Source organism: Tyto alba, unplaced genomic scaffold (genome assembly GCF_018691265.1).
Source record: "Tyto alba isolate M040663 unplaced genomic scaffold, T.alba_DEE_v4.0 Super-Scaffold_27, whole genome shotgun sequence".
Taxonomy (NCBI): Eukaryota; Metazoa; Chordata; class Aves; order Strigiformes; family Tytonidae; genus Tyto; species Tyto alba.
Genome location: NW_024881301.1, coordinates 8755433 through 8809352, shown reverse-complemented (window position 1 = coordinate 8809352; position 53920 = coordinate 8755433). Strand labels below are relative to the sequence as shown.

Genomic DNA, 53920 nt, shown 5'->3' with positions numbered 1-53920 from the left:
AAGTAATATTAACTCATTTGTTCCTCCCTCAGCTTCCCAGCTAGCACATACTGAAAGACATAGCCTAATTGATGTTGTACTTTCCTAACATTTTGCTATCTAATTTAGGACACTGAGTCCTTCTCACATCCAGAACAGTTGTGGCCTTGCAGATACACAGCACTACTCCCCTGACTGAGTTTCTGATCCCCAACACAGAGAGCAGTTTTTGTCTGCCTGTCCAGTGCACAGTTTGGCATCTCTGTTAAATAGTTGATGAAGATGGCTTTAAGCAACATTGTCAAATTTTGCACTCTGGCAACACCAAGTGGCAAGCAGAAGTGACATGCTGCTGACATTGCTGTGGGAATAGTAATCTCTGCCAGGGGTGTGCAGCAACTGCTGGGGTGCTAACTTCAGTCCCTGCAGCCAGATTGCTAGACTCATTTGTCAATATCCCAACACCAGCACAAACAACCCAGCCCCTCTGCACAAGATCTATGAAAAAGTATCAAACAGTTCTAAACAGAGGGAAAAAAACAGTATCAAGCAACAGGTGGCTATAAAATGCTATTAAATCACTGTGGCAACATTATTCTTCCTCTTTATCAGTTCCTACCCCAAGAAAAAAAGTCTTTGTCTATGCTGTACTTACTAACAATTATATTCTACTGATTTTCAGCATGTCTCCAGTCCTACTCTCTGTTCACGTACAACATCAGTCTTGGCTTAAGGAGTATTTGTATTCTAAAAAATACTCCATTTACTTTGGCAGTATCTCCTTAGGACACTTGTAATTGGCTTTCTACTGTCTTTGTAAAAGTTTGAAAGCTTTTTTTTTAACCTATCCAAAGATCTCTGTTTTCATTTCGTACAGCAAGAGGTGGGGGCTAGAACAATCTCAAATTATTTATTTAGAATGACCCTTTATTCAGCTGATAATATGGTTTAACTTATCAAAATAAGAGATGAGAAATAGTGAAAAAGCCTTGTAAAAAAAACAAGTAAACTTTCTTCCAAGCCTGAAGGAATAACATTCAGAATGTCTCATAGTATATGCAGGTGATTCATTCAAAATGAGAAATCATGTGGAGTTTATTTTCCATGTTATGAAGCCCCTTTCCCCGTGATTTGAAATTAATTGGCACGGTTCTGACATACCTGTGGTTTTTAGGCAGTATCAAAGAATGGTTTCAATTATAGATGAAGTGACAAACTCTGGGCTGGCAGCATGCTCCCAGCTCTCCATTGGCCGAGCAGCACTGGTGCCAGCCCAGGAGCAGGCCAAATTGTCCCTCACTCTGCACCTTCATTTCCTGGGCAAACACTTCCCTCTCCCGGTATAAAAACTAACTACAGCCACACCACACAGAAAAACATGCTCCCATATATCCTTTCCTGTGTTATTTTAAATGTTTGCTTTTAATAATAATAATTTAATTTTAATATTATTTGCCTCTTCCAACATGAACAGGATATTGGATTTTTGAGCTTTTTCCCACCTATGAACAAGAGTTTGGCAGTTCCTGAGCTTTTTGGCCAGACACCAAACAGCATGCTTAGGAGACCTGGGAAACCACGTTGGGACTTAGCTTTCTCTCAGTTCTCTGAATTAAAACACAGGCTGAAGCCATGGCTGTCCTTTGCCTTACACAAACAAAGAAAAAAAGGAAAACTTAGCAATGGCAGACATTGTGTAATGCTCCCCATAATTCTAGCCAGACCCTCCCCTTGCAAGCAAATTTGCTGATTGAACAATTTCCTGCTGCCTCCTACACCTACTCTCCAAAACACACGCTTAACCCCACGCTGCCTTGGCCCAGACAGCTCTGCTGCTGGAAGGGGTCCTGGCAGACATAAACAGCCGAGCTTGCAGAGACTGTGGGCAGGCGTGGGTGAGCTAACCCTCTGACCCAGCCAGCTCAACCCAAAGCACATATGCGATCCTCTCCACCAGCAAGGCAGTAAGGGCTTGTCCCAGCCTGCTGGTACGCGGTGGAGAAAAGCTGAAGCCTCTAGCCCACAAAGCTGGATGCAGGAAAGGACTTCTGCTTTTAGCCTGCTAATAGAAATCAAAGCATATACTAGAGCACTGCATGCCGTAACCTGGGGACACCCCAGCTGAGCATGTTGCCTTCGGGTGTTCAGAGACAGCAGCAGAAGACAACCACTGAAATACTCACGCAAAGAGCCAGAGATGGGCAGGAGAGCTGCCTGCACTTCTCATGCTTCAGACGGCACAAATGACCAAAAGCCTGAGGTTATGGGACTGGAAAAGAGCAAGATCCATAATATGGAGGGCTTCAGAGCTAAGCTGATTTCCTCGCACTCTCCTAGTGATGTAAGAGATAAATGACTACTAAAGAAAAAGAGTTAAGAGGAGAAAAAAACAATTGACTGGTTAGGTATCTGCAGTGGAGACCAATTCAGCAACTTAGAGGAGTTATGAAAATGGCCAATATTTCTCATTTCTGAGACAAAAAATGACTACCTGTAACTCAACTGAAAGCAATGTTCTTGCTCAAAACCCAGCCATTTGTAGCTCATCTGAAAACAATGTTCCTGCACAAAAAATGGCCATTTATAACTCAGAAGCAATGGTCTCACTTCACTGAGTTTTGTTAGGCTAGTATGTTGTTACTGTTCTCAGTGTGGTATCATACCTGGGTGGGGAAATATACTGCTTAGTGTACTCTGGCCTCTGAAAGTTATTCATGCACTGGTGAGGATGGCAAGGTCAACACAAGTAAGAAACATCTCCTCCAGCCTTCCCAGGAGACCATCATAGCTGTGTGAAAAAGGACAGACAACCATTGTGCTTATTATGAGATGCTGCTAAGAAAGTTACAGGATGAGCTCATTTGTATTTGAATCGGGGCAGGCTCAGCCTCTCCTGACAGCAAAACTAGGAAGAGATGCATGAAAATTAAAATATCTTCCATGCTGTTCAGCAAATTTTCTGTGCATATTTCCTACGTGTTTTGCATAGTGTCATCCCTGTGATGTCTTGACATGCTGGTATCATCTAAAAAGGGAAAAATATGTCACCTGGGGTAGGATTCATCTCACTTAACCTCAGCTGCCTAAATCAGATCATTGTGGTGAATGCAGAGAAACAGGCATTTACAGGGTCATATTCCTCCTGTGCCTTAACCACGACACTTTAAGCTGAGATAACTCATGCCTGAGAGATGAGTCTAAGCCTCCCTCTCCCCATGAAGCACAAAGGACAAGCTCAGGGCACAGACATCTACGGACCAGAGAGGTGAATCCCACTGTTACCTTCTATGGATGTAATTCATGTCTCTAATGCTGTTTTAGATGTGGGAGACATGCCTGGCCTCCAGCTGCTGCTTCAGAAGGACGCAGGACTCATGGCTCCCACTCTCATCTGCCGACCTTGTGTAGAGGTCTCCAGTACCCCAGGACCTTTAACATGGCACTGGGCACCTTTCCTTAGGTACCTGAACAGCTCCTTGTATTTCTAACTGTAAAGTAGAACGAGCTGGGGTTTAAAAAGCTATTTTCAATATGAAAATTGGATAATTCATGACAAAATTTTGCTCTATTATACACTGGGGTGAGGGGGGAGTTCCCAAATAAATGAGACAATGATTTTCTTATTTTAAAATATTGGGGGGGTTGTGGGGAAAAAGAGAAAGGAATTGAAGGCTGAGAGGTTTTTTTAAAAACAAAACAAAACCCAAACAAACAAAAAAACAAAACAAAGTAAAACAAAGCCAAAAGTGGAACGATAGCAGAATTTTTCAATTTAAATCCATCATAAAATTGTGCTTGATTTTCTCAATTTTTTTAAAAAAACAGCAACACAGAAATATTTCCAGCAAAATTGAACTTTTCATAACATTCCATGTTTTCTTATGGCAATTACATATTTTTGGCTAGAGCTACAGTAACCTCTTCAGATAGAAATAATATGGGACCTGAGTGAGGCCTCAAAATAATTCCCACAAGGTCAGAGTCTGTGCCATTAGGAGTCATCTCCAATGGAACAGGACCTAAGTGCACTTCTCCCTTTGGTGGTAAGAAACCAGTGGTTGAGCTGCTTGGGGAATCGCAACCTAAAGTGAGTAGAAAAGGGTGGTCAAACGGTGCTGAGAAAGAATACCGCATGTTGATGTGGTGTAACCCCATCAGTCAACTAAGCACCACACAGCCACTCACTCACTCCCCCCAGTGGGATGGGGGAGAAAACCAGAACAGTAAAAGCAATAAAACTCGTGGGTTGAGATATAGGCAGTTTAATAAGTAAAGCAAAAGCTACACATGCAAGCAAAGCAAAGCAAGAAATTTATTCACCTCTTCAAACGGCAGGCCATCTCCAGGTTCAGCCATCTCCAGGACAGCCAGGCTCCATCCCATGTAACGGTTACTTAGGAAGGCAAATGCCATCACTCCAAATATCCCACACCTTCATTCTTCCCTCAGCTTTATATGCTGAGCATAACATCATATGGTGTGGGATACTCCTCTGGTTAATTGAGGTCAGCTGTCCCGACTGTGTCCCCTCCCAAATTCTTGTGCACCCCCAGCCTGCTCACTGGTGGGGCGGGATGAGGAGCAGAAAAGTCCTTGACTCTGTGTAAGTGCTGCTCAGAAGCAACAAAAACATCCCTGAATTATCTACACTGTTTCCAGCACAAATCCCAAACATAATCTCATAATAGCTACTATAAGGAAAATTAACTCTACCCCAGCCTAAACCAGCACACGTGTTAAGAGATCTTCCCTTCATAGGGCCCCCAGGGTTTCTGGCAGACCAGTGCTCCCCGCCCAGTGAATTGGGACCAGCAAGTCTCTACTTATAAGGGGAAGAAGCCTACCTTCATCAAAGAACACAGCTTTGTCTTCCAGGGGTCAAAGAAATCCACTCAGTGTCGCAACACAAATACACTGTGTTGAGGAATTTAGATTTAAGGGCAGCCACACACCCAGGAACTCCGTGTCTAGACTTAGACCGGTTTGTTTAGTGCTAGTCACACACCTCGAGAGAGGCACTTACCACCAAGATGGGCTGGGCGGGCTCAGCCAAGTAGCTGGGTTTTTAATAACGATGATTGCTTAAGGAATTTCAACACTGGTAAAAGCAAAGGTGGGATGGTGGTGTTTTGTTTTTTTTTTTTTTAGCAGGAAAGGAAGGCAAGTCAAACGCTTCTGCTTTGACAGCAAAAAGGAAAGCAGGATCAAGAAGTGGTGGGAGAAAGCAGTATCCCCAGTAAGTTTTGAGGTGCCCTTGAGAGTCCTAGGAGAAGGCTGATGAGGAATATATTTGGGAGGGTTTTATGGCTGAACACCACACAGGAAGGGTTCGCAACCCATAGCTGCAAGCTTGGACACGGGAATGGAAGATGAGGCATCCCAGGCCTGGAAACAGACTGATCACAGCCACACCTAGGAACCACCATTATTTAGGCTAGCTAGAAAATGTGGTCTTTAAAGGAGATGAGCCGGACAAAGTGATACATTCCCCAATACACATCTGTTTATTTTTGCAGGACTATTTCAGGCATTCGCCAGTGAAACAACGATTAAACTCCCATTAAAAGTGACTTGGAGGTATCCGTAGGAATATTGTTCAACCTGTGAACTATTAGTGCTGAGGTGATTTTACTGATGTGTCTTGGTTTGGGCTGTAATAGAGTTAATATTCCTTTTCAGGGACTAGATGAGTGCTGTGTTTTGGATTTAGCTTTGAGTTTGGTATGGGAAAAATGCTGATAGCACACTGGTGTTTTCAGCTGCTACCGAGACTTCAAGGACTCTCCGACTCCCCATGTCCTGCCCATGCACAAGAAACAGGGAGGGAGCATGGACAGAGCACCAGACCCAAATTGGCCAATGAAATATTCCATATCATGGAACGTCATGCTCACTATATAGAGGAGGGGTGGCTGGGAAGGAGCTCTCTCGCTTCTGGGATTGCGATTGTGGGATCTTGGTATCTCGGGGTCGCTGGCCGGGAACGGGCTGGATATTGGTTAGCGGGTCGTGAACAATTACGCTGTACATTGCCTGTTTATATATTTCTTTTTGTTTTCCCCCATCATCGTTATTGTTCTCGTTTTATTGCCATTATTAAACAGTTCTTATCTCAGCCTGCGAGTCTCCCTTCACCCCTCTAATCCCTTCCCCCATTCCCAGGTGGGGAGGGGGAAGGGAGGGTGATTAGCTGCGGTGGTTGGTTGCCGATCAGGCCCAAACCACAACATGACATAAAAATTCCCAATTACACTTCCTTCAGTGATACTTCAAAAACGGTGCTAGATGGTGGCCCTGGGGTGGCTAGCACAAAAAACAACCATCATACCTGTGTCCTCCCCAACCCACCCACACCTTAACCTTTTAAAAGTCATTTATCACTTCGACAATAGCCTACAGACAAACAAGACGGGCTGCCACATGCTTCTCCCGCTGCAGCGTTTCCCGCAGCCGGGAACCACGGACCGCCCCCTCCGTTCAGCCCCAACGGCCGACCCCGCGCATGCGCCGGGGCCCTGGCGGGAAGCGAGAGCGAGGCGCCAGCCCCGCGCGGGAGCCACTCCCAGCCCGGGGAGGGCGGGGCGGGGCGGGGCGTCGCGTCGCGTCGCGTCGCGTCCCCTCTCCAGGCCGTGGGCGGTGCCGGGCGGAGGAGGATGGCGTCATCGGCGCGCGCGGTGGAGCGCCGTTCCGTTGGAGCGATGTCGCCGCCGCTGTTCAGCCTGCCCGAGGCGCGGCTCCGCTTCACGGTGAGGCCGGGAGGGGGTGGGGGCTCCCCACCCCTCCATTGCTGCCGCTCGGAGGGGAACCGGGCGGGGGGACCGCGCCTGAGCAGGGCTTTGCCTCAGCGCGCCGCCCGCCCTTCCGCCGGGGCGGCCGCGCCGCCTCTGCCCCCCCGGGCCCGCAGGCCCCGCTAGGGCCCTCGCTGAGGAGGGGCTCGGGCTCGCCGTTAACGACCGTACAGGGCAGCTGACGTAAAGCACGGGGACAGACAGGGCTTCCTACCGGCTCAGCACCGCCCGCCGAGGGGAGGGCCTGCTGTTCAGTTAACTGAAACGAATGTAAAATGAAATGAAATTAGATTCTGGCGTAACCCCCACACTAAAACGTCCTTAGCTGGTTGTGCTTAGCTCTTCTGTGCCTCTGCTGAGCGGTGCTTTCCGGTTGCCGGAGCCGGTGGGGCTGGCGGTGCGCCCTGGCCTCGGGGCCCCACCGTTTGCAGCCCGGTTTGTCGGACAGGGGCGTGGGGCTTCCACAGGAGTCGTCTTGGCACAGCGACTTGGTCCATTAGGTTGATTTTGTTACAGGATATAGCTGGTTTTAGACCATTTTGTTAGCAGGAGCCGTGTCCCAAACCACCATAACCTGCCTGCGAAGCAGGTGAAGTTGTGCGTGTGGAGTTTGAGACTGTTGTAGATGCAGCCTTGATCACAACAGCATCTTCCTCTGTGTTGCACTTAAAAATACTATTTTCACCACACTGTTAGCCCAGGTTTGAGGTGCAATGCTCTGCTAGCTCACATGCCTAATTTGATAGGCACTTGGTTACAAAGTTCTCTTTGTAAACGCATGGTGTGTAGCAAATAGATTCCTTTGTATTTCTGTCCACTGTCAGATAAAGGAAGGAGATTCTTCTGGTTTTGTAACTTTTCTTTCTTTACATTTTGATAGACATCCACTAGGGAGGCTCTGAATAATAAAAGTATCAAGCCATTGTTGAATGCGTTTAACCAGATTCCTGGGAGGTAAGTGATTGTTGCTTGATTTTTGAAAGGTGCCTACTCAGATAATTTTTAGCAATCTTGTCCCCAGCAGTTGTTATTAGCTGATGTGGAATGTTTGCGTTTGCAGTGAAAATGAAAAGAAGTGTACCTTGGATCAAGCTTTTAGAGTTATTGTAGAAGAAGAAATAGTAAGTACCTTAAACTGCTACTGCTTATCTCTTGATAAAGCTCAAATTTCTATTTGCAAGTTGCTGTTAAATTAATACACTAACTTACTTCATTATAAGGAAACATTGTGTACCAAAAGCGTGAATTATGTGAAAATTATCAAATTAAGATTTAATATAGATGATTGAAGGAGACTGGTAGGTAAGACAGAATGACAATATTTTGCAGGTACCACACTGCAGCGAGAGGTGTTGACTTAGCCGTTTCTAGTAGTTCTTTGTAATGCTTATGAAAGTCTGGTGTGTCTTAAAATTATAGTTCATAAATACACATTATTCTACAACTGTACTTAGAGTGGGGTGGAGTGGGTTATCTGTTACTAGCATGTAACAAAGCTGCCTGTCAGCTGAGAATAATGATGAAGGGAATCAAATAACATTTTTTTGTTGGCGTTACTTGAATGAAGGCTTAATGTGGGATATTAATTTTCAGAAGTAAATGACTTTCTCTACACAGTAGGTATTGTAGAGTCTTTAATGGCTGAAAGTGGTCAAGAAATCTTGCTCATTCAATAAAAACTTTATATAGTTAACTGACAGGTCTGATTTGATAGGCTATTTGAAGTTTTGGGAAGTTGAATGTCAAAATTTGTTTTAAATATGCCTACTTGGAAGCAATGACTTTAGTTTTTTTAGATATAGGTCAGAATAAAGAAGTTTAACACTGTTTTCTTTGTTTAGATAAACAAAGCTCCATGTGAGAATCTCCTGGCAATTATTTCTCTTGCTATTAGTGGAGTCACAGAAGGTGAGCATCTTACTCTCAGACTTGTTGGCAGCTTTAAGGACCATTTAGGGGAATTTTAAAATCTTGATTTTTTTGTAAGTCATACACAGCGATTAGCTTTGATACGTGACCTTTACACTAGCGGTTATTAAGTGTGTTTCACAAGAGGAATGAAGTATAATGTAATTACATTCAGCTACATGTATGGCATTTGTATTGAAATCTTTTTTTTCTAATAGAGGGAGATGCATGATTTTAGTTGCAACATAATTAGTGTTTTCTATCTTTTTTCACTACTGTAAAAGGCTTAGAAGTCTCCGAACATAATTTCAGAGCTGAGACCACTGAGGCAGAGAGGTTAAATGTTTTGTAGGTTCCTCTGTCAGTTGCTGGCAGAGCCAGAAGTAACTTCTCCTGAATATCTGTGCTCCTCTCCCAGTACTGACCTGTCAGTACATGACTGTTTTGTACGTACTAGAATCTGTTTCTGTAACTATCTTTGTGTCAGAAATTAGTGTACTAAACACCTCTGAAGAGGCTTTCGTGCTCTTCCCTTTGTTTATTTGTTTGCCTTACACATGAAATACTTGTTTTAGTAAGCATACATATGTGTTTTATGAACTGTAGAATTACAAGACCTGTGATTACAAGGAATGCAGACACTACCAAACTACTGAGCATGGGTGGACAGACTTGGAGCACTGCTTTAGCAGTGTTTTACTTGAGGAAAAGACTCAACCTTTGTGAGTGTGTGTAGTGTAACTAACTGTGGACTTAGAATTCTGAAAGAGTTCACTTGCAGTCTTCAAGGAGATGGGATGTTGTTTCAGACTCTGAGGTTTTTAGAACAGTTATTCTTTATTATCTGTTTTACATTTCTGCAGAGCTCTTGTAAAGCTCATCTGCGTATGTATACATATATAAATAGGTTTAATGGAAGCTCATGCTTTAGCCCAAACTTTTTGTTAGGATTTGTAGGAACACAGAAGAACTTGTTTCTTTTTTTTTTTTTTTTTTAACATAATGTCCCTCAATTGCCATGCATCTTTACTGCCTTTCAGTTCAAATTTGCTGAATAAAATATTCCATGTTGCACATAGGTATCTGTACTGCATCAACCCCTTTTGTGCTTCTGGGGGATGTTCTGGATTGCCTGCCTTTGGATCAGTGTGACAAAATTTTCACTTTTGTGGAGAAAAATGTTGCTACGTGGAAATCGGTAGGTATTTTTCCAAAATGTGGTATAGTTGTACCAAAGCTTCTGTCTGCCTGAACCATTTTTACAAACAGTTTTTAACTGTTCTTGTGTCTGTTTGTGTTACAGTAGTAGCATTGAGCATGTTCTGTTTTGAGGCTTAAAAATGTCTGAGCAGCAGAGGTCTGAAAATTAATAATAAAAGGAATTATAATTTTGATAGATGTTTTATTTCTAACTCCTTTCTCTACAGTATACAGTGTTTGTCACATTTAGAAACTGGAAATTTAACTTCCAATGCATAATTTGTAGGAGTAGCTATGCTCCTGACTTACTCTTCAGCTTCTTCCTCAGAGTTGCAGGAGATTCCATTGCAGGAAAAGAAGTCATCTTGGTCACTTCCTTAATGAGCTTTCCATACAGGACTATAGCAGTGGTGAATAGGTTGCCCTAAAATATTCCTGCTCTTGAGGAAGAGTCTTCAAAGCCAGCATGAGGGTTTTATGTTCTTTGCTGTGCCATGGTGCTGTAGCAGAAGAGCTGCTACAACAGGCTGCTGAGTTTCTTGTGCTGCAGGCACTGTTAATTAAAGAGGGAATTCAGAGTCTCAGGCAGAAATCCTAACCCGCCAGCATTTTATTCAAACATCATAAGAAATCTTTGACCTCGGTGTCTTTGGTTTGCTCTTTGGCAATAGTGCCAGGAGTACAAGTGTCAGGAACTCTACAGGTAACACCTGAAAAGCATTCCAGTTTGGTTTCCTAAGGAGGACTACCTCCCATAGGCATTCATTCAGACTGTTCTGTTTCGGATAAAATTGTGTCCCCCAATACATCCACAAGTTTTTTCTTTATCCTTAATTCGTGTATCTGATCAATTTCTTTCTCTGCTGCCAAATTACTGATACTGTGAATGCTTTAAATCTTTTGTGCATTGCTCTTTGCTTATGTGTATAAGTAATGCACGGAATAATAAAGGCAATGAGTGGTAAAATGAGTGTGTTCCAGGAAAAAAGTAGATTCTGCTTTTACAGTTCATTGTCACACCTGTTTTTTCTATACAGAGGCTGGATTTAAATGTATTTTATGCTTTCTTGGAATTTGTAGGACTGCTTGTTTTATGTTGCCTTTCTCTGAAACCTGCCTCTTACTTAAGGGAAAATGCAAATTTAGAGTTAACAGTAGGAATGGCTCATACTTGGGGCTTGTGATTCAGTTAAAATATGCTCAGGGATATTTTGTGATCTCTTAATGATCTAAATACTTTTACTCTGTTTCAGAATACATTTTACTCTGCAGGGAAAAATTACTTGCTACGAATGTGCAATGGTGAGTTGTAGTTTTTCCGGGGAGTGGTGGGGAATTAAAGAACTCCCTATCTCAGCAAATGAAAGTAAGTTTAGTAATTTGATTTACATTCCCATATGTTCAATACGTAATAAAGTTAAAAGGGACATCGCTCATCTTAGCAGATATTCATGAGTCTTGCTGATTAATGTAAAAGTCATTCTGACTTTAGGGAAATCTCTTCATCAGTGGAGGTAAAAGAACATCTGAGAAATACTTATTTCTCAGCAATGACAAGGCCCATATCAGAGGCTGCATATTTGAGTTGGATTCATTTGAACTTATTTTTTTTATTGCTGTTAAAGTTGCTAAGAGAACTGGTAGAATGCATTTGATAAAAATATGGCTGATCTGATGAAGTTACTAGCACTTAAATTTACAAATCTTAGCTTCCTTTCATTAGCTATGTAGGTCATGTAATTAACAAGTCTTGAATTCCAGCCTGTGAGAAACCAGAAGAGTGATAAATACTATTATTCTTTACTTTTGCAAAATTTAGACCTCCTAAGAAGATTATCTAAGTCACAAAACACAGTCTTTTGTGGAAGAATTCAGCTGTTCCTGGCTAGATTATTTCCGCTTTCAGAAAAGTCAGGTGAGATTTTTTTTATATTTCATCACATTTAACATCTAACAAAGACTAAATACGCTGAATCTTTTAATTTTATGATGGTTGCAGACCAAATCTAGTTGGAGAAAATCACTTTACATGTGTATCTTAGTTCTTGTCTCTACCCTTGAGATTGTAAGTGACTTTAATTTGTTGTGATTGAAACACAAATTTTGAGTGCTGTTTGTGAATTTAATATTGTTGTCTCGTAAACAACTAATTGAATGAACAGACTTAGGAACTTCACAGCTTTTAAGACCGATGCTTTGTTTTTCACAGGACTTAACTTGCAGAGTCAATTTAACCTGGAAAATGTCACTGTTTTCAATACCAATGAACATGAGAGCACTCTAGGACAAAAGGTGAATGTTCCTGTGTCATTTTTTTACCCATTCTGCAGTAAACATGTAAGATTGCTTGCACAAAAATGTGCTACTGTGATTAATAATTGGAAATGTATGTTCATCATTTGGTTGTCCCTCTTCCAGACCAAGCCGATCATTCTGGAAATAGGCATGTTACTTGGTACGTTAAATTGTGCAGACTTTGAGGGGAAGAAAGTTGATTTGATCGTGGCAGATAAGCACTGTCACTGTAGTAAGTTGTCCCTACAGTGTACGGAGGATAGAGTTGCCCCTTCAGCTTTTTTTTCAAGAAAAGTCAGGCTACCATTGGAAAGTGTAGTAAGGTGTTAAGATAGGAATTTGTTGTGCATTTTACTGGTATAATGCTTCAGAGATCTTTTGAATTACCACCTTAAGCTTTCTGATCTGAAGTATAGTAGAATGTTTAAAGAAAAGAACACTGAAAACTGTATGCAAATTATAGTAGCATTTATATGTATTTTAAATTATTTTTTCCTATTAGCACAATGAGGAGAGAGAAGAAGGAATGGATGTAGAAGAAGGTGAAATGGGAGATGATGAAGCACCAACAAGTTGGTGAGCTTACGGCAATTTTAAAAGTTGAAACAAAACTTATAAAGTGAAAGTAAAGAGCTATTTGGGAAATATCCTTAAATGCTGTACTCAGAATTCTGTTTGTCCTGCCCTCTCAAGATGAGATACAGCCTAGCAGTGTCTTAGTCTAAATGGAGTTGCCTGGAAGAGAAAGACATCTACAGATAATTTGAAAAAGTTGCATACCTTGGTTGAGAATCACTGCTATTCTCCCTTTTGGACAATTTTTTCAATTATCTTGACAAAATTTGTTCTGGTAAGATGTATTTAGGGATTCTGGGTACATGCTGTATATGCTTTTAGTAGAGAAAGCTTTTTTTTTTTTTTCAATAGAGAAAGTGGGAAAGCTTTGAAAAAAGCTGTGAAATGTGTTCATTTCCCAGATAGTAAAAACCTTATAAGATCCCTTTCTTACCATTTTTGCGTTTATGGTGAGAAGGTAACAATGGACTGGATGGAAAAAACTGTTATGGGCAAATTCTGAATTAAAGATTTCTCTGTCAGGACTCACTATTGACTCACTATTTCACTTACAAAATTAATTAAATAGTCTGGGATTGCACATTCCTGAATGGACTCGAATTTAATATATTGTGATCAACACACTGGAGGGAAGGGATGCCATCCAGAGGGACCTTGACAGGTTTGAGAGGTGGGCCCTTGCAAACCTCGTGAAGTTCATCAAGGCCAAGTGCAAAGTCCTGCACATGGGTCAGGGCAATCCCAAGCACAAATAGAGGCTGGATGAGGAGTGGTTTGAGAGCAGCCCTGACGAGAGGGACTTGGGAGTAGTAGTGGATTGAAAACTGACTGTGAGCCAGCAATGTGTGCTCGCAGCCCAGAAAGCCAGCTGTGTCCTGGGCTGTGTCAAGAGAAGTGTGGCCAGCAGGTCGAGGGAGGGGATTCTCCCTCTCTACTCATGAGACCCCACCTGTAGTGCTGTGTCCAGCTCTGGGGGCCCCCCAATGTAAGAAGGACATGGACCTGCTTGAGCAGGTCCAGGGGAGGCCGTGAAGATGATCAGGGAACTGGAGCACCTCCCCTGTGAGGTCAGGCTGAGAGAGTTGGGGGTGTTCAGCCTGGAGGAGAGAAGGCTCTGGGGAGACCTTAGAGTGGCCTTCCAGTACTTAAAGGGGGCTACAGGGAAGGTGGGGAGGGACTCTTTATCAGGGAATATGGTGATAGGAGGAAGGGTAATGGTTTTAAGCTGAAAGAGGGTATATTTAGAGTAGATACAAGGAAGAAATTCTTCCCTGTGAAGGTGCTGAGGCACTGGCACAGGGTTCCCAGAGCAGCTGTGGCTGCCCCCTCCCTGGAAGGGTTCAAGGCCAGGTTGGAGGGGGCTTGGAGCAACCTGGTCAGGTGGAAGGTGTCCCTGCCCATGGCAGGGGTGGCTGGAACTAGGTGATTTTAAGGTCCCTTCCAACCCAAACCATTCTATGATTATATTTATTTTAATTTTTATTTTTTTATTTTTCCCCAGTTCCATTCCAATAGATTATAACCTGTATAGAAAATTCTGGTCACTTCAAGATTATTTTAGAAATCCAGTGCAGTGCTATGAGAAGGTCTCATGGAAAACTTTTCTTAAGGTAATCCGAGTTCATGCTTTCAACCATTCAGTGTAAGTAAAAATCACCATTTACAGGAATAGGAGGGTGACTGCATAAGCAGTTCAGATGCTAATGCCACTGAAAAATGATAGTGCATGAGGAAGTACATTGTGCTGTTATCTAAAGTGAGCCTTTGATGGTAAGCAATATATTAAGATGTACAGTAAATCCCCTAATAAAATGTGTCTAAGTCAATAACAGAAAGACTTCATATGTTGCAGCAATGTCAGAAGTACCTTTTTTTGTGATTTATCATCTGTAAAAAGCAGAACTTTTTTTTGGGGAAAAAAAAAGTGCCTAAACCTAGGAAGATGATAGTTCTACCCAGTCCTAGGTCTTACTTTTGAATAGACATATTGATCCCAGTGGGATCCTAAAGATGATAGGTTTCTAATAAAGCAAATCTCTTTATAGAAGCAATTGAAGTTACTGAACATCCCCTTCACTTGTTTCAGTTTTGCTTAGTATGAATGTTGAGGATGATTTATTGCTAAGCTACTGTTTCTTCACAGTTTTCCACTCTGTGCTTGTTTAATAGCAAGAAGCCTGTTTTTTTAATTTTCATTCTGTGTTCTGTTAATAACAGGTAATATCTGCTCAGACATTGATATCAATCTCATTAGTGAGGCCTACATTATCAGCTTTCAGGAAAAAAAAAAGAACACATAAGAACCCCATATGTAGTTCAGAGAAACTGAACAAGGCCAGGCTGAAGTCTTTCAGATAAAATCAATTCAAAAGCTGCAATGAAGAAAAACTCAAAAATTTCAAGAGTAGCACTGTAAATTTAACTCTATGTACCTTTCTATATATATTCTGAACAACTTAAATTGAGCTTGAATATAGTACTATCATCATGTGGACCTTTTTTCTTCATAATATCTAGCCAACAGAGAAATTGTGCAGTGTTCACAACCCATAATACTGTTTTTCTTAGCATGTTTTAAATACTCGAAATTATTAGATGTTCTGAAATGATAGATAACACTTTCACTGTCTTGTGGTGTTCAGAGAAGACCAACATATTGGTGGCAAATGGGTCGTTTCAACTGGCTGATAGGAAGTTTACAAATTATTTTACTTAACTGACTGGCAATAAGTCTAGTGTAGTGCTCTAACTACACTCTAAATACAAAGGTTTTGTATTACTTTAATGTGGTAAATAACTGTTTTATAGTACTCAGAAGAAGTTTTGGCTGTTTTCAAAAGTTACAAATTGGACGACACTCAGGCTTCCCGAAAAAAGTTGGAAGAACTGAAAACAGGAGGAGAGCATGTATATTTTGCAAAGTTCCTAACTAGTGAAAAGGTATGTGATTTCTTTTCTCAGCATCACAGACTAGTTGAAGTTCGGAGGAACCTGTGTCTGGTTCAGCCTCCCTGCTCAAAGTGCTCAGCTAGAGCAGGTTGGTCAGCACGATGTCCAGTTGGGTTTTGAATGTCTCCACAGACAGACTGCAGTTTCTCTGGGTATCCAGTTACATTGTTGGATCACTTCAGATAGATTTTTTTTTTTTTTTTAATTTTTTTTTTTTCTATTCTATCTTATTTTTTGTGTGATTGCCTCTGTTAATTGATGATTCAGGGACTTCTATTTCTGGAATAAAAGTGCAGTAAAGCTGGCATTTATTGCCTTTGATTTGTATTGTTACAGTAAGGGAAGTTAAAAGAGAGTCAATATTTAAAGATTGTTGCTTTTTTTATTGCCTTTAGAATCACATTTTCAAAACTTGGCTGATGATGTGTTAACTGTATATTCTGCCTCATAATGGTCTTGTTTAAAATGGCTTTGGAAAAGATCTTGAGAGTTTTTAGTTCTTTTAATATTAAATCAAAAATACAGTGCTCTGTTGAATTTAGTCTGAAAATTGCTGTCTTCATTTTGGAATAATATGTAAATTTAATTTTTTAAAATATAAATTAATAGATGACAGAAAGCAAGTCTCAGTGCAGCATGAATTTTCTCTTTCTGAGATAGAAGAGTAGATAAATTCATTACAAGCCTTTGGCCTGTGTATTGACAGTTTTAAAATAACATAGTATAGCAGATACAGAACCAGTTGCTTTATTAATACCCAGTAGTCAAAGGCCTCTTTCTTTGAAGAACCTTCAAATGTTGCCTTTGTATGATCTATTGTGCTGCAGGGTATGGAGGTACATGGGCTAGAAACCAATCAGTGCATTGCTGTGCATTGCATTGGTGAGAGTGAGCGTGTCTGTTGTAGCCAGATCCTTATGTTGTAGCCAGAAGGCCATAGGAAAAGGAGGCAAGCTGTCCTTCAGTGACTGAAATATTTAAATATTTGTTTTTCCATATTCTCATTCACTTCAAAGTTAACGTTATTAAATCCAGTAGTATAAAACTAGTTAAACAGAAATATAAGGATACTTTTATAAGTGGTTCTTCATGCTTTTAAAACATTGATTTCATTAGAAATTTTGATACTCTTTCCTAAATTGTTCTAGATGGCAATTTACCTAACTTAATACTTTTTATAAAGTGCTGTCCTTGGAAGTACAGGTGTGATACTGAGTAGAGCTTCTGTAATGACTTACCATCATCTTGTTGTAAAAACAGTCTCCATGGAGTTCATCTGAAAATATTTGTTTGATTTTTTTTTTTTCACTTATGCATGTTTAGTCTCTTTAATGGGTAATTCTTTGTTGTTGTTGTTGTTTAGCTGATGGATTTACAGCTGAGTGACAGTAACTTTCGCCGTCACATCTTGTTGCAGTATCTAATACTATTTCAGTATCTAAAGGGACAGGTCAAATTTAAAAGGTAATGTGGAAATACTTTGTTTTGGGGATGGGGAGCTATGAACTTGGAGATAAACCAAAATAACTTAGGAGTTTATGTCTACTTGTTCTAAGGTTCTTGCTGAGCCTTGGATTGGGAAATACAGGATGTGGCTGAAGTTAGTTTGTAGCAGGAAAGTGAAGGTCTCATTCTTGCCTTTCTCTGCTCTTCTCTGCCTTATTCTTTGCCCTCCCTTGCAGTGGCTCTAGTGTTCATTAGACTCATCTTTGTGTAGTTTACTAAGCTACCAAAAAAACAATCTGCTCGTGTTTGCAAAGTTAGTTTTCTGCCAAATTGGTGAGTTGTGAGGTCTCAGAATTAGAGGCAACTAAAACTTGCTTAAGGTGAATGCCACCCACAAGAGGGAAGGAGTCTGTCAGCTGCAAGTTGTTAGACCAGTGCAAACTACTTTCATGTGTCATCATTTTGAATCTGTGTTGACTCTGTGATGTGGCATTGGTTGCTGATTTGTTTTTTCATAGTGTGTACAGATTTCTGTCTGAAAGAACAATCACCATTGTTATTTCTTGCTGCTTTTATAAATTAATGGGACAGAACAAAACCCTATCTTTTCCTACTCTCTAATGTTATGCTGAAGAAAATCCTACCCCTCTGTTCATTTTCTGTGCCCTTAACCATCTGTGCACATAATGATTAACATTTAAGGCAGCTGTCTTTCACCTGCAATATACTGCTTTTTATAAACAGATCTCAAAGAAATTTGTGAACTAGATTAAGATCATTATCCTTATTCTTCAGATTATTTGCCAAGGCAGTCTGGTGGCAGAGAAGGAATAGAATTCAGGTCTTCTGAATTGCAGTTCAGTCCTGTAGAGGTGATAGTAATTTCAAAGACAGTTCATTAAAAGCACTCATTTGTCAGTGGTCAGGGATGGTGTGCCATATAAATGGTGTAGTATAACACTTGGTGCGGTTGTTGTAAAATACAAATTATTCCCTTCCTTTAAAAACATGGGTTTGTTTTATATCCTGTTAACTAAGAGGAGCTAGTTCTAAAAGTCTTTCTTATGTTATTGACTTAGCCATGATCGTGTTAATTTGCTATTTAAAGTACTTACTACTTCATAAAAACTAGTTGGTGTTATATTGCTTTTGAACACTATAAAAGGAATGTTAATGGTTATGCTTCAGATGGATTCTTCTTGAACCAGTGAAAAACAAAGATTAGATTCTAGTCTGATTTTTACTGTGTTTAAAGAAAAAAAAAAAGTTTTGTTCTCTGCTTGGGAATGAAGTGAGCCATGTTGGATTTATTTCTGTGTTCTTTTCACTTCTACTTACCAACTGTATTATAATTCTAGATGTACCAAGTGACTTATTTAATGACTTCAGGTTATGCTATATAGAATTCACACTTTGAGATATGAGATCTGTGTTCTCGATACAGCTGGTAGATTGTTTCTTTTACTATGGTTTGTTTACTGGTGCTTTAGCTGAGGTTAGGAGAGGTTTGGTTTTTTAAGTCTTTGCATTGTGCCCACTTGCTATGCTTTGGTGTGATTTGAATCATGCAAATGAATTTCCTATGGGATGAAGCTAAACTTGAAAATGTATTCCACAAGCACATCTAATTAACTCCACAAACTGAGTGGTCAGTCCATGGGACCAGACCAGAGCACATTCCAACTACTTTCTTCAGATTCCCTCTAAAAACCCTCAAAATATTTAGTGTAAATGATGTGTCCTCAGCACTATTTTGATGTATAGTAAACTCTACAAATTAAAAAAAAAAAAAAAAAAGAACCAAACCCAAACAACAAAACCTGATTTAGTGACTCTTGTTTTTGTTGTTGTTTCAATTTCAGTTCAAACTATGTTCTAACAGATGAACAGTCTCTTTGGATTGAAGATACTACAAAAGCAGTTTACCAGGTTGGTAGAGTAGATACTTCTATAAAAATTGCATGGGAAAATATTTTTCATTTGGTGTTGTATCAGTGACCTTTGAAGTAGTAGTCACCATTTTCTTTGGATTTTTTTCTATGTATTCTGCTACAAATATAATGCAAAATGTTAACTTTTTTCTCTCTCCCAATCATAGCTTCTTTCAGAAAATCCTCCAGATGGGGAAAGATTCTCGAAAATGGTAGAGGTAAGTACCTTGGTGCCTGTCTGAACAAAGTCTATATGGAGCACAAAAAAGCAGTATCAGTTTAAACTAGATTTTGGAACATAGATGTCACATCTAAGAGAACTTCTATTTCATCTCAGTAACAAATGTCTCACAGTGTCTTTTTATTTCGTAGTCACTTATTTCCCATGTTTTCATTATTGTGCTTTTCTTCCTTCTCCTGGGGTGAAATGGAAATATGCATATATGTCTCCTGTGTGTACACATGCACATTGGCTATTGGGGAAAAAAAATTAAAAAGCCTTTGCAGAAAGGAATGCTGTGCCCAAAGACATAGAAATAAGAAGTGGAAGTAAAAAAAAAAGTTGTCGTCTTGCTTTCGTTTTTTTTCTTTACTTTGGCTGCATCTATTTTCTTGTTTAGAGAAGGAGAAATAGAGCCTTTCACACAATTATTGTACAGGAAATACACTGTTTTTGAATAAACTAAACCAGTTGCTTAAGATTATGCTAATGACCTTCAAAATAGTGACTGAAATAGAGTAACAGAGTTTTCTCTTTAATTGTAATAGCTCAATTAAAAACTTAAGGCTCAACTCTGAAAGTGATTGTGACCCTAATAATGTGCAATATTATGTTTCTCTAGCATATATTAAATACTGAAGAAAACTGGAACTCATGGAAAAATGAGGGCTGTCCAAGCTTTGTGAAAGAAAGGTAACTCTGTTATGAAGAAGAAACTTGCTGCTGCTTTTTTGAAATGGTGGTTCAACTTCAGAATACGTACCCACAATGTATATGAGCATTAATGATTCACACAAGTTTGAGATTGTATAGTTTAATGTCCCTTCTGTCTGTGCAGAAGGCTCCTAGATTTCTGCTAAAAGTATTAAGGCTTCATTGTGTTGGTGAAGGGGTAGCTATGCATGTGCAGGGGCTCAGGAGAGCATTCCTCGTGGTCTCGTGGCAATGTTTTATTCTCTTAATACCAAGGATCGAGTGACTGAGGAGAACAAAGCATGTTGTCTCCCCTTGTGCCTTCAGCAGACCCTAGGTTGAGGGAGTTAGTGCCTGACTTTACCACATACACCACTTGGGATTGCCTCTAATGAAGCCTTTGGCATTCTGGCTTTGGGGCAGCATAGCTGGAGTTTTGTGTAACAGTTCCCTTAAGTACTTTATTAGGTTTGCCACATGGTGGTGATCACTTAACTGAAAGGAAATTATGATCAGGTGCCTTTCACCACTGAAAGGTTCTCTGTGTAATTAGTTACTGACTAGTGGTAAAACTTGACCTTTCACTCCATGTGTCTACTTGACTATCTTGAGGTGGTGACCAAAAGTTCCTCTTCCATCCTTATTTATTCTATGCACAGACTGTAGCCTCTTCAGGGTAAGGAGCAGCTGGGTCATGATCTCTTTGCAGATTTCCTTTTATGGAGAATGCAGGTGGAGCCTTCATGACTTCATCTGCTTGCAAAAAACAGAGGGGGGCTGTGAGAAGAAAGAAGTTACTATGGTGGGGGTGCAGGGGAAGTAAAATTATGAAATTTGACTTTTATAAATGTTCTGTCTCCTTCTTTAGATCTCAGCCAGAGTTTCAGCTTGGGTAGGTCTTACCCTCACCTCAGTGGTCTGGGATCTCCATTCTCTGATCCCATCAAATCATGTGCACCTGGGGAAAGAACTTGCAATCACAGAACAGATGATCCCAGCAGCAGGGTAGATCATACTTAGTATGTGCTGCTGACATAAATGTGATTTGCTGCTTTCTTCTATATCGGGACTCTGATAGACCTTTAAATTTGAGTGAACTAATTTTGGTGTCTGGCAAATCATTTTCCTTATCCTTACCTTACGCCTCTCTTCTCTTCCCACCTCCCACTCCTAGACTCCCAGTCCTTCTGAATACTTTCATTATGATTTAACCCTGTTCCAGCTGAAGTGAAATGACTTAATTTTGTTATTTAAATATTACTAGTTTGATAATTAAAGAGCTTTTTTTTCCCAACCCCACCTTTAGACCTCCTGATTCTAAGCCAATGAGGCCTGTGAGAAAGAGGCCAGCTCCGGAGGACTTCTTAGGAAAAGGCTCAAACAAAAAAATCCTTATGGGGAAGTATGTTGGATTTTTTTTTTTCATTACAGGGTTTCTGGCTTTTGGTTGGTTAATTGATTTGGGGGTTTTTGTGGCCTTTTTTTTTGTCACTGACTTTTTTTTCTAGTCAGTCATTTTCAAACTTCCTTGCTTTAGAACTGCCAGGAAAGAGCAGCTAAGGGATATTTTAGTTCTTTTAAAACTAGCAGTAGGCTTCCTTTCCTTATAGTCATCTCTTGGAGGTCCTTTTTAAATAGCCTGTAATTTATAAGCTGAAAATCAGTGGTTTGCATTCATTGTATCAGTTTTCATACTTTTGTCATCTTTATGGTTTTGCTTAAAATGTATCTGTGCCATGGGTTTTAAAGTAACACTCACTGGTAATTTATCCCTGGGGTAAAGAATATTTTTTGATAGGTCCTGTCCAATAAAATTGCCATATTTTGCATGATACTAAGTGCTACACTTTTCCCCTTCCTTCTCTGGGAGAAATTATACTTTTTTTCATTGTAACAGTTAACCTAACCTAGATATGGAAACTTTGACCTTGTCTTGAGCTTCAAGACCTTATACTGGGTGTTTAGTAAAATGTCCCTTCTGAAAAATAAAGTAATAAATCAATTTATCAAAACAAAGTAGCCTGACCTTAGCTAGTTTGGAAAGAGAGTTTCTTACTTTTTGTGACCATATATAAGCAAGAGATTATAGTAGAAGTTTAATACATAATTTTCCTAATTTGCAAAATCAGATAAGATTTCTGTCACTTTTGGTAATTCGTAACATGTATGTATCACAAAGTTTGTATGGTATGCTTTATTATAAGTGCTCTGGGATGAGAATTTCTGTAGTATTGTTTTGTGTGTCTGTCGTTGAATGATGGAGAGTGGAACGATGGAATGGTGAATATGGAGTTTAATATGTGCTTATACTTCTCTTTCCAGTGAGGAACTGACCCGCCTTTGGAATTTATGTCCTGATAACATGGAAGCTTGTAAATCTGAGAGTAGGTAGGTAAAAAGTGGTACATCATTGTCTAAAGCTAACTTGCAGTATTCCAATTACACAGAAAATTACAACTACTTCAAAATTGGCATAAGGAACACGTATAAGATGGTCTTACAGTATACTGTTTCACTCTGTGTGTTGAGGGAAGTTGATCATATGAATCTTTGTCTTGAAATGTCCTTACAGTTTTCTTTCCTAAGGTTTATGCTGTCAGTATGTTTCATTGTTACGAGCCAGACTGGGAGCCTGGGGAGTCATAAAGGTTCTGTGTTCCCCTCAGGTTAAATTATTGTTGGTGAAACAACACCAAAAGACCAGTTAAAATATTTTATTTGTGGTAGAAACTTAAACTTGGAAAAGGATAGTAAGCAATGTGGTCTCTTACTGATAAATCTATAAGAAAGAAAAAGGAAAGGGGAAAAAAGAAAAAAAAAAAAAAAAAAAAAAAAAAAGGAAAGAGAAAGAGTCAAAGTATCCACATCACCACCCAGGTTCCAGCATTGTCTCGGGTCTGGTAATCTTGGGTGGTGGGTACACACCCAGCAAAGTTTTGTGTCACCTTTTAAGTTCATCTTATCAGCTGATAAGATACTAGATACTAGACCAAGAAAGGCAGGTATTCCACAAACTCATTTTCATGAGAGAAGAGGAAAATGTGGAGCATGTGTTCTGCACATGCATAGAGGGGGAGTGGGGTGCACCAACCCCCTCATCCAATTAAGTTGGTGATCGTATTCCCCCCTACCACCTTTACTTTTTCCTCAGGTTTTATCTCTTTTATCAATCTTTTAACCCAAACCTATGGTTTCATTCAGTCCACGTTTCCCCCCTTTGAGGCTTATCTGAGGAGCTGGGCAGTACAACCGCAGGGAGTGGGGACGTGCAGCCTTCGATACACTCCGCCCTCCTTGGGCGGCGTTCCTGAGACTGATCACAAAGGCCACAGCTTGTCCTCGAGGTTTTCTGTGTTGATGCATGTTTCAGGCATTAATTCCTTCAGTTCCTTACATTAGTAAAGTAAAATCTAAGCTAAAAACCAGATGGAAACTCCCATTTTTTTAGAGTGTGGTTATACAGTTAATTACCTTATATAATAAAGGAAGATTGCCAGGTCTGGCTCTAATGAAGTTAGCAGGCTGTTTGGCTATGATTTTCAAGCAGACGTGTGCTTTGAACAGTACTAAACATGAGAAAATTGGCTAGCAGGCATTGTTTCAGTGCATACCGGATCTGCTAGTGGTACGGATGTAGAAAAATGCAATTACTGGTTACTCCTGCTTGCAAAATTGTAGGAAATACTGAAAATGTACTTTGCTACATAATTTTCTATTTGTTAGAGATAGCGAAATCCCTTTCTGTGCAGACATGCTGCATATTATGAAAATTTGGAGGAAGAGTGGGACGGTTTCCAAAGAGAACTTTGCTAGTGGTGGCTGTAAAGGCTGTGTGCCAGGGGAGGGGTGCTAGCTGTGCAGAGGTCCCGAGTGGAGGATTTGCTGGAAATGCAGGAAAAATGGAACCATTTTGGGCAAGGAATGCCCCCTTGCTCAAAGCAGGGTCAACTAGAGCAAGTTCCCTGGGACCTTCTCCAGTCGGGTTTTGAATGTCTCTTCAAGAGTAGAAACTTCACAGCCTTCCTTGGGCAACCCGTTCCAGTGTTTGACCACCCTTGCAGAAAAGCATGGGGTTTTTTTCGGATGTTTAAGTTGAGTTTTCAGTATTTCAATTTGTGCCAGCTGCTGCTTGTTCTTTCACTGAGTAGTATCAAGTCTGACTTTCTTTCCTGCTGCCCTGGAGCCTTCCCTTCTCCAGGGTAAACAGTCCTAGCTCCTTCAGCCTCCCCTTGGATGTCTGATGTTCCTGTCCCTGCACAGCCCTTTGCATGGATCTGTGTCTCTTGTGCTGGGGAGCCCAGAACTGGACCCAGCACTCCACATGTATCCCACCAGTGCTGACTAGAAGAAGGGAAAGATCATTTCCCTTGGTAACCTTCTTCCTAATGCAGCTCAGGATGCCGCTGGCCGCCTTCGCGGGGAGGTGCGTTGCTGGCTCATGTTCATGGTGGTGTCCACCAAGACCTTTTCTACAGAGCTGCTCTCCAGCCAGCCTGCAGCCTGTACTGGTGCCTGGAGTTGTTCCTCCTCAGGGCAGGACTTTGCATTTCCCTTTCCTGAACCACACGAGGTTCCCGTCAGCCAATTCCTCTGGTCTGTTGAGGTACCTATGAATGGCAGCACAACCCTCTGCTCCATCAACCACTCCTCCCAGTTCTACACTGTCTGCAGACTTGCTGAGGGTGCGCTCTGTCCCATCACCGGTAGGTCAGTAAGGAAGTTATGAATAGTACTGGGCCCAGTAGCGAGCCCTGGCATAGGCTAGGGACAGGCCTCCAGCTGGACCTCACGCCACTGGTTGCATCTCTTTGAGCCCAGGAGTTCAGGTGCTTTTCAGTCCACTTCAAATAAATCCATTTCTCCTGGTGCCTGTAGACTTTGGGCCTGTACTGAATGTGCTTCAGCTGAAGTCCCTTCAGCGGAAGGTGCAGGGATCAACGTGGGGAGGAAATGGACATGTTTGAGCAAGTTGGGGAGCCACTAAGATGGGATCATTAAGTACAACATTAAGCTGCCTAATATTTTTCCCTCTGTAATCATCCTAAGTAATTTAAATTAGGGAGTAATAATAGTCTAGCTGTCTCTGGTAGAGAAATGGGGGTGGGTGGGTGTGAATAAAGATGCCATGTTTTTACTTATCCTGTCCTGTCAAATTGCACAAAACTAACAACCATTTTAGACTCCTGAGAGCTTGTGAGCTGTGGAAGCGGCAGCATGTTTCTAACACAGCCAGACAGTTGTTATGGGTATTTTTATGAAAGTCTCATTTCCTTATTGCCAGAATTCTAAAGTCCCATAGTCCTTTTTCACCGAACTCTATTGACAGATGTTCATGTCACCTTTTGGTATGGCAGAAGGTTTAAATGTCTATAATAGGCAGTGCTAGGTTATGCAGTAAATAATTTTATAACAACATGTATCAGATTCTTTGCTTATTTACAATTGTTAAATTTGAATAGGTTGGTTTTGGGGGTTGTTTTTCTTCTCTGAGTAATCTTGAGATGTGTATGAAGGAACTGAAACCCAGCTATTTTAGAGTAGATTTTGAGGAGCGTTAATCTCCTTATTTTATTTTTTTAGGGAATATATGCCAACGTTGGAGGAATTTTTTGAAGAAGCTATTGAACAAGCAGATCCTGAAAACATGGTTGAAAATAAATATAAGTATGTCAATCTTTGTGTTTGGCTTTATTTTGATTCCTTTCATGTTTTCATTGTTAAAGAAAACAGACTGATCTCTGTATTGCTAACATCTGTACAGGGCTCCAGTAATGTACAAAAAACTTCATAGTTTTGGACATAATTATGTTAATTAGAAAATTACTCAGATCTTTTTCTGTGCTTTTATAGATGACAGACTGTTACCAACCAAACTTGTATTTTATTATAGGGCTGTGAACAATTCTAACTATGGCTGGAGAGCATTAAGACTTCTAGCACGCAGAAGTCCCCACTTCTTCCAGCCAACAAACCAACAATTCAAGAGTTTACCTGAGTATCTTGAAAACATGGTAATCAAATTAGCCAAGGAGCTTCCTGTAAGTAATATTATCCTATGATAATAAATGCTGAATTCATTTGACTTCCTACTTGTCTCTCTGCAGTCCATTTGGTACATGGGGAGGGAGGGGGCAAAAAAAAAAAAAAACCACAGAGAAAAAAAGCTTGTGAAGTGAAAATTGCAAGTAGAATTGGTCTAATCAGTGAAGATCTCGGTAACACTGAACTGGGAATTAATATTGACTAACCAGGTAACTGCTGAGCTCTGCCTTGTATTCTGTGAACCAACAGCTGTGGCCATCCCAAGTTTTTGTGCTGGGTTGGTAAGCGGGAATGTGTTTGTGCCCGGCTGTTTGGGCTCCGTGCTGCAGCGCAAACCGCTGCTGCAGGTGTCAGAGGTGGTCGGGCTCAGGGGAGTCGGTAGCTGTGGCTGCCGGGATGGCAGCCCGGAGAGAAGGGGCAGGCTGTGCAGCTGAAGTGTTAGGAAAGCTTTACAGCAACATTTACCAGAGCTTTATCAGCTCCCTGAGTTTTTTTGAAACATGTAAAGACAAACAGACCTCATGGAGCTGTAAATTTAAGGCATTTGTATGTTCAGCAGTACAAATTTGAGGCTGGGGGTGGGGGGAATGTCTTTCAGATCACTTTATACAGTGATAAGGGAGTCTGACAGTTGGAGAAGGGAGCATTTTCTAAATCTTTGAGTTAGCATTCAACCCGGCAATTTCTTGTGGCTATGAACCCATGCTTCTGTGTTTGAGACGTGAAAGCACTGAGGTATAATGGTTGGAGTGTAATATATAGCTTTTCTGCTTGTTCAGCCATCAGAGTTAAATAGATGCTAATGACAATTTTAGAAAAAATACTGGGAGGGAAAAGCTGTTTAATTTATGAAGGTATCCCTTCATGCAGTATTCCTGATGGTACCACTGCCGGGTACCAAATGGTATGGCAAGAAACAAATATGTAGATAAGGCCTGTGGCTGAAACATAGAGAAGAGGAAGCCTTGTGTTCATCTTGGCTTATCAATAGCTAAATCAGAGAGTGAAAAGTCTGTTGTCTGCATATTTGTTTGCCACCTCTAAGAAGCTTGAGAGTACAGGCAACTTTGAGGAATTCCCAAGTGAGGAATAAAGTTAGTGAAGAATAATAATATAAAAAAAAAGTCCATCAGTAGTAATCTGGTAGAAAGTTGGGGTTTTTTTAAGGTAAGTAATAAAGCTATGTATGTAATGCTTAGTTGTAATTACTATGAAAAGGAGAGAATCCTGTGAAATCAGTGGATCCTTTCATTAGTTTTTTTTTTTTTTAGTTAATACTATGTTTTATTAGAACACTTGTTACTGGTGTTCTGGGTACTGGAGACTGGGGGGGATTTCTAATTCTCATATTGGGATCATGTCAGGTTTCCATTCTAACACATTCCAGAGACAATCACAGAGCTGTAAAATTTCTCTTTAAACACAAAGTTCACCCAGTGATGTTTAGTTCTCTCATTGTAGCCTCCTTCGGAAGAAATAAAAACAGGCGAAGATGAAGATGAGGAAGATAATGATGCTTTATTAAAGGAAAACAATGAAAGTAAGATTTGCATGTTCTCAGTCTTCTCGGTTTCTCTCGTGATGTGTATTGTAGAAGCTGTGTTTTAACATAGTTTCTGCTGAGGGTCACCAGTCCTGGTTACCCCAGTGCTTCTGACCTGAACCCTCATTTGTCCCAAAACACGCAGCCTTTTCAGGGCACAGGGCACCAGTCAACCTCTCGGTCTCGCGGCCTGCAGTGCTGAAAGCAGCCAACTTGTTGAAGTTGGGATTAGCCCTTTCATTGGGAGCCTCCTCCACCGTTTCTGCTATGTGGTGTATGTTTACAGTGTTAGTAGGTGTTTGTAGCTAAATTGCCAGCATTGCTGTGTCAAGACCTACTTGAGTGTTCCTTACCCCGCTTGCCCCTGGGTTGCCATCAGTAAGTGCCTCCCCCTGGCCCCTGCCTGGGTGGGTAGTTCTGCGACTTTCAGAAGTTGATATATTCCAAATCTGAGATCTTCCTCTTCATTTAAAATATCTTAAAAGCTTCTCTGGGAAGAGCAGCAGCCTTCCTGACAGATGTCATCTCTTGTTCATGCCTCTGTGAACCAGGCATTCCTTTTCTGTCCCTTTGCCTGTACCCCCGCTATGTCGTGCTCCAGAGTGTGTCCTTCCCCCTCTCCTCTGTCGGTGAATCTGCCGCCTTCCATCCTCGTTCATGCCTTCATCTCACCGCACCTTCCCCCTCGCGTGTTGTGTCTCTGCATGCCAGCTCTTGGATCCAGCGGGGGGGGGGGGGGGTGCAGGGCCCAGAAGCCACACGTGGGATACCGCTGGCAATTTTGCTGAACGATTTTCCTGTTACTGGAAAGCTGCCTGTGGGCCTCTCTGAATCTCTCTCCTGTTGCCCTCTTCCATCCAGCACCTGACCTTATCCACAGTCTCCTTGCCAACCATGAAGTTCTCTCCTTCAGCCTAACACTGCCTGAAGCAGCCTTTAGAGCTTCACTGTGTTGAATTTACATCTTTAAGCCTTGTCTTAAAAGTGGGAGAGCTGTGGTCTGCTATACACCAATGTGCTTGGAAATAATGAAGTGATGGAGTGCTTTTGTTTTGGCATTGGTGATCCTCCATTCTTTCCCCTCCATGTAGTGAGTTTAGTTCAGACCAATGAGTGTGGCTGATAAGCACTGGAGAGAGTTGAAGCTTCCACTCCATGCCAGCTGGCTCTTCAGGTGGCATGAGGGTGAGCTATTTATTAAAAATTAAGAATATGATTGAATTACTTATGCACAGAAATTAGTCTTTAGGGGTTTTCTTCCTTTAAAATGGTGAAATAAACATGGGTAGTAAGCCATGCATTATAGACCATGATAAACTCCAAACGTGCAAACCCACCTGTGCAATCTCTGTAGTGCTTGGCTTCCCAGCAGAGCACAGTATTCTGTTTTTTTATCTTGATGCCAGAATATTCCTTAAAATACTGACTACATACTGAAGTTGCTATCCTCTTCACAGCCCTGCTGCTAGTAGGAACATGAGGCTTTAGTAATGCAGTAAAAGGGAAGCAAATGCCTTTTTACCTGGGTTAACTCTGTATAAAGTGACTAAAATAAGTCTGAAAGATAATTAAATGTTAGAGATCGCTTTGTATTTTAATATTTTAGTTGATTCATGTATTGAGTCTGTTGTTTTCTTGTTTTCCTTTGGAGGAGGCAGTTCTGATGTACTTAAGGCTTTAGCAGTTCCCTCTCAATGAAACAGGAGATAGCATAAAAACCAAGGTTTTCTTTATCATGAGCAATAAGAGACATTCCTCTTGAAACCCAGGTAATACATCTGGAAAGATCTGTCTGTTCTCAGAGCACTTGAGTAATTTTTCACAACTCAAGGGAAGGTGTAAGTTGGTCTGTTAGTAAATAAATAGGAGGTTTGAAACAGGGCAGATCGGGGAAGACTCATTTGCAGTATCTGAAGATGCTCCCTGTGTCTCACTTTTTTTTTTTTTTTCCCCCCCAGGCCCAGAGGCACAACGGGACAAAGCCATGACGGGCGAACAAATTGAGTCCTTTGCGAACAGGCTGGGGGAGCAGTGGAAGGCCTTGGCCCCCTACTTGGAAATGAAGGATTCCGATATACGGCAGATCGAGTCGGACAGCGAGGACATGAGGATGAGAGCCAAGCAGCTGCTGGTTGCCTGGCAGGATCAGGAGGGCGCACATGCCACCCCGGAGAACTTGATCACTGCGCTGAACAAAGCCGGGTTAAGTGACCTCGCGGAAAGCCTGACCAACGACACCGAAAGCAGCAGCTAACTCCCTGCAGATGCTAACTGGGTTTGGCGGTGGTGGTTCTTAATGGTGACCCTTCTGGTGGCTGTCGTTAACTGTGACTGCTTTGTTTGTTGTTGTTAATTGTTGTTGCTAGGTAACTGATTTTTGATAGGTATTTTATGTTCAATAAACGATAAAACTTTTTAATAATATTTTTCAGCTGTCCCCATTTTCTGAAAAGGATTAGTTGTCCCAGTGCAGAAATAGGAGGCTTCATCTTGGATGGTGGAAAGGTAAAAGTGAGGACGGAGAGTCGAGTCGGGTGGGAGGGTTTGGCCGCAGCTGCTCCTGTTGGGCAGAGCAGGCGGCCGCCTGTACGCACCCGCTGGCTCCGCTGCTTCCCCAGCGCGTGGGGAGCTGTGCGGGGCTTCCAGGTGTCCCCTGGGGTGGCGGGGGGCTGCGGGCTGCCGAAACGGACCTGGCGGTGAGTGATGCAGCTTTGTGAAACTGCTGGGGCCGTGGTGGAGAGCCGAGTCGCAGACCTCGCTTCCAGTGGAGCGGTGTGCTGGGAGGGGAGCTGTGGCCAGTCTGCTCCCTGCTCAAGAACTGGGTTTTCTCTGGCCCTTGTCAGTCGGTAACTGGGGGGGTGAGAGTTTCCATGCTTGTTTTTATTAGTAATGATTAACTTTAGTCTCTGCATGTTTGGTTATGTAGGAATTCCCCTGGGTCATGATAACTTTTTTTTTTTGTCCCAGTTCACTGTAAAGCAACAGTTGGTTTCATTTTAAGGATTTTAAGGCTATGGCTGGCTGTCGCTGGGTACAAGCTGTTGCATGTAGCTGGATCTGATTTCCCTCAAGTGCGAGATTGTTGTGATGGTGTAGCAACCTACAGCTTCTTCTGTGGGTATTTCTTGTGGAATGTGTAATTCAGTGAAATCTAATTGCGAACTGTTATGAAAACTCTGTATCACAGACCTTCCCCCTGCAGAATGTTGTTTCAGTTATGGCATCTGCCTGTGGCCTCCAGGGTGGTTTGCTGCTGGCCGGGAGGCAAGTTCCTGCCTGCAGAGCCTGGGGCCTGCTCCCCGCTGGGGATTTACCTGCGGTATCGGGTGCTTCAGCCATCTGTGGGGCAGGTGCTGGAAACACTACAGCCTCACTCTCGCCTCCTGCTGCAGGTACCATTTGGTAGAAGGTGGGAAATGTAACGATTTCAATTAAGGGACTTGAGCAGCCTGTGACCGGAGGCGTGTGGGCAGGACTGGCAGCTCCTGAGGGCAGCCTGTCTGCCGGGGATGAGGGCGGCCACAGGAAGGCGACTGAGGGGAGCCACGGCCGCTGAGCTCTGTTCTTGCTGCTTCAGGCATGAACCATAATCTCAGTGCTCGTGTTCATGGCAAGAGCCTCGGGCAGGGAGCTGCCCCACCCCGGCTTTAGCTGTGATCCCTTTCTTGGGCCCAGCAGCACTGCACTCTTGTGTCAATTCATGGGTGCAGAGCTGCTATTTATTTTTTTCCTGACATCATCTGACAAGTATGACCTCATCAAAATGTGACAGCACTGCTCTGGCCCTGCAACGAGCTCGACGTTAGAGCCCCCTGGGCTGACTGTGAGGATCCCCATCACCTACCCAAGGCCCAACTGAAGGGTTTGACAGACCTAGAAAGGCCGCCACTAGCAGGGGAGAGGGCTGGCTTGTAGGCCCCTGCAGCACCTGCTGCTGCTTCAAGGGGTTTGCAGTGTCCCAGCTGTTAATTATTAAGCATATCTTGTCCCAGCAAGACAACTTGCAGTACAGTTGTCAGATGCAATAAATGCACCTGTCTCAAAATTAGGAAAAAGCAACAGAATAAATGAGTCAGAATACTTTCTGGGAAGGAAAAAGTTCACCTTTTAACAGTTGGGCTGTGACCAATAATAAAAGATTAATTCTTTTCTAGGTGTAGGGTCATGTAGCTGTTCACAGCAGAAGGCTCTCTTCAACTGCTGCCAGCAGCTCTAAGAGAAGAAATACTGATCACAGGCCCACACCTGGGAGGATGGAGTTCCACAAAGCAGCAACCAGGCCCAGGCCCTGCCTGTGTCTCCCCCCAACAAACAGGAGGCAGAAGGAGCTTTTAAAAACAGGGGAGCATGTGCTATTTCTGTGGGGTACACTGTTAGGCCTCTGGGAAGGTGTGTGCTGAAGGAGGCAGGGCAGCCACCATCACTGCAGGGTCAGAGGCAGAAAAACTACCTGGGAGGTCACAGCTGAAGCCAGTGTTGCTGTGGGAGGGTGAGAGAGGGGCCTCTGCTGAGCGAGGGGGGCACAGTTAAACTCACCACACAGTCCCTGTTAATGAAGATTCACTGGAAGCAATTTCATTTGAGTAGGGACTACCTCTCCCAGAAGGGACTGGGACATGTTAAAAATCACATCCTCTACACCACTGTTGAGATCTGTGGATCATCGAGTGCTTTTCTGGCTGTAGCCAACACTGAAATATTTTTTTTCCTGCAGCCTCCCACTAGCATACAGCTGCTGTACTCCTGTGGGGAAGGAACAGAAGTTACTGTAAGAAAGCAAAGCCCCGTTCTGCAGCTCCCATGCTAGACTTACCTACCGCCGGGAGAGAAATCCTTTATTGCATGACTGCTTGGAGAGATGCAGCAGTGGTGGCCCAAGAAGTAAAATCAAACACATACTAACTGCTACCAAGACATGAATTTTTTTTAATGGAGACACATTGTTGATCACAATTTATTCTGAAGTCATGAGATGCCAACAACAGAACAGACTGATTCAGCAGGTCAGGCTGGACAAATACTTGACTGTAGCCACAGTTGTTGGCCATGGGCAGCAGCACTGAGTTACGCAACAAGGCAAGTGTTTCTCTTCTACCTTCCTAACACAGCTGCCAGGTAAGGCGAAGGATGGACAGCTACTGAACTGTGGTACAAACCATGCAAGAGTAACAAATGTGAGAATAGGTGTGCAATAAATACTTGATGATATTGGGGGGGTGGGGAGGGAAGAGGCTCATTTAAAAAAAATTATCTTCTGCAAGACATTAAAGCTATTTTAAGTATTGTCACCACCACCGTGGGCAGTCCAGTCCAGCAGTGACTAATTGGTACATGGATCAGTTTTAAAACAATATCCCTCTTCACATGAAAAGGTCTGAAGAAATTATTTATCCACTTGCTAAAGCTCTGGGGTTAAAGAAGTGATCAGTAATCAACATTTATTTCACACCTAGGCAGAATGACTAAAACTGAATACTACTGTTCAGCTTCATCTTCAATTACTTCAATTCTGCGAGGCCCGTAGAGTAGAACATAGGCTATATGCCAGTCTCCACCCCCTGATAACCTCAAAATATCTTCAGGTGTAACAATGCTGACTTTGTCATCATCAAATTTAATCCATTCATCTGAAAAGACAAGAGGATTATTTGTAATTCAGGCACACAAAATCTATTAAAGGGACTGTTAAGCACATTTGAGAGATGTTGTGAAGGGTGGTAATTTTCTTTTTACCTTGTTTCCTTTTAACCCAAGACACATAATGCCCAGAGGAACTTGATCTGCCTTGATGTGTTAGCACTGCCTGCAGGTCATAATAGCCACAATTATTAGAACCAATATCTGAAAGAAGAGGGGGGAAAAAAAAAAAAAAGGTTAGGCAAGTCTTATATGAACACTTTCAGCATTTTCAACAGCATGCAGACCAGCGCCACCAGCCCCACTGCAGCACTACAGCCATGTCAAAACCCCTTTACAGCCCGGTTCTAAATCACTGTGAGCTAAAAGCAGCGGCTTTCAGTGAGGATAGCCCCTCAGGAACCTGAGAATGCTGCCTGTTTTCCTGACATAAACACGTATCCCGGGGATGTAACACAACTGCAGTAAGCTCAAAGCATTAACACCACGACACAGGGTCAGCAAACCTTCGGGAGAGGTTTGGCTACTGCTGCCTTCCCCCCAGCAGCTGGTGCCAGCCCTGGCGCCGCAGGGGCGGGCGTGTGAGCGTGGGCTGCACAGCCCTGCAGCCCGGAACACTGGGGTACAGCACAGCAGCCCCTCTGCTGCTCGGTCAGTTGCACTGGTCTGTTTTTCAGTGGAAAAACCTGGCTCATTCTGAACGCACCAAGAAGGGTGTTAAAGTCCCCATCACATCTGTAACTGCATTCCTGGGGCCTCCAGACTATCCTGTTGTCACTGTGCTCTGGAGGCAGCCGGTGCCCTTCCTGCTCAGGAAGCACCAAGTGGGAACAATTTGGGTAAACGAGACCTCCAAAATAATTTCTGCACAGTGTCCTCAACATGAGGGTGAATGCTTAGGGCATTTAAGCTCCAAAGCCCCCCCCCCCCCCCCCCCCCCCCCCCAGTTTAGGCAACAGCGGTTTTAAAAGTCAAATTTAAGTTTTTGTTTTGATTTCAGTGTTCTACCACACACTGACAAGGAAGCATACAAACCAACTGCACGTTACATGCAAATGCCTTTTGATGCACATGTCTTCTGTGCATCATCAACTTGTCAGATGGATAACAGGTATGTCTGTGACTATCTCAAAAGCACTTTGGCTTGCCTAATCTTTCCATTCCTTAAATTTCTGTCACCTTCTAAAGATTAATCTTCAAAGCCATTCAAAATAACCAGGGTTCTCAGAATATTCCTACCATCAGGTCCACTTAAAGATGAGTAAATGTAAAGTTACTTTAAAATACATTTACTTCCCTGTACTCACCATCAGGAAAAGAAAATGGTTCATATTTAACTTCTTTCTGTGCACCATCACTTTTACTAGACTAAAGAACAGAATACGCTGAATTAATGTGGAATGATTTTGAAACAGCTTTAGCACAATTATATCAAATACCAACTCTCCATTCATTTAAAGATGCTCCTAAGCCTAAACATTTTTTGTTCAACTCGAAAGATGTTCCATTACCATATTTCTAGCTGGACATGTGAAAGCCTAATCTAAACAAGACCACTTTTTAAAGCAAGTGTATAACCATTTTAGCACATAATGACTAGACTGCTTACCCACCAGATTTACAGGTTTGGAGCACAAAACCAATTCTGCACTTGAAGATTTTATTCCTTGTTAGGGACTTGCTAGCAGCAGAAGTGGTAGCAAGAAAATACCAGAGACAGAGTCTACATTCTGATTTAAAATAGCACTCTCTCCTTGCTCCTAACTGTGTAAAAAAAGATGTAAGCCTTATTCAGATGTTTAAATGATACTGCCAGGAGTTAGGCCAAGAAAGAGTAGCAAACTTTAAAAAAACTGAATAAACCACTACTGGTTTAGCTCATTTACCTTTTTTCTTCATTAAAGAAAGGCAAGTCAATTGTAAAATATGTAGACAGGGCAGAAGATAAAACCATTTACAAATTTTCAGAGTACAGTCTTTTAGCTCTAATACCTATATTCTAAATACATGTATTATATCTAAATACTAATACATATATTCTAAATTTTATCAGTCAGTCACATAGAACTCCCTTGTACAACCCCTTCCAGCTGGTGAGCAGGCAACAGCTCCCTGTGCTCCACTGAAGAAGTGACCTGCCAGCAAGCAGTAATGTCTGAAGAGAATAATTTTGTGCAATTCACAGAAAACCTTTAGGCATAACGCTGGTAAGCAGAAGCACTACATTTTAATATATTTTGAAATAAAAATGTAAGCAACATGTTTGTGTACTGCATTTAACATTTCTCATCAAGCAGTCGTACCAAACCAGATATTGTATTTTCATGAAAATACACAAAAAAGATCTAAAGCTCAAGGAGTTTCAATGCTACATAAGAAAACAATATATTTAAGGAACTCAAGTTGTCTCTAGTCTTTATGGGAACCCCAATTTCAGATATATGACTTATTTAATCAAAGCATCCATGAAGTTGCCAGAAGACTTACATTCTTTGGCTGCTGATTTACTTTTTTGTCTTCTAGATCTTTGAATTTTGATCGATAAGAAACCATTTTTTCCTGAAGGTCTGGTGTACACAGCTCATACACATCCAACATAAGAGGAAATTTAACATCCTAGGAAGTAAAAAGCATGGAGGTTGTTAGCATAATTTGGTACTCCACATTAAAGCATTCTCCCACAGGAAGACAACACTAAGTCCAATTAAATGCAACTCGTATCATGTTTATGTACTGAAATGTTGCTGACAGTACTTACGTAACGGGCTACAAAAGTTTCACAGAAGAACGTCTGATTCAGTATAAGCAAACAATCATAAATTACCATATTCTGTATAAATATTTAGATTCCTCACTATTAGCTGTCATACTATGGGAATACCTATGCAGGCCTAAGGAAAAAACACATGTAGAATGGCTGTAGACTTGCAAAAATGTCAATTTGTGTTATCCAAACAATCTTCTAAAATAGTTAACGTGTGCCTTCAATCTCTATTCCCTTGCTTCTCTTGTAACTAACAGGCATTGTCTATCACAGTGCTCTCTGGACAGCTCAGGAGATCTACCAGCCAAGGCCAACAGAAAGCAGAACCAGAACATTTAGCTGTTTGCAGCTGGTTCTTGGGTTTGTAAATCAGAAAGCCAGACAATTGAAATAACTAATATAGGAAGTGTTTGTTAGCATAAACATTTCCCATTAACTTTACAATACTGTCCAGTGACTGAAAGCATGGTCCTCTCCTTAACTAAACATTTTCCTTAACCACTGGTGAAGAGAGACAAGAAACATCCTAACAGTATTGGAGCAAATTCACTTCTGTCCCTCACCTCCTCCCCCGGTCTATTTTGGTAGTATATTTTGCCACACAGCATCACAACTGGGAACAAAGCTGCTTTGTACTTAAGCAAAGGAACTGCACTGATAATATTTTAAAATGCAATTTAAAAGCAAACAATTAAGTAAATAGCTTTCAAGTATTAGTTATCTCCTATAATAAAAACTGAATGAAAAGCATAAAGAGGAATTAAACTTCCATATGCAGAAAACTTACCTTGAGAACTTTGGCATTCACAGATTCTTTCTCTTTGTAAAAAAATCTAACCATCTGAATAGTCAGGTACGCTGGCAAGCGACTAATTTTAGACTATAAAAAAAAAATTCAGAAACAGCTATTACTTTAGATATTCACAGATCTTTTGTACCTTAAACACTGCTCATCCTAAATTACAGGCTATTCTGGGAACATATTTGTACACAAACACATAGGAATATAATGCAGCCTCCAATTTTGAAGCTCTGTATAGTAGTGTACTCATATAATTTTCAACTGGTCTTAAATTTCTTGGTAGTGGAAATCCAGATGCTTTATAAATATAAATCACATGCTGTTGCAGCAAGTGTTTGGGACAGAAAATTGACAAGTTAAAAGAATCATAAAGAGAGCAACCAAGGTACCACTCACAGATTTGATATAGAGTGCATTTCTCTGCAGTGTTGGCGAGAGTTTGGTGATTTCCTCCTGAAGACGCTGTCAAAAAAAAAAAAAAAAGGTATTAACACCACATTTAGCATAAAACACAGCTTAAAGAAAAGCACAGCATGGATAAACAAACCACAAACTAAATCTTGTTCTGCCAATCTCTTCTATTGCTATCAGCCATTATGACACACAGAATTTTGAAAGTCCTTGGCAGGAAGACCATGCCCATTCATTTGTTCAGCTCCAGGCTCATTCCTGAGCCCTGACAACACAAAGTTTCCCTCTGCAGAAAGTTTAGTTCTACAGGAGTAGAACTTGCAACTGGATTTGGTTACGGATGTGTCATGTCATGCTTGGAACACAACTAAAGAAAATCTGAAGTTTCTTATGACAGGAATATCTGCACGTTTCTCAACTCAGTGTAAAGCAGACAGAGCTGCATGGAAGGAGACAGCTCAGGTGGTGGAACTCTGCTTCCAGGGGCCTTTCCAAATCCCCTGAACTGGCCTGGCTGTTGTGTTGGGACTCTCCTGCTATAGGCAATCCAGCATAAGAATTTTAGAAGACCTTTTCGGGCCTGAAATAGAGGTTTCCTCCTTTCATAATCTTTTTAATTTATGAGCATTAACTATTTTATCTTACATTTCCTTCTAAATTCTGACAAAAATAAAAGAAGGTACAAAGATTATCTGAGAACCATGCAACTTGGTTCAGTCCTATACAAACCAGACCACTGCTTCTGTACCTGCTCTTATACAAATACTCTGCAAGAGCAGTTACTACACAAAGGTTTTGTAGTAGCTCCTCTCCTTGCTCCTTCAGATTCTCCAACAACCCCTGAAACTTAGAAACATATATATATATATATATATATATATACATATATATATATACACATATATAAAGCACAGACTACTTTAAGAAGTTCTACTTAGGTAAACGGTTTTAAAGATGATGTTGTGTCATGGAAAATAACACTCCCTTCAAAATCTGCAAAATGAAATTTAATTGTTCCATCATCTCTTTTTTTTTCTTAGCAACCAAAATGTCACCCTAGTTTCAAATTGACTTTTGGACTCTTTGGGAACCATTTACAGCATGCTTAAATCATGATACTGCTCAGTCTGAAGTGAAAACCAACTGACCAAACAAGTTGCATGGGGAAGACCATGTCAAGGTCCAGAAAACACTTTGCTGAAGTCTGCTTTACATTAAGATGTAATTAATTTCATTGCCATCTTCCTATTGAGCACACAAAAAAAATAATCTTGGTACTTTGTAAAGCTTGGACAGCAGATGTCAATTCCATGTCACAGATTAAAAACAGAGGTTATTTAGAATTTCAATTAAATAGAGGTTGTAATGGCTTACCAATTTTAGTCCTGTAAACAGATATTTCACTTCTTGATTGATGAAGCAGCTGAGCTGAAGCAGATTCTCCTTTCCTTTAGTTACTTCCTCTTCTTCAGCTTCTGTACATTTCATGCTTCACAAAATTAAGGAAAACCATCATGCAACAAGAGCTGAACTACCGCTCTAGTCAAACCACGCTGAACAGCACGGTAATTTAACAGAATCCTGTGCTTGTGCTTTCTACTTCTCATAGTACAAAAAAGATTTGAATCAGCCCTTCCTTCTAACCAACCTGTTCTTTCGTGTCTAATGACAAGTGGTAGCTGAGGCAGACAGCATACCAAAAAAAGTAAAATAAATTTTCAGTCACCATTTAAGCTTGTGAGGCCTGCTTTGTTCTTTCTTCCCCAACCCCCTTCCCAACTCCCAGGACACCAATCATACTGACTGGCTGCCAATACCAAGTTATGAAGCCCTCCTGCAATATTAAGCTCCATTGTTGTTTACAATTAATAAAAGATTTTCCATTCCTGCTGCTGACCAGACTTCCCATTTCTTTCGACATGCACAACCTCCTTTCCCTGCCCTGTATCGGTCCTCTTCACTGAAATGAAGTTCATTTCTTCATTTTCTACAGTCTTCTGATGGTTCAGTCCAACATCATCTTTTTCATATTTCTACCTCAAGCCTTTTCTCTCATCCACTTCCTTCTGAATAGGCATTTTCCTGACTGCTCTGAATGCATCTATTCTACAAATGCTGCCATAATCACACTTTGAAGGCTTGCAACATGATTTTTCTACCAAGGCTCTTCTTCCTGCCGTTGGCCTATGCATCATTCCTCGCAGCTACACATTCTGCTCCTCCCAGCTATTTCAGGGATAACAAACACCACGATACCGGGAGATACAGATACATGACTCTTACCTTATAAAAGACCTTTACTCTTCATTACTACCAAGCTATACAACACAGTACCTCATCTAAGGGGATATTTCCTTATTTCAGATGAGCAAAAAGCACAGCGTAATACTTTCTAAAAGTGGTGGACAGTTTCATGACAGCCAATATTTTGGGGTGGAGAGGTGGGAAAAGAGCGATACTTGGCATGAGATGTGTGCCCCATATGGTCACATGCTTTTTGTTCTTGCTATAAAAAAGCTACTAGCAAGTTGTCAGCTGCATTAGTTTCTTACTCATCTAACAGTGTGCATCGAACTTATTTCTTAAGAAATCAATTGAGCTATCTTTTCTGCATGTTTAGTATGCCAAGTATATCAGCAACACTCCCCTACAAGCCAAATAAAGGCTATTTAGGTGGATAATTACTTTTATTTGGATAAAACATGTCAGCACCCTTGAAGCAGATAACTGGCAAACCTCTCTGGGGAGGAAATCTGGTATTCAAATTCAGTGTCTTTTTTATATAAATTCACATTACTGTTCTTCCTCCCCACAACATCCTCTCTCACAAAATATATCCAATCTTAACTTTAACTTCAGTGTACTCCTGCAACACATCACTCTCTCTCTTCCCCAACACACACTTGTATTTTCTATACTATTCTGAACAATGCTTTCCATCCTCTCTGCATTCAATTGCTGAAGTGTGAAATTATTATAATTCTTTCTATCTTGCCTTAGTCTTTAGGATACGCTGTTTCAAATTCAATGCTGAAGAACTGATCAATTAAACTCTTCTTTTTAGAAGATGCTGCTGTAGCTCCAGAGTCTGTCTGTAAAACAAATTCTCTTATGATATAACTTTAAATATCAAGTAAAGACAGTTGTCTTTGCAGACAAAATAACCCCATTTACTTCAATTCTTTAAAGCCTATTCCTTCACCTTTCTATACGTGTATTTTCTCCTAGTCAATCTCCTTACACAGTATAAAAGTTTCAAAACAAATGCATTTATAGCATGCTGTTAAAGCCACATCAAAGCATATTAGCAAGCAAGATTTCAATCGAAAAGTCAAACCTCCCTGCCTCCCAACTTTAATCTCTCTTAAGAGTAGTCTATCAGATTTTTGCCACTGCCAAGACTCTCCAGAAAATGTTTTACAGAGAAAGAAAAGAGTTGGTCTGTTAAAGGCTTGGGAAGAACTTTAAGTAATTTCTTATCAGGATGAGTAAGCTGGTCGTCTGTTTGAAACAGACTTTTTCAGAAAAAAAAAAAAAAAAAAAATTCTTGTGTGCTAAATTCACAGGTTATCGGGGCCAGCTGCTGCATACTCACAGTCACCACCACCCTGGCCCAACTCATGCCTTACAAGTCCCAAAGGGAAAGTATTCCTGTAGTACACTCCATAGTGCAGCCGACATGATATAGGTAGCTTTACGCTGATCAGACACATCAGAAAGCAATTTCACTTACTGGACTATAGACACGTTAACTCACAAACCAGATAATCCTTAGTAAGAAATACATGAATCACAAGTATGGTATTATAAATCCTAACTCTGGTTAGAGTCGGACTACAATTACCTCCATAACTGTATCACCTTCTATGCCTTCCAGCTTCTGCTGTAGTACCCTCATCATCTGCACCCAGCACTCGTTGGCATCCTAGGAAAGGCACAGAACATTAAATCTGACTACTAGCATTATGATTTAGTAATATTAAACCCATCCATCTTTACAGTATAAAACCAAAAGGTAAGGTTTCCTTATTTCTCCCTATTCCACCATACATTTTCAGAGCTAGCACTTGATATTGCATTCAACTTTTCTACACAATACAAACACTTTAATGAGATAAATTATTTTCAGAGGAGAAAGAAAGTTTTTAAATACTGTTCTCAACTTCCAACATTCTATAGAATTTTCAAACAATAAGCTAATAATCAGTCTTTACCTGTTGAAGGTACTGGCCTTGATCGCCTTTCTCTGCAAACTGTGGGAAGGCCATATGTAAAAACTGCAGGAGAATGATAGGTGGGATACTGGAGGAAGTTTTATCCATGGAATCAAACAAGTCTCTAAGAGCTTGAAGAAAAAGTAAGTGAACGCTTTGAGAAGTGAAAAAACAATTTAAACATGGCAGGAAGTTTAAAAAGAATAGTGAAACAGTAGCAACATTTAAAGACTGATCATTTTAACAGTGTCCCATTTGATCTTTCCAAAACAGGACCAGATTTTCCAGGTGGTGTAACAGGTGCACCTAAGCTTTCATTTGTGAACATGATTTGCAAGTGTAAAGATGCCAATTCTGAGAGTTTGGCAGTGCCTTGTCTTTCCCAGCTGCTGACAGAAAAAAAAAAAAAAAAACAAAAACAAAAACCAAAAAAACAAAACAAAAAAACACCAAAAAACAAAACCAAAACAACAAAAAGAACACCCCACAAACATTTTTCAGCAGTTAAGATTTCATTTGAAACACATCTGAGGAGCAATGTTTTCAAGAGGACTACACCTAGAGAAACCAGGAGGCATTCACAATCTATCCTCCAGAGCAGCTTAAGTTTCACCAGCTACTGGGGAAAAACCTTAATTTTTCCCAACTAAAATATCTAGAAAATACTCATGCTTAATTTAAGACCCAGGAAAACCAGTATGTGTATGCATACATGCAGACAGTTCATAACTGTGTGCAATTCAAAGAATGCTACTGATTGCATGACAATACACATGGCTTTCTTCTTTGTTCCAGACACACACTAAGTATGTCTTATCTACTCAGGTTACAGCATTTTAAATCCACCAATCACTTCAGAGACAATTGTTAATCCTCACAACAACCCTGTGAGGTAGGCAGCAGTATGCATGGTCACTAATTTACAAGTGGAGAGATTAATGAATGATACTCCTGAATAAGTGAATATAGGCAAGATTACAAGGAACCAAGGTCAGTTGCTTCCTCTCTTTAAGAAATATCTTCACTCACCTTGATAAGAGGGACAACTGATATGACACAGCAATTAGAAAAAAAAAAAAAATGCCATAAGTGTCATGCAGGAGTTCTTGACCAGCTCAGCACCAAAGAATTGACTACTAATAACTTAAACTATTAAGATTCCTAAAAAGCAGAGCTGTCACCTTAAAAAGAAAACAAGGGACATGAAGTAAAGGCAGTGAAAAGGGGAGGGGCAGGCATGGTTGTACAGAGTAACCATTGAACTTACCACCCCAAAATTCGATCAGCAGGCATACCCACAAACTGGACCTTTCCTTCCTTATATTGTTTTGTTTTTCCTTAAATGGACTGGTAGAAATCCCAGTGTCCTGGCCCAGCATCTTAGTGGGGCAATGAAATAGAGTAAAAAAAGAAAAAGTGGACAAGTAGTACCCTTGTTCAAGTGTAAGGGGTCTAACTAGAATACTAGTTAGAACTTGGAGATACAGGGCCATCATGAGCTCCCATACTGTGAGCACCCAGATCACCACAAAGAATAACTTTCTTTTTGAAGACACTACTTGCTACTTCAGTTATGAAAACTGGGTCTTTAGAGTAAAGGCTAAGACCACTGATAAAGCATCAGCTACCACCTTAACAATAATGCTCAGCCAATAAATCATACTAAAAAAAAATCAATTAAATACATATTCTAGGAGTATGGCATTAGCTTACCATTAAGTGAAACAACTGTACAATAAAATATTTCTACACAAAATGATCAAATCAACAGATGGATGGAGTCTGCTTTAGGAAGTTCTAATTACTTTATGCCTACATGTGAAACAGCTAAGAGATATGAATGATTTCTAGCTAAGCCTAGATCACACTTGAATATATTTTTCCTAGCGTGCAGCTAGGTAATATGCAGAGATGTATGCTTTGCAGCCACGGCCAGAATAACCTTTAAAGATATTAATGACAGAGCAAAATGAGTCCTCCAGTGCTAGCAGACCTGAAATTCCCAAGGCATAAGCGCTAAGGAAAAATATCACAGAGCTCTAACTGAAATTTTCATCTGCAGTTAGCAGAAAATCACACACTAGCCTAAACCCCTGTGTTCTACTCTAAACACCAACCTGCAGTAATGTATTGAGCAGAGGCCATTTCTCCTGAAGCTCTTAAGGCACCACCATACCTAAAAGAGAAGAAAAATTATTTGTATACAATTAACCACAATCAAGAAGAGCAGTCAGGTTTTGAAATCATAAAGCAGACAGCACCTAGATGTATTTAAACATATCAAAAGAATTCAATCACCAAAACAGAAGTAACTGAAGATAAGGTTTACTCTCACTCACCTCGAAGTGTCAGCTATTTTGCAAGCACTGCATGGAAGCAAAGGAAAACTGGCATCCTTGAGACAACAAATAAATGCAGACTGAGAAGTCTGGATTCATTACTGCTGCTTCCCTAATCCATTTGCCTCAAAGACTCAATCTGTTTTTAAAGAAACTGAGAAAAAGTCTGAACAGAAGCTACCCCATTTCTAAAACATTTGCCACAGCTTCTTCAGATACTTAAAAAAAAAAAAAAAAAAAAAACACGTTCAAGGATAGATGGCAGATAAAATGCACTGAGATGGAGGGCAGGCTTGCTTCCTCCCTCCACAGCAGAATCAAAACTGTCAGAGATGAGATGTTTTTCCTGGGGAGATATTTCCTATGCTGAAAAAGCACAGAAGTCCACCTGTATTACTAGAACTTACCACTTTTCTTTGAATGATTGCTTAATTTACCACCTGCGTGAGGATCAGATGGCCTTCTCAAAGCATATATAAGCCTTCAAGCAAAAGGAGGGCCTCACACATTATTGCATCTCAGACTGAACTTTAAAAATTCTGTCTGTTGCTAGTTGATGAGCAGGAAACTTTTCCCTTGACATGCTACCAAACAGGGAGTACCCTTGCAGAGATCAACAAAGCAGCAGCTGGTGAGAAATTAAGCCACAATACTAAGCTTTCCTATGTGAGTCCTTTCACCTCTCTCCTGCTGCCATATACCCTTCCATGCCACCATCAAGCTGGCAAGACCAAATAAAGAGCGCTGCCTGCAAATCTGACTTCCCACAGGCAATAAGGCCACATCTTGTATTGCAGTCTTCCAGTTTTATAGGGTACATTTTGACATTTGGTATGTTAAATCTGTCAAATACTCTACTTCAGTGCAGTAACTCAGAGTTCTTTATATGGAAATAAACAGACTTTCCTAAAATGACAACGCTGAAAACCAAGAAAGAGCTTTAAAACATAGTTTCTGTACTTTACAAATAGTTCTCAGTGCTAAATAATTAAGGTTCAGCTGCAATCAGAATGCAGAAAAATTTAAGTACTTAAATAACTACTGCTTACAGTAATCTGGAATATCCAGTTGGGTATCAAGGTATCAAGAAAGCAGTGTATGTTAAAGGAAGTTAACCCTAAGATGGCACTGCTCTACCTAATAGTCACATTTTTAAAATACTGATGGTTTTCTCATTATAACTCATCTGGATGACAAATTCACACTCACATTGCCATGTATTCTTTTTTCCTCTGATCTTCATAATTTTCACATTTCTTATAGATTCCTCACCAAAAAAATTGGCCATTTTCACATTTCAGTCCAGAATAACAAAAAAAAAACATTCAGAAGAGTTATTCTACAATCATAACAAATGAAACAAATTCCATTAGGGCATGTCTCCTGTTCCCTACACATCTACATGGCAGTAACTCCAGTTCATTCCAGTTTGCTGCCACAGTAACACCTACAGTCATCTCTCAGAGCTTCCAACTGTACCTCCAAGTACCAAATGTCAGTAACACCAGAATTTCATAGCTAAAAACACACCGTGCACTAAAGCCGCTGAAAAAAGCATTCCTCAAAGGAACAGGACTCCCGTACAATTATTTTCTACAGAACAAGACCATACAAGCTAACACCAGTAAACAGGGTTAGGAGTTCAGTAGCTTGTTTAAGCATATTAAACAATTCTATTTTTTAAAACTATTTTTTAGCTAGACAAAACACATTCTCTCTACTAAAAGCCAGTTCCAACAAATACAGTCTTAAGTTCTTTAAAAAGACCAGACTAACACAGCCATAGGATAAACTTTAATCAATCACTATGTTAATCTTGAATAAATTTAAAGAACAACAGATTGTTATGATAATCCGTACCAGTATTAAGATGACCGTTTCACAAAATATCTATTTCCTAAGCTAAAGAAAACATTTTAGTCGCGGTATTTTTGTACTGAATCATACCTTTTAAGGGCCTCTTTCACTTCTGGCACTGAGCGGATACACTGAACCGTAGCATTCATGTAGCAAGTGTTGCCAAGGTTTGTCAATCCACATGGTAATTCCATCTACCAAAAAATTTACAAGGATGCTTGAAGGTCTGAGAGATACGCAACCATTTTTGTATAAATGCTATAATTTCACATCAAATTCTAAGAAAAAGAACAATCAGAGATGTATAAAATCTGGTATTTTCCATCAAATTTTATGAAGTTTCCCAGATCCATCTTCTGATTATATTAATCATTTCACCATTCAGTGCTTTTAGAGGACATTCAGGAATGCTTTGGCTTTTCTTCCGTGCATGTTTAGTTTAATGAACATAGTCTTCAAGCAGGCAGTCACTCAGAAAGTTCAATTACAATCTCATTTCAGTCTTGACCTTAAAATTCTATTTCCATTAAATTTCCACATGAATACATTTGTACAAAACACTGATGTTCTAATTAGAATCAGTTTTCACTAAGACTCTGAATGTGATGAAGTTCATAGTTAGAAACAAAAGCATTATTTAAACTCCTCCCCAGAAGTCTGCAACAGATCATTAATTTGATCCTTTCAGACAACTGGTGAATTTCAAGTTTTGACAAATGTGAAGGCCAACTAATAATTAAACTAACCAGTTTCCAAAACAACTATAAATCAGAATATAATAGCAGAGGGTTTTGTTGTGGGATTGGTTTGGTTTTGTTTGTTTGGTTGGTTTGATTTTGGTTTTGTTTTTTTTTTTTTTAATCCTGTATAGTTGAGTCAGGGAAAAGCATGTAGTTTAATTAAACTGAAGTACTACTGCATACCAATACCATGTAACTATTTTAGGAAAAGAGATTTTATTTAGCTGTATATTCCATTTTTAATGAATACATGCAGTACAGACAATTGAATTTTTATGCATAAAAAAATTTGAATCAGAGAAATGCAATGCAACCAACTTTTTCAAAATGTTATCTGACACTGAATTGTTTCCTTGTTTGCCTCTCAGCTATCTCCAAGTCTGTGTTAGTCGCAAACATACATAAATATCATTCATCTGCCAGTGCCATGGAAAGCATTAAATAATGAAGCACAAAACCAGTCCTAAACTACAGATCCATTTTCATATGGACATGCATAAAAGTATTCCTGTTCTGCATGCACAGTTGGCAACAGTCATGTAACTGTTTTAAGTATGACGAAGAGCTCCTAGTTCAAATGACTGATGAGAAAATTAAGCCTTTCAAATTGTTAAAAAGGAAACAACTCTTCCCATAAAGGAAAACCTATAATCTATTCCACTATTGTCAAACTTGTTTTCATTTTTCAGAAAGAAAAATTTATCTAATACTACTAACAAGGACAAACAGAGCCCTGAACACACTCCACCCCAAACAAACCCTGGTTTACCTTCACAGATATGAAGGGGGCAGGAAATAATTTTGCACATTTAAGAGCCCTTATTCAGGCAAAGTTCGGGACACTAGTACAGCAAGGGCAATACAAATTTGTCTTTAAAAACATCAGCAACACGATTTTAAAAAAATTTACAAAGTGGCCTGCTTAAAGAAAAAACAGCACTAGTTATATGACTTTTAATTTAAAATTCCAGACTTCCCATCACTGCTACCAGTTGGGTCATCAGCGTAAATCTGCGTTTCTCTGAGAAGCTATAAATGCTTGTCCTGGTTTTGGCTGGGACAGAGTTAATTTTCTTCCTAATAGCTGGTACAGTGCTGTGTTTTGGATTCAGTAGGAGCATAATTTTGACAACAGGCTGTTGTTTCAGTTGTTACTAAGTAGCACCTCTCCCAAGTTAATGATGTTTCAGTTTCCCGAGCTGTGCCAGCGAGCTAGTGCACAAGGAGCTGGGCAGAAGCATGGCCAGGACAGCTGAGCCCAACTGGCCCAAGGGATGTTCCATAGCATAGAGCATCACACGCAGCACATGAAGTGGGGGAGTTGGCTGGGGGGGCGCAGATCACTGCTCAGGCATCGGCCAGCATGTGGTGAGCAACTGCACTGTGCATCACTTGTCTTTTCCTGTGTTTCATTTCTCTCTCTTATATTCCTTTTCATTACAATCAATATCGTATTTTATTACTATTGTTGATGTTATTATATTTTATATTAAACCATTTCTATCTCAACTCAAGAGTTTTCCTTTTTTTTCCCACTGGGATGGGGAGGAATGAGCGAGCAGCTGTGTGGTGCTCAGCTGCTGGCTGGGGTTAACCCATGACTGCTAAACAGACATTACAGTTTCAAAATCCACTTCTAAGCAACTGCAAGTATTTTGAAAACTTGTCATTATTCAAAGGTTTACAAGAAGCTGAAGTTTGAACTATGCTTACAGCTGAAGCCAACTGCTCCTCTGTCATGTCTTCTACAAAGACGGGTCGAGCAATCGGCTCTTCTGGAAGCGCATCTGCAGAACCCATCATTAATAAGGTCATCCCCTTGAAATACAGTAAGAATAGTAATAAATATTTAAAGGCAGTTATTTCCGCTTAAAATAAATAAATAAAGCCATTAAGCTCTTGACATATTTCAGCTATTTCCCTCAAAATAAACATAATCCTTCTCTTAGTTTACAGAACTGCTCTGTCATTTCTTAAGGGTATACCTTAACTTTCTCATTATCTAGAAAGTACTCACTGAGAACAATTCCACAGCATTATCCATGCTAGACGCTTCCACTGAGCCTGGTGAGCTTGCCAGAAGCTGACAATGCAACATTCCAATTGGGCTAGATTTAACATTCATGGAATACCCCAATGTGAAGTGTTCAGAAAAGCTCCCTTCCTGATGGACTACTAGGGATCAAGCATCTTCAAGACTGCAGTGCAAATATTTCTCTTTCCCTTAAGTCTTAGAAAAAACCTTGGAACCAACGACAACTGAGCAGCTAAATTCCGATCTGAAAGAAGCTGCAACATTTGATCTTCTCAATCAACTGAGCGTCAACTGCTCAAAATCAGAATTCTCTAAACAACAACAAAAACATCCCTCATCTTTAGCCCAGAATCTGGAGAAACGCTTCAGACAGATGTGGGCAATAATGAGTTCAGACTTGATTTTTCCACCTGAAAAGGAAGTGGGAAAGGGAGTGCCATCCTTTGGTATGGCAAGTTCTCAGGACACTAAACTAACTGAAAAGTAAAAAATAACCAAAATGACCCCATTAGGTTAGGCATGAGAACTAACATTCAAGGGGGGGGGGGGGGAAAAAAAAAAAAAGGCAATCAAGTTACCATGCTTGCCGGACTAGCATACGGAAAAGGAGTTTTTCAGCATTCAACAGAAGTACATCTACACAGTAAGATCTAACAAAGGGGGAGAAATTGGTTACCTGGGGCCTTCAAAAATACAGCGCTAAGGAAAAGGATGGACAACAGAATGGAAAGAAATGGCTCTGACTGTGTAAATAAATCCCTAGAACTTGTATATAACATTATTAAAATTAATAAAGGCAGCTATTAGTGTAACAGCATGCAGAAAAGAAGAATATTATGTACTGAGGGTTTTGCTGAATGACTTTTCTACAATAGCCACAGCCACAGGCTGCTAATAGATGCTTGCAAACTAATTACAATAGTAAGAGTAATGCCACCTAATTCAGTCTGCTCAGTGAAGAACTGGAAAAAAAACCTGTACCAAACACATGTTACAAGATACCTACAGAAATGAAAATGACAAAAAAAAACCAAATAAAAATCTTTGGGATTCCCTGTTACAATATTAGGTAGGTAAGAAACAGAAATACGTTCACTTTTTGTTTTCTTTTTGAACTAGTCAAAGGCATGAATAATCATTACTCGTGGCTTTGTTTTTAAACAGCAGCTATTTAGTACAGGAGAACAAATTTCAGCAGGTTGGTAAAAAAGGAAATAGGCAGAACTGTAATTCCCACATTTATAATGCAACAACTTTCCATACTGGGGACATACAAGCACAACAGACCACAGACAGGGCCCAGGTTCACAAGCTTTCTCTAAAGAACATTATTACTTATTATTATGGTCACAGGTAGACAACATAGAAGGATCACTGGTCTGACCCAGAATGTTTCTTATAAGAATGAACACATGAAATATATGCTCCCAAGTACTTCAGGAAGATGGTGTAATTTCTCTACTCATCCAAAAAAAAGGTCTTTTACGAATCAATGGTGATAACTTTGTAAGAATGCTTAGGTATGACAACTATAAAATTATTTTTCATGAAGATCTGATTTTCAAGAAACAGTTACCCACTCAAACAGAAACAGCAAGAACTTTAAATTTTACTTTAAATGTCAAAATAAAAAATCAAACTAGTAAAATCTAGTTATTTCTCAGAACTTACATTCTTTATTTTTATGTTCCCCCAGTCATCATCCTGTATTTGAAATGAAATAAAAGACAATTTAATTATCTTGCAGAAAAAGACAAGCAAGCATCTTCATTAATATTAATCACATATTGCTAAATACACAACTGTGTTTCATCCAAGATTCCACAATATTAACTATTTACACATCATCAAGACTTGTCTGACTAAAATAAAAAACAGCCAAGTTGTCTTTTCAATAAGGTTCTTCATCTGCTGTGCAACACTGCTTAAATGTAAACAACTTTTTGTAGGAAAGTTGCTTATACAGCATTACACCAATATGTCTCCAGCGAAGAAGTGCCTGAGACACCTTTCTTAAAAAAGCTAAAAAGCAAAAAGTTGCAGATTCTGAACGTCAAAAAGGAATAGGAAAAAAAAAAAAAAAGCACCAAGCAGAGCAGTGTTTGGTATAAAAGAGTGAAGAAGTGTTTTAAAACGGCAGTGTACTTTCCAACCATTTAGCAACAAACTGCCTACTAGTGAAAAATAATAGCAAATGAAAGATACAGAATTATTTCTGAAAAGTGTAGTCAGTTTAATATATACAATAAAAGACCTTCTGGAGAAACACTCAGAAATATGGTCATTGCTCATTATGTTCTAATATAATAAAGTTATAAATAATATAAAAAAAAACCCATGGATTTTTACCTTCAGAGTTCCTCCTTTAACCATAACTTTCTGTCTAGCTGGCTGAACTCCAGTCAGTGCAAACAATTGGGCTTTGAAGACCATTGGAGGTTCATCAGTGTTCAGCTCCACGCCATCAAATTTCTCTTTTCCCCATTTCACATTAACTGCAAATAAAATGTTTTGAAACTAGATTATTTCCTAATAGACAAGAACATAATTATCAAGATTAACCCAGTATTTCAAATTCCAGACTTTAGACCATCTCAAAACTTTAAGGTTTTATCTCTAAAACTTGTTAATAATCAAGATAAAGGACACCTTTTTACAAGGTGTCTCAGTCTTCAGAACATACGACTTCCAACAAGACTAAAAATATCCTACAAAACAGTAATAAGCAACATATAAACTGGGAAACTTGCAAGCAATAAATGCATGTAACAGCATCAGAAATTCCTTGGGCAAATCTTCACAGAAGCATCTTCAAAGCAACTCTCCCGATCTCTTGTCACTGTTCAATGCAAACTGTCTGAAGGAAGTTCAAACATGCAATTCCAGTTCAGTTTTCCACAGTATTTCCGTTCTCCTTCAGCAGCAAACGATACCATGCCCTTTAAAAGCAAAGCAGCTGTTTGACAGCTGTCATTCTGGCTACAGTACTGTTCACATGCAGCTACATGAGGAGGTAAGTGTGCACCAAGACAAGACCCATAAAACAGCACACCTCTTGCTTCCTTTCAGTGGAAGGTTAGCCTCACAGCACCATTTACAACAGCATCACTGCTACCCTCCTCAATTTTGACAGGGTTCGCACAAAACCTGCGCGTAAGTACAGACAACGGCCTAGCACAGGTTGCAGCTCCAGAAGCCCCAACCCCAGTCAAGGTGCAGGACTGGAACTAAGAAGCGAAGTGAAATTTGGTAACACAAAATGTACCTCCTGAGGATGGAAAGGGGATCACCAGAAGAAACATTAGGCAGAACGACACAAAGTTACATCAACTTCACTTTGGTAAAGCTAGTGCTCACCAGGAGCAGATCAAAACTCTGGAATAAACATTGTGTTTCTAAAGAACGGTTACACATCTTTGATCACTTCCAGTCACTACCACAGGTACACAAGGCTACTCTGGTAAGCTGCAGTTTTGCTGAAAATCTGCAAAATACAGCACACAGAAACATCCTATGTGCACATTAAGTGGCTGAAATACCACATTTCAGGAAAGCCATATCCCTCCTTCTACCTGTGCTTCCGTTTTAAGTATACTACTGCAACTCTTATTTTTTTTCCAACAAAAAAATCCTCAAAAGTCATGATTTAAAAGTACCAAGAAGGTTCAGATCTCAGATGTATGCAGTGCTTGTGATGGGTAATAAGGAAGAACAACCTAAACTTATTCTAAATTTGCCTACAAAGCAACTCAAATGACTGGCTTTCCAGTATTTCTAGCAGAAAGTGCCTTCTGATTTTTTTTAAAAACACATTTATTATTTTGCATATTTAAGATCTACCAAGCACAAGTCTTTTCCCATTTTCTGGGAAGACAACCCATTCAGTCAATGAACAAATCAGCTGCAGTCTTATAAGTTTTGCATTTTTGAACAGTCGTGCATCCACAGCTAAATAAGCAGAAGAATTAACAATTATTAATCTGTAGTGTCACCAGTTTTGACAACTCGGCACTCAAGAGGAAGAAACTGAAGGGCATGATTGTCTTCTCTTCAGAGATTACAACCAAAATTTCCCCAAAAGTTTCCAAAATAAAAGAGAAAATTGTTAATTTGAAAACAATGGAAACTAAGAAAAAGGATGGACGTATTTGCCCCACCGAACAGAAAACACGGCTTATACAGATGTGCTAGAATTCAGGAAGAGTCCTGCTATACTGACATCATGATCCCAGTTTGCCAACCACAATTAAAATGGAGGAGAAACAGGGACACATGTGTGTGCTGAGGCCTTCTGCAATCTGTTCCTCACATACTAAAAAGCCCCAAGAGGCCAGACCTGTTAAATATAAACAAGCCATTAACCAGTCCTGGAAGTGTCACCGGCGGGGTTTTGGTCTTGCAGTCTTCACTAGAAACTTTCCTTCGTGGCGAGGAGGACGAGTGGGATGCGATGCAATTTAAGAAAATTTTAACTCCTCCGGTTTTAACTAGGAAATAATGGATTTAAAAGAGGGGAGGCAGATGCACCCAAATAAATCTGAAGGCGAGGATGCAGAAGTAGGGCTCGCTTCACCGAGAGCAGCGCTTCCCTTGGCACGCAACAAAAATAAAGAAAAGGTAACACGGAGGCACGATCGCAGGCGACAGGACCGCGACGTCCGCTGGCCCGACCGGGCCGCGCCGAGAGGGCCCCCCGGCCCCCGGCCGCGCTCGCCGCTCAGCCCAGCCTGGCGCTGCCTCCCGCGGCCGTGGGGCCGCACGGCCCGGGGAGCTTCCGGGGGCCGAGCGCCTGCGGCCGGAGGCGCCTCCTGCTGTCCCGGGGGAGCCACCGCTCGCCCCCCCCAACCTCGGGCGGCGGCGGCGGGAAAGGCGCGGCGGGGCCGCCGAGGAGGGCTCGGCCGCTGAGGCAGCGGCACCCACCGCCGCGGGCGCTGCCCCCCCCCCACCCCGCCCCACGCCGCGGGGCCGGCTCACCTGAGAAGAGCGGCATGGCGGAGGGGGGCGGGCGGCACGCCGTGTCCCGGGAGGGCGCGGTGGCGGCGGGGAGGCGGAAGGACGGCTGAAAGCGGCGTTAGCGGGGAGGGAGGGAGCGGGCGGGCGGACGATGGCGGCGGCGGCGGCGGCTCCGGCACGTCCCTCCCTCAGGGTCTCATTCAAACCGGCCCCTCGGGATGACGCTGCAAGCGGGGCCCGCTCTCCGGAAGCGGGGCGGGCTGCGCGCGCAGCGCCGGAAGGGCGGGGCCGCCGCCGGTGAGGGGCGGGGGGAGCTCGCGCGGCGCGGGCGGTAGCGGCTGCCCGGCGGAGCGGCGGGCGGCCCCGAGGGCGGGAGCGCGGCGCTGCCCTTCCCTTCCCTTCGGACCGGGGGAGAGAAACCGCCGTGAGGAAGCGTGGCTGGCTAGCGGGGCCCGGGGCGACTGAACGCGCTGCGTGTGGGCCGGGGGGCGCGGAGCCGCTGCTGCCGCCGCCGCCTGAGGTGTCCGGGGGTGGGGACAGCCCGCTCCCGGCAGCGGCGGGGGGTGTGGGGGGTGAAGGGCTTCGGGGGGGAGGCTGT

The 53920-nt window shown here is 41.1% G+C and overlaps 2 protein-coding genes and 1 long non-coding RNA gene across 5 annotated transcripts; 2 read left to right on the top strand and 1 right to left on the bottom strand.

The window, feature by feature from the left end:
• Nucleotides 1-6618: 6618 nt before the first annotated feature.
• THOC1 (THO complex 1) lies at nucleotides 6619-29994 on the top strand. 2 transcript variants are annotated; one of them, XM_042797847.1, is made up of 22 exons: nucleotides 6619-6725; nucleotides 7648-7721; nucleotides 7828-7888; nucleotides 8609-8675; nucleotides 9755-9873; nucleotides 11129-11177; nucleotides 11695-11790; nucleotides 12085-12167; nucleotides 12673-12746; nucleotides 14248-14356; nucleotides 15555-15686; nucleotides 17059-17159; nucleotides 19004-19070; nucleotides 19240-19290; nucleotides 19915-19985; nucleotides 20854-20877; nucleotides 21292-21387; nucleotides 22308-22373; nucleotides 25566-25649; nucleotides 25876-26023; nucleotides 27489-27567; nucleotides 29529-29994. In XM_042797847.1, the coding sequence occupies exons 1-22, from the start codon at nucleotides 6633-6635 to the stop codon at nucleotides 29822-29824; spliced, it is 2040 nt and encodes a 679-aa protein (XP_042653781.1). In that variant the 5' UTR covers nucleotides 6619-6632; the 3' UTR covers nucleotides 29825-29994. The 2 variants fall into 2 exon arrangements, with proteins under 2 accessions (XP_042653781.1, XP_042653782.1); XM_042797848.1 differs by lacking the exon at nucleotides 20854-20877.
• A 2482-nt stretch (nucleotides 29995-32476) lies between these two features.
• On the bottom strand, nucleotides 32477-53594 carry USP14 (ubiquitin specific peptidase 14). 2 transcript variants are annotated; one of them, XM_042797849.1, is made up of 16 exons: nucleotides 53344-53594; nucleotides 50719-50864; nucleotides 50041-50073; nucleotides 48048-48152; nucleotides 45685-45788; nucleotides 43516-43574; nucleotides 41399-41529; nucleotides 41029-41109; nucleotides 40197-40276; nucleotides 38559-38673; nucleotides 37170-37235; nucleotides 36759-36851; nucleotides 35695-35823; nucleotides 34515-34575; nucleotides 33304-33411; nucleotides 32477-33197 (listed from the first exon to the last, which is right to left on the bottom strand). In XM_042797849.1, exons 1-16 carry the CDS (start codon nucleotides 53357-53359, stop codon nucleotides 33046-33048), a joined length of 1479 nt encoding a protein of 492 aa, XP_042653783.1. In that variant the 5' UTR covers nucleotides 53360-53594; the 3' UTR covers nucleotides 32477-33045. The 2 variants fall into 2 exon arrangements, with proteins under 2 accessions (XP_042653783.1, XP_032843547.2); XM_032987656.2 differs by lacking the exon at nucleotides 53344-53594 and adding an exon at nucleotides 52706-53053.
• LOC116960395 lies at nucleotides 34172-35604 on the top strand. Its single transcript, XR_004406359.2, has 2 exons — nucleotides 34172-34318; nucleotides 35261-35604. It is a non-coding gene; the product is annotated as an uncharacterized LOC116960395 (long non-coding RNA).
• Nucleotides 53595-53920: the final 326 nt, after the last annotated feature.

Excerpts from the sequence above, each read along its gene's own strand:
- THOC1 (XM_042797847.1), top strand. The coding sequence starts at position 6,633 with ATGGCGTCATCGGCGCGCGCGGTGGAGCGCCGTTCCGTTGGAGCGATG. Across the intron at positions 15,687-17,058 it reads AGTTCCTAACTAGTGAAAAG|CTGATGGATTTACAGCTGAG; the intron begins GTATGTGATTTC and ends GTTGTTGTTTAG. Across the intron at positions 21,388-22,307 it reads AAAAAAATCCTTATGGGGAA|TGAGGAACTGACCCGCCTTT; the intron begins GTATGTTGGATT and ends TTCTCTTTCCAG.
- USP14 (XM_032987656.2), bottom strand. The coding sequence starts at position 52,727 with ATGGCTTGTTTATATTTAACAG. Across the intron at positions 50,865-52,705 it reads GGCTTGTTTATATTTAACAG|TTAATGTGAAATGGGGAAAA; the intron begins GTCTGGCCTCTT and ends TTTTATTTGCAG. Across the intron at positions 35,824-36,758 it reads TGAATGCCAAAGTTCTCAAG|GATGTTAAATTTCCTCTTAT; the intron begins GTAAGTTTTCTG and ends TTTACTTCCTAG.